At 35.9% G+C, this 72,089-nt stretch overlaps 2 protein-coding genes across 2 annotated transcripts; both read right to left on the bottom strand.

Moving 5' to 3' along the window:
* Window positions 1–13,921: 13,921 nt before the first annotated feature.
* On the bottom strand, window positions 13,922–14,784 carry LOC149576472 (uncharacterized). Its single transcript, XM_089816132.1, has 2 exons — window positions 14,475–14,784; window positions 13,922–14,338 (listed from the first exon to the last, which is right to left on the bottom strand). Exons 1-2 carry the CDS (start codon window positions 14,475–14,477, stop codon window positions 14,012–14,014), a joined length of 330 nt encoding a protein of 109 aa, XP_089672258.1. The 5' UTR covers window positions 14,478–14,784; the 3' UTR covers window positions 13,922–14,011.
* A 6,007-nt stretch (window positions 14,785–20,791) lies between these two features.
* On the bottom strand, window positions 20,792–62,794 carry LOC149576471 (proteasome subunit alpha type-2-A-like). Its single transcript, XM_089817388.1, has 11 exons — window positions 62,618–62,794; window positions 62,430–62,506; window positions 58,679–58,743; window positions 45,210–45,256; window positions 39,610–39,685; window positions 22,850–22,917; window positions 22,574–22,643; window positions 22,067–22,152; window positions 21,358–21,420; window positions 21,189–21,254; window positions 20,792–21,068 (listed from the first exon to the last, which is right to left on the bottom strand). Exons 1-11 carry the CDS (start codon window positions 62,656–62,658, stop codon window positions 21,020–21,022), a joined length of 708 nt encoding a protein of 235 aa, XP_089673514.1. The 5' UTR covers window positions 62,659–62,794; the 3' UTR covers window positions 20,792–21,019.
* Between the last annotated feature and the right edge of the window lie 9,295 nt (window positions 62,795–72,089).

Below are 72,089 nucleotides of genomic sequence, written 5' to 3'. Positions count from 1 at the left end.
ATAGTCTAATTGATAAAATCAAATGATCACCCAAAATCAATTTATCAATTAAATCCCTATTCCTTTATTAAATTGAATAAATCCTCAAATCTATTCAATTTAATTCCATAGCCCCATTTTATTAAATAAATCCTTTAATAAAATATCTAAAATCCTAAAAGCCTCCCTAAACCATATCCTAACCCCTAATCCAACCCCCATTCACACATACTAACCTCACTTAGCCACCTAACTAACCCATCACATCAAAACTAAGCCACGTGCCCCCTAATCCCCCTCTAATCCAAGCCTAATCCTCACTCTAACCATGTGCACAACCTTAATCCTAGATTAAGAATTCCTAACCCAAGCCAAAGTCAAGACTTCCACCCACCTCCCATTTTAATATTCAAACAAACACTTTATCCTCCATTTTAATATTCAAACAAAGACTTTACCCTCCATTTTAATATTCAAACAAAGACTTAACATCCTCTTTTAATATATTCAAATAAAGACTTAACCTACCTCATTAAATCTCAAACTACTTGCCTCTGAATCTCTTCCTAAGCTAAGCCTAATCCCTTTCTTAAGCATGTGCACAACTTTAACCAAGGGTTAAGAAAGTCTTAAACCAAACCAAAGTCAAAGTTTCATCCTTAAGTCTTGAATTCCTATCCAAGAGCCTTAAAGGCTCTTATATGACTTAAAGGCTCTTAAATACTTTTTACATCTATTTTCCACACTCATCCTCCCTTTTCTTCCCTCATAACTCCCTCTAACCACCTATCTTGACCATCTTCCCTATCGAATCCCTTTGTGACACTCGTCACAAGGCTAAAGTTTCGAAGAAGCACAATCCATGTGCTCTCTTCTCCTTGCATCCTAGCCCTCCTTAACCAATTCCCCTTCCTTGCATCCTAACCCTCCATCTCACTACCCTTTGGCCTATAAATGAAACCCTCTCACTTCACAAATATCATCCACTTCTATGCTAATGTTATGATGCTATTTTGAGAGCCTAAAGACTAACAAAATACCATCATAATGGAAAAATCCATCCACAAATCCATTTTGAATCATATCCTCCATTAAAGATTGAGCAACGTCATTGAGCACACATCCCATCTTACGGACACATCTACGCATCAAAGGGAAGATTTTTTGGTTTAAGAGCTTTGCATGTTTTTAGGCTACTTTGGTACTTTAATTCTCTTTTGTCTAATCATATATGTGAGTTAAATCTGTTGTTTTGAATGTTTTGGTTATCTATTGTATTCCTTTAAGCACTAGTTTTACAGCTCTACATTTTGGCACACCCAGTGGGACCCCACAATCACAAGGTGGAATTTATTTATTTATTATTTTAAAAAATAAAAAATAAAAAATCTCACCACCTCTTTTCCTCAAATTTTCTTTAATATATTTTTAATTAAAAATTTTTTAAAAATTTTAAAATCTCACCTTCTCTCTTTCTCAAATTTTCTTTAATATTTCTATATTAAAAAAAAAATTTGGGTAACACTTTCTTTTGTGAAAAATTGGTAAAAATATGCATATTCATATATATGTATTTTGAAAAAAAAAAAAATCAAAAAAGTGTAAATACGTGCTTGTCTTTTTGGGGTGGCACAAATTTTGGCCCCCAAAATTTTTTCCAATTTCTTGCAAGCACCACCCAGACCCAACCGGCCACCACAATGCCTCTCCTAGTTAGCACGACATCAGCAACCTTTTCGAAACCTTCAAAACCAATGTTCGATGTTTTGCTCATAACTTGAGCATCCGAACTTTGTTTTCAAAAAACAAAATATCATCGGAAAGCTGGTTCTGAGCCCATCATGATGGGTGTTGGTTTCATCAAATTTTGAGACATTTTAGATACATTTTTTCGCTATCAAAGACTGAATTTTGTTTTTAACATTTTCATTGCAGGGTTATTTCACTTTTTATTATACAATTTTAATACCCTAACTTGCGGTTTTGTAGGGATATTTTCTAACTTGTGCATTATAGGTTGAAGAGTTATAAGAAACCACTAACCATGAATCTTGCAGGTTTTCCTTACATGGTTTATTGCTCTTGGAAAATGAACTTGAATGTTTAAAAAACTTGTCTTTGAATGCATGTTGCTAAAATCAAATCCTGAATGCCATGGACTAAAATCTGATATTTTCAATGGAATGCATGATTAACACACTCTTGGATGCTAAAGGTTAAAAATAATGAATTTGATGAACATTTGATTTTGGGTATTAAAGAACATTGCAAATCAACACACTTCAACTTTGGTGCTTAAGATGAACTTCATTCAATCTTGAATGCTCTAAAGTAAAAATATTCTTATTCCCTCCTTTTCAAGCTTTCACGCACACGAATTTCTTATATTGACGAACTCTCGATTTCCATTATGTTGACGACACTGTCAAGTTGGAATGAATATTGTATGCCATAATCACAAGTATCTTCAATCATGGATTACAATATCTAAATCATCAATTGGAAACGAACAAGTGTTTTTTAAACCCAAGATCACTTATGTGGTCTTGTCTTACACGTTTTGGGAGGCCTGCTTGGGTTCATCACCCCTTGGGACGACCTCAACTCTAGCATTCTGGTGGAGTATAAATATCAGGAGGTGAATCAAAAGAGACCTCTCTTGGAAGCATAATCTTCTCACTTTTGGCTAAGCCCCAAAGAACCTTATACCTTTGGGAAGTGAAGGTGGAGATTTGGGTTACCGTCTTCTCCACGCTAAGTGGCATTATTTTCTTTCATCTACAGATTTGGGACTCACGTACCTTGCGTATATCAAGGACACCCCTAACTAAGCTTGTATATCCTAGCAAAAACCTTATAAGGCTATTGAAGTGTTGATGTGCTTGAGTGTTCAAAATCCTCCCCATGTTTCAAAAATAATCAAGTCCTTTTGCTAAAGAGATCACGTATACACCATTCGCAACGGTTGTTAGCAAGTCCATTCGCAACAACTATACATCTAGTTTGCTCCACTTTATACAGTGATAAATCATTCAACCCAAATGAAAGGCATACTTAGCGTAGTCACTGCCTCATCCAAGATTCATCCAAAACTTCCACAATAGTGTCATCCTAATCACATCCTTTCTTGCGTCATTCTATGTCTTCCATCAAGTCTTCCTTATCCTAAGATAGCTAAGTCTTCTTAGTCGTTCCCCACCCCATTTCCATATCCTTTGGAGTCAGTCTTTCCTTATATCAATAACTTAATCCAAATCCAAATCTAAGCTTACCAACTTATCCTAATCTACATTTTCAAATCCATCCATATACATCCTTCATCCCCATCCAACTCATCATCAAAACATGTTATCACAATCCTATTATGATGAGTTTGGTCATCCCACCTTTTCTTCCACTACATCTTGTTCTAATGATGATGAAGATCTTGTTGATTATGACAGGTATATTGGAAGCCTTAGAGATATTACTCCCAACATCCTCCCAAATCCAAACATTCCTCCAAACTACTCCATCATTCCTCCAAACATACCCACAAGTACTCCTTATCATGCCTTTGACAAGGGAAATCCATTATTACCCTCATCCTCACCTCGTTCCTATATTGTGCCCACATATTCCTCTTATACATCAGTCATATATCCATCTTCCTCCACCTTCATATCCCAATCTCCACCATTCCAAAACAATGCTAGTAGCTACATCCCTAGTCCACACCCACCATCTCAATATCTTCCAAACCACTTTCCAAATCTTACAAACATTCCTAGTTATAAAACACATCACCCCAATTCCCTTACTCCCCCTGGTCCAAAACACACATCTCCAAGGCATTTTACAAGGAAACCCAAATAAAATCCATCTCCTACACCCATCATTCCTCTTACATCATCGTATCACTATCATCCCTATTTCATCCACCCCACTTATCAAACCCCTTCCATCTCCTACCTCCCATCCATCGAATCCCTCCAAATCCCATCCACATCCCCTCCTCCTAGCATTATCCAAATCCCATGTAATAAACCTAATTAGTCCATGTCCCATCAACCCATCTCCATTGAAGAACCTCCCACCCATCCATCTACCTCACTTAAAGAAACCATCCATACTTCTCCTATCATACCATCCACTCTCATCCATTCCTGTCAAGATTTTGTCCAAAAGCATGTTGAAATATCCTACGACACAAAAGAAGATCCCACCATCCCACTTATTCCTCTACATGATCCACTTTTACCATTCACTCCATCCAGAGAGCAATCACCATCCCCTCCACATCCAAATCCTACCATCATACCTAATCCATCTCAAGATCCATTTCCATCCACCCATCCAAATCAAGATCCTCTCCTTCCATCCCCTTTGCTTCATGATTATACGTCTCCTATACTTCCTGGTGATAGATCTGCAGAAGAAACACTAACTATCATATCCAAAGCTTTGACTTCCTCAGCTAGTAATGGACTCACATCTTGTGTTTGAAATAATGAACATCATCTTGAAGAAATAAATAAAAGTGTATCTCTAGATGTTGGTATCCCTTCTATCCCTACATGGTCCCAAGTCCTTCCATCTTTACCCCAAAGTTCCCATCCATCTTGTTCTACATCTATTTTGGGCCCTTCTCCTACTACTTATTTCCAACCCTCCATTTTGGGTTTGTATATCCCTTATCTCAATCCCCCACCCTTTCTATCCATTTTGGGTCCTTATATACTTAATATGAATCCTTTATCTCCTCCATCTATTTTGGGACCTACTCCTTGCCTATTTCCATCTATTTTAGGTCCATATCCTTCATGCCCTCCATCCATTTTGGGCAATTATATCCATCCATATGCTGTAACTCAAATCATTCCATCCCCTCATATCCATAAGCTAGATCATCAAAGGCACTCATCCTTGAATCCCTTCCAACCTTCAAATTCTATCATTCCATCCATCATCCCTCCATATCCCCCATGCTCTTGTTCCCATACCATGGCTAATAGAAGAAAATTGGATGCCAAAATTAAAAAGCATAAATCCAAAAATCCACAAAAATCCAAGTTTCGACATTTCCCTTCTAAAATACATGTTCCAAAAGCAAAACATTTAATCCCAATCAAAGAAAAAGTCAAAAGGCCACAAAGGCCCAATCTACAAAAGTAAAAAATCATGTGGATACCTAAGATGCTCATAAAAGAATTGCATCTCAAAGAAAAATCTCAATTGGCATCCATTCATGCTACTCAAAAAGCCTCATCCATTCATCCTTTATCCAAATCTCCATATATACATCCTTCATCCCCCAAATCCACTATTAGACCATATGCTTATTATCCTAAATTTCTCATCCTCCATCTTCCAACTTTACTTGTAGTCCTTATATATGTCATTCTCCATTTTCTCCTTCACCTCGTTCAATACCATCTTTCCCACTACTTCATCACCTTTCAGGGTGTGTGTCGATGATGATCTTTCCATTTTCCTCATTCGTTTACCCACAAGCCTCATGTCTATCCATCCCTTACCTACCAACTCTCAACTATTGTTCTGCTTGTATAATCCAATCCTTTTCAACTCCCTCCCTTCCTATCAACATCTATGAGTCAAAATGCATCAAAAAAGTCAAAAAATAAAAAATCATCCACTGGTGAAAACTTGGCAATTCAAGCATGATGGATAAGTACCATGATGAAAACTTGGCAAGCAAGCATCATGTGTAATCCCTTTATCCAAATGCCCTATACACTTGGGGGCATGTTCCATCACCCACCATACCCATCTCATTCCACCATACCCACCACATCTTATCCATTTCACCCGCCATCCTCCTTCAAATCTTGATAAAAATAAAGTCCACCACTAGATACATGCTTTTGTTCATCCTTTTGACATCCATTCCCCATTGAGGTTTGTCTCCACCTATCCTTTCTCCACCCCCCCTTCATCCATATAAACCCTCCCTCATCCTCATCCATTGAATGTTATTATCCCCTATCTTCCCTGCTCCTTCACCTTTTCTATCCTATCCTCCCTCTACACCATCCACCCTTCTATCCTGTCACAACCCTCATAAAAAACTCCTAGCTTCCATATATCTCCCTTATCCTCTTGTTGACCAATCTTCCATCCTATCACTTCCCTCATAAACCCTCCCCTTGAATCACATAGACTAGGGGCACTATATTCCTTGGAGACCATGTCGTGTCCATCCTTCTATTCCCCCCATCCTAGCCCTATTTTTCTCTTGTCATTCCCAAAACCAGTTGTCCCCTTTTCTTCTATCCTTGCACTTCTCACCATTTCTCCATCTTTCCCTTGCTTGGTACATCCCTTGTCATTGGTATCTAGCTCTCGGCTATCCCCATATACTCCAATGTCATCCATTCATATCCCTTCATTGCCTCTTTAGATACCTCACGTGGTCTTGGTTATCCCCGTATTCCACCAAATCTCACTCACATTGTCTCAAAAATCATCCAAAATTACCAAAAATAAATTCAAAAATCATCCAAACAATATCAAAAAAAATTCAAAAATTGCCTAAAAATTATCAAAAAAATCATAAATCCTCAAAAAAAAAAAGGGAAAAAGCAAAGAAAAGAGAGAACCAACCCCATCACTCCTCTATAGACCATCAACACATCTAGAAAATGAAGCCAAACTTGCCCTTCAATGTTGAAAAGGACTACAATTGAATGGTTGATTTTCCATCTCGGAGACAAATTTTGGCTCTTTGTGGCTTTCCATTGCAATTAATAGAAGATAGGGGTAGCATTTACAGTTGAATTATTTGGAGGTATTTGGTAGAAAATTATTTGTTTATCTGAGGTTGAGAAGCTTATAGCCTGGACTAGAGTAGTCTATCAAGTTGGTATTCAATCTAGAATTAATTTCACAGATACCCAATTGACAAACATTTTGTATTTTTAAGTTCTACTCTGCCAATCAATGGTTGCTCAGCATTAGAAATGGATGGAAGTAGGGGTAGCTAGAGAGAAGGAAGGTTGTGGCTCAAAGGAAACATGGAGTCTGATTATGTATTGAGATACCATAGACATGAATTGCAGGAAAATCAATGCACATCTCTGCTATCCCCCATTGGCCAATCATCTCCAATGTTTATTTTAGCCCTCAGTCAATGCACTTGGCATTATAAACTCCCTTCATTGCCTCTTTAGGTACCTCATGTGGTCTTGGTTATCCACGTATTCCACCAAATCTCGCTCACATCCTCCCTTTCACCTCCACAGACCCAAAAATCACACAAACTTACCAAAAAAATTCAAAAATTGCTGAAAAATATCAAAAACATTCAAAAATCACCAAAAAATATCAAAAATTATCAAAAATTATCTTAAAATATCAAAAAAAATCCACAAATGGCCCAAAGCATTCAAAAGGGGGTCATAATTGCCAAACATGGTTGTAAAAGCTTGAAACATTAACAACACCCCAAAATTCCTCTCAATTTTTGCCTCACTTTAGCCCAATTATGCTCTACAATAGGACATCAGATATTTGAACCCCACATGCCTCACTGATATTAAGAAGCAGCGTAGTAATGTCCTGAAACATTTCACAGGACTTGTCCTGAAACATTTTGCAGGACTTTGGAAAATTTGACACAACATGGATAGCGCAAAAGGTGCCTCTATTTCCTTCCTCTTGTCAAAAGCAACAATTCCCCATGGCTCATTAGTCTTATTTAAGTTGCAGTGGCCACGATTAGTCTAACCCCCTTCAACAAATATATCAATGTTCTCTCGAATGCCTAGATATCCGTCAGACTCTTTCATCCTCATACAGTTGGGGGCACACAATAAGTAGGCATAAGCGTGAGAGCTTGGCTCCCCCTTCTAGCGCCTTTTTAGGCCTTAAATGCCTTTTCCAAAACCCAAGTGTCCTTTTTGGACCACTCTAGCGCCTTTTTAGGCCTTAAATGCTTTTTCAAGGCCCAAGTGTCCTTTTTGGACCCCTCCAGCACCTTTTTAGGGCCAAAGCGCCTTTTCAAGCCCCTCAAATACCTTTTTCAAGGTACAAGTCTCCTTTTTAGCCCCCAAAGTACCTTTTTAGGCCCCTCAAATACCTCTTTCAAGGTATAAATGTCCTTTTTGCCCCCCAAAGTGCCTTTTTAGGCCCAAAGCGCCTTTTTAGGCCCCTCAAATACCTTTTTTCAAGGTATAAATGTCCTTTTTGGCCCTCAAAGTGCCTTTTTTGGCGCCTCAAATGCCTTTTTCAAGGTACTAGTGTCCTTTTTGGACCCCTCAAACGCCTTTTTAGGCCCCTCATATGTCCTTTTCAAGCCCCATGTGTCCTTTTTGGACCCCTCTAGCACCTTTTTCGGCCAAAATGCCTTTTTATTGGCCTAAGGCACCTTTTTCAAGGCCCATCAAATGCCTCTTTAGGCCCAAACACCTTTTTCAGGCCCCCAAAGTGCCTTTTTAGGCATAAACCTTTTTTTTAAGGCCCTATTTTGACCTTTTCAGGCCCCCGCAATGCCTTTTTAGGCTCAAATGCCTTTTTCAGGCCCCCGTGACATCTTTTTAGGCCCAAACGCCTTTTTCAAGGCCCTTCTTGACCTCTTTTGGCCATCACAAGCCTTGCATAGGTCTCAATGTCTTTTTCCATGCCTTGTACATCTCGTCACACACATAGAGAAACATCCCCACATTGTTAATCTACACATAGACATTCTTGCCTACGCGTCACGATTACCCTTACTCTATGGATTATATTGTTCCCACTTTTACAAGAGTTAAACCATTCCATTATTTATCACAAAAACATTCTAATATATATCAAGCATCCCAAAAACATTTAAATATTCGACAAAAACACAAAAACATCCATATATATTCCATAAAATCCCAAAAACAAAACATGGCATTGCATTACGAACAACATTTGTTGTCCCTTTGATTGTCACAAGCAGTAGCACAAACTTTTTATTCTCTTACGACGACAACCATAACATTACATTTAACCAATGTCTGGCAGATTATTTATTATGGCCTCCCTGTGGGAGGTGGCAAGACAAGGTGTCCAATCAATGGCATTCCTTCAAACCCAGTCCCAAATGATGATGACCTTAGAGTCATCCTCACACCTGCCCAAAGTGTATCCATTGGAATCGGGATGTTACCACACCTCAAGAGGGTGTTTATCTGCTCCATAAAATGTTTTTCAGAGTATACAACTCCTCTCCTTTGCTCCAAAGGGACCGCCTAGTGATATAATCCCATGTAATATGCCGCCTCTTGTGCAACCTTCACAGACTGCTCCATGACATCTTTCATTTCTACCCATAGTCTTTCTGCTCCTAGAATAGTTGTTGTCCTCTGCACAATATCATGTTCTCTTTCATATCTATTCGCTAGCATTTTCATTGACTCCCTCTCATATTTCACTGTATTCAACTGATTCTGGTACCACGTAATGCGCGCATTACTTGCATTCAGTTGCTCTTGTGACCTCCGTGCTAAACTATTGGTCTACACTGCTGACTCCCTAAATGCTTCTATTTGCGACCGCAAGAGCACTAATTCATTTTCACATCTCTCCATAGCCGCTCTCTCAACTGCCAAAGTTGCCTCCACAGTCTCCACTCTCATTCGTTCCATCATCAACATCATCCTCAAGCACTCAGCTTCTATCTGTGCACCATCCTCTCGCACTCTTTCAATCAAGCCTTGAAAGAAATTCGCATCTTTCTCTGCTTGGTCAACCCGTTCTTTTTCCACCACCAACGCTTTCTCCATCACCACTGTTGCATCATGCGCCACTTGTATTGCAGCATCGGATTGCAATGCTCGAAATGGTCGAAATGCAAACAACACTGGCTCACCCTTTTGTTACCCAGAGCTCTGCATCATATCCCCTAGACTGCTTTTTCCCTTCTTCCATAAGACTGTTGTTGGTCGCTTCACGGATCTTTGTTCCCCTTCTGGAAGAGTCTCTTCTACAGATGGTTGATCTTCTACACCCACTCCCTCTAACAACACTCTCACACTAGGCGAGTTTGTCTCCTTCTCTTTTTCCCTCGACTCTATTTTTTGCATCACACCTTTTGCTAGTAGTTGCAACAAGGTCGGATTTTCTTCTTCCTCTTCTGGCTGATTTTGAGCTAGATTAATTTGGCTAGCCTCCACCACTCCCAATCACAACGCCGCATGCTTCAACGTGGCAAGGTTTCTCTTCCTTTTTGTTGGCTCCGTTTTACACCCTGCTTCTGCCCCAACAACCACTTCCTTTCTCCTTGGCTTTCATTTTCCTCTTCACTCCATCCCCCCATTCCTCCTTCTATCGCCTCTGGCATTTATTGCCTCTGCTCTTGCGAATCGGCCATTGGTATTTCACTCGTAGCTTAATTCTTCACTCACACTTTTCTTATGCTTCAGCTAACACTTCTTGTTGTTGGGCTTTCATCAAATTCGCTCACCTTTTATAGAACCAACAACATTCTCCATAGCTTCCATTACACACTATCAATATCTTCGGCAACAAGCTCCAATACTCAGCATCATAACCGTCAAGTCAGCAACTAGTAACAGTATGCTATATCCTATCTCTTTTCGCTAGCTTCTCATCCCACGCTTTTCATCCCACTATCTCCTCATCCCTAGATTTTCTTCCGCTAACCTTCTCATCTTCATCTTTCTCGCCACTATCATATCACACTAAGCTTTTGTATAGTAATCCCTTGTAAATACTTTGGTCTGTCCACTCTATATTCCTTACATGTCAATCCTTCGCTTGGTATCATTGTAAATCTCTCATCTCTTCGTATCAGTTCATATTTTATCACAAATCGTAGTTCTCTTGGTTATGTGCTTTAGTAAATCCTTGTACGAGATCCCTTGTCATCACAGTATTGTCCTAAAGTTGTGATTTCCCATTTGATCCTAGTCCTTGATATTACCGATAGATCCTTGTAGGATGCATCCTTCCTCTCATCTGATCTTGGTCCCTCAGTATCCAGTCCTACTAATCTCTTTGGCAAAAGGTTACTTTTTCATGGATTTACATTTTCTCACACTTTATTTTCTTTTCAGGATTTCAACTTTGATTCTTATAGTATCTCTACCAAGCGATTTGGGTTGTTCCCTCCTCTAGGTCGCCACGATCTTTTCTATCATGGTGTCATACGAATGGGGCAATTCAAGAGCAAGGTTTTGATCAAGTCTTTTTCGTTTTCTTTTCTGCTTATGAGTCAGTCAGATATGACCCTTGCATAGTCCAAACATGTGATCACTTGTGGTTACATGGTGCACTTGAAAAATATTGTTTGCTTGCAGGTTACCTAGTATCATTTCCACTCTGATTCTTTCGGGATTCATGTGTGATGTTGGGGCAATCCTTGTGTGTTTGTTTCACGTCAATCCTATGTAATATTGGTAAAAAGGCCTTGATGTTCTTAGTAACCTTGGCATATTCCCCATATTCCTATATCAAAATAAGTGCTCAACTACATGGTGGTGCTCCCCTTTGGAACACCCACACGATCAAGCTTCAATGGATTACTTCACACTCCCATCTTATCAAAACATCCCATCCTATCCAAGCATCCCATCCAATCAGTGTTACAATCATGATCAAACAGTTTTATCCATATCACAATCATATCTCCTATCAATCCCATGGTATCCAATCCTGTATCAATCTTAATCATAGCTCTTTCATCAATCATAATCATAGCTCCTACATCAATCATAATCATAGCTCCTTCATTAATCATTATCATAGCTCCTACATCAATCATAATCTTAGTCATAACCAATCATAAATCCTCGAATTAATATCCCCAAATCTCCTATCTTCCAAATCCCTTCCCTGGGTTCAATTTAGAAAACCAATCACCCTCCCCCCTCTCCCTGTAGCCAATGTTCTTACCCATTGGTTATCCTTGTGCACGAGGTTTTCCTTTGTATCATTCTCCCATAGTGAGAGTATGTGCTTCCTTGAACCACCTCTCTTAGCCACTCTCAGTCCTCCTGCTCGCCCTAGCTTCTTGTACCTTTCAAGAAGTTGTCGGGCCTCACCTTCTCTCCTCGTCATCTTCTTGAGGGGGCATCACACAGTCCACTCTCTCCTCTTCTATTCAAAACTAGGGCAATCATGTTTCTTTCAAAGTTTTCTTTGTGTCGTCTATCTTCAAACTTCTTTGAAATATTATTGTTCCAACACTATCTCAAAGAGGGGCAAAATGTAGACACCTAAATACGATTACATCACTTAAGTAATCCTATTTAGTCATCTCCTAAGGCATCATCAATTAAGAATTTAATATTTAATTAATCTATTGTCATCCCCTAGTTAATTAGTTAATTTAATTAACTATAGTCCGATTGATAAAATCAAATGATCACCCAAAATCAATTTATCAAATAAATCCCTATTTCTTTATTAAATTGAATAAATCCTCAAATCAATTCAATTTAATTCCATAACCCCATTTTATTAAATAAATCATTTAATAAAATATCTAAAATCCTAAAAGCCTCCCTAAACCATATCCTAACCCCTAATCCAACCCATTCACACATACTAACCTCACTTAGCCACCTAACTAACCCATCTCATCAAATCTAAGTCACTTGCCCCCTGACCCCCCTCTAATCCAAGCGTAATCCTCACTCTAACCATGTGCACAACCATAATCCTAGATTAAGAATTCCTAACCCAAGCCAAAGTCGAGACTTCCACCCACCTCCCATTTTAATATTCAAACAAACACTTAATCCTCCATTTTAATATTCAATAAGAGACTTTACCATCCATTTTTATATTCAAACAAAAACTTAACCTACCTCATTAAATCTCAAAAAACTTGTCTTTTAATCTCTTCCTAAGCTAAGCCTAATCCCTTCCTTAAGCATGTGCACAACTTTAACCAAGGGTTAAGAAAGTCTTAAACCAAACCAAAGTCAAAGTTCCATCCTTAAAGTCTTGAATTCCTATCCAAGAGCCTTAAAGGCTCTTATATGACTTAAAGGCTCTTTAAATACTTTTTACACCTATTTTCTACACTCATCCTCCCTTTTCTTCCCTCATAACTCCCTCCAACCACCTATCTTGACCATCTTCCCTATCCAATCCCTTTGTGACACTTGTCACAAGGCTAGAGTTTTAAAGAAGCACAATCCATGTGCTCTCTTCTCCTTGCATCCTAGCCCTCCTTAACCAATTCCCCTTCCTTGCATCCTAACCCTCCATCTCACTACCCCTTGGCCTATAAATGAAACCCTCTCACTTCACAAATATCATCCACTTCTATGCTAATGTTATGATGCTATTTTGAGAGCCTAACGACTAACAAAATACCATCATAATGGCAAAATCCATCTACAAATCCATTTTGAATCATATCCTCCATTGAAGATTGAGCAACGTCATTGAGCATACATCCCATCTTACGGAGACATCTACGCATCAAAGGGAAGATTGTTTGGTTTAAGAGGTTTGCACGTTCTTAGGCTACTTTGGTACTTTAATTCTCTTTTGTTTAATCATATATGTGAGTTAAATCTATTGTTTTGAATATTTTGATTATCCATTGTATTCCTTTAAGCACTACTCTCTTTTCCTTGCATCCTAGCCCTCCTTAACCAATTCCCCTTCCTTGCATCCTAACCCTCCATCTCACTACCCCTTTGCCTATAAATGAAACCCTCTCACTTCACAAATATCATCCACTTCTATGCTAATGTTATGATGCTATTTTGAGAGCCCAAGGACTAACAAAATACCATCATAATGGCAAAATCCATCTACAAATCCATTTTGAATCATATCCTCCATTGAAGATTGAGCAACGTCATTGAGCACACATCCATCTTACGGACACATCTATGCATCAAAGGGAAGATTGTTTGGTTTAAGAGGTTTGCATGTTCTTAGGCTACTTTGGTACTTTAATTCTCTTTTCTTTAATCATATATGTGAGTTAAATCTATTGTTTTGAATATTTTGGTTATCCATTGTATTCCTTTAAGCACTAGTTTTACAGCTCTACACCCAATGCTTGGAGATCCAAGCATGAAAATTAGCAAGAGAGGGCCAAAAACCCCGAAAGTGAAAAATAGCAACAAAGGCAAAGAGCTCTTTTGTCATAAATATCATCAATTGTTTCTGGGTCTAAAAATACCCTTATAGGATTTGATACACTTAGAGGGGAAACTTCACAAGGACGAGAAGCCCTGGAATGAGCATCTCGAACAGCACCATGAAGACCCGCTTTAAATGCAACCACGTCGGCATAAGAGGCAGCCCTACCCCCTGAAGGCATAGGAGAAGCCGACCCAGATCTAGCTGAAATGGATGCAGAAGGCATAATGGCAAGGGCACCACTCCCACTCCCCGTACCAGCAACCTACAACCCCAGCACACAACAATCAATGAGAGACCACTCGGCAACCAGCGGCTATAAACGCAAACAGTCGAATTCCCAATGCGTTCCAAAAATTGGGCTCAATAATGAGAAGAGGCAAAGTTAGCGGCTACGACACCATGATAGTGGATGGCAAGGGCACCCAGCAAACAAGACCAAGCACCTACGGCCCCTGCACACAGCAACCAGGAACAAGCAGGAGCACGAGCATGAGCAAGGGCTCAGTCACGAGCATGGAGCCTACGGTCGCGGCTAGGCATTTATACCCTTGGTTAGTTCATGCATTATTAGATGATATTGACTAAGAACAACCAAAGCTAAAGGCTTTAAAATCTTTTACTAGATGTAGATCAACTGCTTAACTTGTGTTAATGACATCTTGAGTTAGCAATATGTTAATTTGAAATTAGCATCCTCTATTTTTTACTTTTACTATTTGGCACAAATAAGACTAAAGGTTAAATTGGAAAGTAATGATACTAAAATGGAATTAACCTTTATGAAGTACTAAATGAAGAATATGAGGTGCCTAATTTAGACAGATAGATCTTGGAATAAGCATTAAATTAGTCAATTGATAAAGAGTAATATGAGTCAAAATACAAACTATTTAATAATATAAAATTGAAATATTGTGAGGTGTTATGCAAATGGTAGATCTTGACAGCGAGATAGATGACAATTGAAAAGAGGAGATAACAATCAAGATTAACAAGTTATGTCTTGGCTAGTTAGCAGATATGGACACATGGATGTTATCATTTATGGAAATACTAACAGAAGGTAAGGTTGCATGGACTTAAGTACAATTTTAAGTTTATGTTTGATATGAAAATTGCCTGAGTCGAAATTATTGTCAGCAGAGGTACAATTTTAGTCAACAAGATTCACTAGATTAAAATTATTGGCCACAATTTTGTATCATGAAAGAATAGGAGTTTGTATCTGATGTAATTATGTCAGTTGATGTTAGTATATTAGTTAGCAAGTTTTGGTGAAAAAAATTGGGTAAGTGTTTACATGTTTCATCTTCAAGGTTGACTAGACAGGATAATCAAAAGGGTATATAAAGACACCTTGATAATGTGAAATATGGTTATGTTATGCATGTGATATATAAACTTTATGTATGATGGTATATTGATATTTTAATGATTGGATGTGATCAGATGTTGCAAAGGTATAATCAAATATGAGATACGCAAAGTACTAACCAAATATTAAAGATATCAATATTGTCAGTTACAATACAGTATATGTAACTCATTGTTTAGATTGCATATCATTGTATGAATAGCGAGCTCCTTTGTAATACTCCTAAAAGGGTTGAGACATCTAGCAAGGACTCATGTACTAAATGTATGTAATAGACTCTTAACAGGGTAACTCTCCTTATAGAAAATTTTCAGACAAGTACACTACCATGTAGGTACCATCCCCACCAGGATTTTCCCTCGGTCAGAGTTTCCCTAGTTAACAAATCATGATGTTATGAGTTTCTTCTTGTTATCATTTTACTTTCTAATGTATTCATTTGTGCATGTTGAGTGCTGAAATATTTTGTTAGGCAAAAAATGTTAGTGCTAAAATGGTAAAATGGAGTCCATTGTCACCATTTGAGCTGTTCAAGACATCAAAGACCCAGAGCTAAAGAGTTGGAAGGAGATTGAAGATATTTCAAAGTAATTTCAAGAAGCCCTAAAGTAATTTTATACATTGTGAGATCTTTGATTCAATCATTTACAATTGTTGAAGTAGGATAATTATGGATAAGCATTGGTTTTACAATGTCAAGGATAGACCACGTTATCAATTTAAGAAACACCCCTTCAAGTCAATGAAAGACGGCCCTAAAGGTGTATTGCATGTAGATGATATAAGGGCATATATACAGTGCAAGTTTGAAATCATAGGCAATAATGCAGAGGTAATGCTTGCCTCACCAAGAGACAAAGAAGCAGAGAGATGGGGAACCTATAAGGAGAAATTTGGTCAACTCAGAGGAATTATACAAAGATTCAGGAAAAAGAGAAGTAGAAAAGATTATAGAAAAGATAGCAAAGAAAGAAGGGACAAGCAAAGAAGAGTGGACTACAATGAAAAAGGGAAGTGAAGTTCCCTCAAATGCTAAACTAGAAAGTACAAGCACACAACCTATAAAAAATACTATTACAGAGATAGTAAAGATGCTAGATACACCCAATGTTTTGATGATAGAAGTTGAGATTACACCTCAACCTCACAAGGTCACAACGAGATTTACAAGGACTCCTCCAGTTGCTAAGACAAGATAAGCATGTTGAACAAACACCTATTAGAGTTACAAGGCAAAAGGAAAAGGCACAAAGCCCAAGCCCCAAGAAATTCAAGGTCACAAATAAGAAAAAAGCAAATAAAGGCAAATAAATAGACAAGTCCAAGGATGAACTTGAGATAGTAGAAACACTAGAAGTTGTTGAGATCAACAATAAGGAAGAAGAAAGAAATGGAAACATGATATCAAGAAGATTATTTCAAGAAATAAAAATGAAGGAAAATTGGATCAACTTGAGAAATACTACATAAGATATGTTTTGATTAAATAAAAACAGGTTTTGAATCAGAGATACTACATAAGATATGTTGAGGATGATCGAGCAATAAATAATAATTCGATTGTTAAGTACCTACTAAACTTTAAGACAAATCTTTTAGGGACTAGAGGAAGCATTCCACAAAATCCATCTATGAGAAACTAGTAGTAAGAAGGTAACTTGCACTTGAAAAATATCAAGAGATCGGAGAAACAAAGTTGTGAGAGTTTTGCACATTAATCATTGTTGATGAAATGAAATGAATTCTTGAGAGAGCGAGACCTAAGATGACGACCAAGATGAGGATTGTTAAAATAATGCCAACTCTATGGTGAAATTGCAGAAGAAACATAAAAGACTTTAGTAGAGGTTCTTGATGAACCTGGTACGAGAACAAATCATGGTAGGAAACCTTCAATCTATTACCATGGGAGGAAACAAAAAAGGTAAATCAATTTTATAGCACAATTAAGCAACCAAACTTCTATGTTACAGGTATTTGAGTTACACTTGATGTAACTCCTGAAGACAAAGCGAAATCAACACTTTTATTGATAATGAAGTCAATGTTGCAAAAATTCAAGACATCATAACAAAAGCTAATAATGAGGTAGATCAAATTGTTCAAGATGAACAAGTTAAGGAGAAGGAACAGGAAGAAAAGAATGAAGCTATCATAGAGTAAGAAGTTCAATCTATGACAAGTGAAATTAAACCTTCATTCATCATAGTAGATGTTGGTACACAAGGAAATATTCAAACAGTTATAGCTCCTAGACAGATCATAGTGGCACAAGTTAACATTGCAAGTACTTTAGCAAAGGTATTAAACACTACACCAATTACACCCACTTCATCACTCAAATCATTGTTGGCAAGTCATTTTAGTTGAGATATTCCGAGTGTGGATAAGGAGGACTTAGATGAAGACGCTTTGATGAGTATATCTTTGATAGCTTTTGCCAAGGCAAAGCAAAGATCTCAAAAAATATATGAAAAACATGTCAAAGTATTGGAACAAGAATTGGACAGATTACAAAAGACATTTCATTAAAGAAAACATTTGAAGGTAACAATGTTGTTGATAATTTAGTAAGTGTTTTAGAAGATTTTGACGCCCACTATACTTCACTTATATTGTTTGCAAAAGCCAAGGCAGAACATAAATTTGAAGTAGAACAATTTCATAAGGTATGTGCAAACATTATCAATGATGTTCGAGTGATTGATGAATGTATTAAGGAAATCAAAGGATGTGTGCAAGAAGGAAAGCAAGTATTTGTTGCACGCACAAAATATGTGGAAGATGATGAGGATAAGCTAGAAAAGTTAGCTGATGAATTTTCTAAGACAAACCAGAGTGTTTTGGACACAGAGAAAGCAATAAGCAAGACTTTTGATGCTATCAATGTTTTGCAAAGAGAAAGAGGCAGAGTGTTAAACAAATTTCTATTATTGTGAAGTCTTATCACACCCAAATTGGAGCTAATGCAAAAGTAGCTAGAGTTATTAGAGTCTTCTAAAAAGACTTATGAGGTATTCAAGTCATATTACATCATATGCAATATGTGGTGTATTTCAAGTGGCAAAGAGTACAAAGAAAACTTGGAAAACAAAGTTGACACACTAAGGAGAAATGTTGCACATATTCTGAGGTTGTTATTTTCAATTTTTGAAGCACTACAATTTTGATTTGTACATAGTTTACTCAACTTTGTCATTGATGTCAAAGGGGGAGTCAAAATCATTGAAAAATATGTATGTAAACAATATAAGGGCAAGTACACTACGAAGAAAAGGTAAGTATAACATGATCAGGTACAGATATGGACCTTCTGGTTAGGATCAGGATAAGTTTTTTGGACAGTTTTAAAGATTTGACAATTCTGACATAGTGACTTTTGCACTAAGTGTTGCCATCAATGTCAAAGGGGGAGTGTTAGAATACACTCCACCAATATAACTAAGAGGGGGAGCAGGGTGAGTCAGTTATCCAACTATTGTCACAATTATCAACCTTTATAAAACTTAACCATGTGAACTATATAATCAAAAACCATAACAAGATACTCATACACAATAACACTAGAGATGTTAACTAAGGAAACCCTTGATCAAAGGAAAAACCCCGGTGGGGATGATACCCACAAAATGACGTACTAATATAAATAATCCTTGTTAGAGGATGGGCCCTATTAGGAATCTAAAACAACATTCAATACATATCAATCCCTATTAGGAGACTTTGAATCCTTGTTAAGAGATGTGCCAACCTTGTTAGGAGTTGTGTAACGCAGATGGACTCATTGTCCAAATAGCTTTAGGGCCAAGACCAATTAACCCACTATCCAAATGATCTACATATTATTCTTTGCATAATAATATAATTGTATTGCACTGCTCCTTTCTCTTTCTCTGTCTTGTCAACCAGACCTCTGCTCCTTTTGATCTTGTTACCAAATCACAAACCTCACATCCAATAATCCCTTGGATTGCTTACTCCCATTCACCAAACACTGCGCTCCTTTTCGCACTTCCTTAAACACTTTTCAATCATGATTTTACAACAACAAAAAAATACTTTCCTTTATACCCTATCTTCAAAATAATTCCTTGAGCCGGCCTTGAGGCTCTCCCAATTAATTATAATAAAATAATTAATTAATTTGTAATTACAATAGCACTATCGTCTCACAGTCTATACAACTTCTCACACATGCGACACTAGGACTTGTGCACTCGCTGACGGCACCATCAAACTATCTTCTGTCACTAACTAATTGTGCATCTCCAAAATATATCTCTATTAGAAGATATAATGCAATCACCAGAAAACGCTTCCCAGGTGCTTTGTCTATGTACTGCTCACTGTAAATCAGGCATATCTTATGTACGTCTTCAACTAACTTTATGCGCATTGAACCTTATCATCAGGTCCTAATGTGGAACATGTCCTTACTCGCGCATCACTAGATCATCAAACCTCTATCCGTACAACCTTGATCTCTATCTGCGACTCTGCTAGTCTTCACAGACTTACTGTTATGTTGACATCAATGACAAACAAAGTCATGAATGCAACATGTCAATACTGCCACATACTCACCAATGCTTAAGATACTCTCCCAAAGGAATACCATCAGCATTCATGCTAACAAGGAGATTGTTGGCAAATTGGCAGACATGGATACATGGATGTTGTTTATAGCAACACTAATAGAAGGTAAGGTCGCATGGACTTAAGTACATTTTTTGGTTTTTGTTTGATATGAAAATTGCCTAGTATAAGTCGGAATTACTGTCAGTTGAGATACAGTTTTAGTCAACAAGCTTCATTGGATAAGAATTAATGGCCACAACTCTGTATTATGAAAGAACAGGAGTTTGCATATGATGTACCTGTGTTTGCTCCTGAGAATTTACTAGTGCTTGGCATGAATCCTTCAGTTGCTTACAATGTAAACAGCTCAGAAACAAAAGGGCACCAGTGGTCCTAGGGATGTTCTTAGAAATAGCTAATACCAACACATTACAAATATTCTCTACTGACCTTATGTCACTAAAAGAATCCTATGCTACTGAGCAAAATTTCTAGTCCCACCCCAACGACAGCATTAGGAAATCTGAAAGCTAAAATGTAAAAGCTTCAATTTTCAAAAATAAGATTGCAATTTTTCCTGTAGTAATCGTCTTTTGAACTTTTCTAATCACATGGGACCTCCCACTTCATTAAGATAGATCCTCAAGCCCTCTCCATAGGGCAACTTCATTTATGATGCTAATTTTTTAACCCTTCTAAAATCCAAAATGATACAGATTACCTGCATGATATTATGCAGACTACCTGCATGATAGACCAGAATGTCAAAAAACATGAAAAAGATCATTAATTAAAAACTTAGCCTGCTGCCAACATCCAAAATTTCATGCGGGCCGAGAAATCATTAACTTACTAAAATAAGCCCTTGAAAATTCTTTGTACCTCTTCATACAAAATAATTCAATACAATAATCAACTGTAACTTGTACCCTGATTGGTACAAGGATATCCAAGATATTGCATATTGAGTTTGTATGCTAGAAATTTAAATTACTCAACCTCAGCCAAAAAGTCATCAATTTCAGCAGGAGTCAATACTCTGCACCGGACATCAGCAAAAGCATTCCCAATAAGTAGTAAATACTGTTGTTCTCTAAAGAACATAAAGAAAACCATTATAAGCTCAAACAAAACCAATCTGAGGTACCCAAATGCATACCTGAATTTTCTGTCAGTGTCAACCACTCCTATCTCGATGTTTTTTCCTGATATTTGTCCTTCAAAACTGCACAAACATGGAAAAATCTATCAGCTAACTCTAGGAGCTAACAAGACTGTCAAATGTTTTCCACATATCATTTGAAAAATTTGTATCTCCGTTAGCGTACCCCTCTTTCAGTGTCAATATAGCAGTATGCACTGCATCATCAAGTTCCATGTCCTCCGTATATCTGCATCAATTCATAAAACATGCAATTACAACCCCAGTTAAAACTATGAAAACTTGAGCTAAGATGTACATCCTCAAGAATTTATTTCAATTGTAGCTGCCACTTATTTTGGATAACTGAAAATCTAATTCTTTCAATGGCCTATTGTAATAGACCAATTAAACTCTTTAAGGTGGCCTCAAAGTTTTCCATTATAATATTAGGGCTAACATTTGCAGGCTAACATCCATCTGAGCTCTATAGAATCCTCCATTCAGCGTACTTAAATAATCAGTAATCACCACCACAACAAACCACTCTTAAGATTATTTCTTGGCCACTGCAAGTGTCTTCATAAAGCATCAGACTGGTAAGTATAGCACAAAATTACCAGTATAGCAAAGGCCAAGGCATCAAACAAGGTCATAAGGAATAACCTTATATCATAGCATCAAAATATAATCAACTGGAAGTAAGCGTGATTATCAAGGCCAATATAATATTATCCCCTTTTTTTCCTTTTTGTACTTAGTATTATCATCTTGACATTGAATTTATCAATTTTCATCTCAGCTCACAGATAAATTAAAAGGAACTCTTTAAAAAATGGATTAGCGAATAAAGAGTATAAATTTTTTAAGGCAGGAGATATCCGGAGAAAAATCACCTCTTCTCAAGAAAATTTTTTGCATTTGTCACATTTTTTCCCATTGCTGAAGCCTTCCATGAAAAATAAGAACCTGAAGGATCCACCTGTTTTATTCACCATTAGTACAAATAATGATCCTTTAAGAACTAGAACTAGAAGGCGTATTTAACACGTTATAATTATAATGCAAAAAATTTATAATAAAAAAAGTTGTAGTCATAAGATTTTTACATAAAATAGCACCGTATTGTATAGTACAGTAAAATTCTAAATGGAGAAGGACCTAAAGATTTCTATGCTATGAAAGTATTAATTAATGGTTCCACATATTCTTCAGTGCTATGGTTAAAACTTAATAGTTAATACCTTAAAAAGATCTCCTCCAAAAGAACTCAAAGTAGAATGAATAATTTCAAAGAACTAGTAACATGATCTAACAATGCAAAATCTACCAATTTAGTTTATACTGCCAAAATGAATGAAATCATTTTGAAGAAGAATATTAGAGAAGCTAAACACGAATACCTGATATAATTGGGGACCATTGTCATCATAACCAGCAACCAAAAGAGATACTCCAAAGGGTCTTACTCCACTGCAAAGAGACATTGCTGCTGCTGTTAGTCATAACTTAATATATTGTAAATCACTATAAGTACGTATCAAGAAGTTAATTTGTGGCTGCAATTGAAGAGTAACAATCCTATAACTGAATGATCATGAAGTTGCAAAGTGCGACCACACTTTGCATAGATCAATGCCCCACAAAATAAGTAAATAATCATTACATAGTAAGCATACCCTGACTGAGTGAACTCTTGCATTACAGTCGCTGTTTCCCTCACAAGCTGTGTCACTGGGATTGGCTCCTGGAGACACAGATAAGCAAGTTTCAATATTGTTTCAAAATAAAATTAATGATGTTCAGAAAAAGTGTATTGTCAAATACAATTGGAGACACAGATAGGCAAGTTCCAATATTTTTATTTCAAAGGATAACTCAAATAATTGAAAAGATGTCATAAGACATGTCGACTTACAGAAACAACAAAAAACTTAACAAGAAGCCCATGATTTAGGTAATTACTGTTATAAATTTGGAACATGCACAAACTCAGTTGGAAAGCTTAAAATAGTAAATTTGAATTTACGGATATTTCAAAAGGATTATATATAAATGCATCTGCATTAAAAGTGACTAGATTTAATAAAAACTTGCTGTCAAGATCACAATTCAATCTGACAAATTTTGGAAAATAAATGCACATCATAACATTAAATTCAAATTTTAAGAGAGGTTTTAATAGATTTACATGCCAAACATGTTAAACAACAGCTAACTCATAAGACATGGCTCTTTTTTCCAACTCCTCCAAAGAGACATTTTTCTCTCAAAACATTTGTTACATATTGCTAAGGAGCTGACTGCTTCATAATATCTACAATAACCTTCTGATTGGAAGACTCTAGATTCCCTCAGCCAGATAATTGTGAGAGCAATACCAGCTTCATATTGAGACAGGCAACCATATGTAACCCTTAAGAAACTACAGTGGACTTTGCATCATTCAACAAGAAAAAACCAAGGTTGCACAGGGACGGGGTACTTGGGGTACTTAGGGTACCGATATGGGTACAGCTATTTTTCATACTTGGGTATGCCAAACTTTATTTTTAATTATACTTTTATATTTATAGAAAATCTGAAATTATGAGTCATGACATTGGTTTTTCAAAAAAAAGAACAGTGATAAAGTGTGCAAATTTAATGTATTGTTTTCAGTTTCAGATTTGCTATATATTTATAATAATAATGTAGATGCATAACAAGAACGGTGATAAAATTTGCAAATGTAATGTATTGCTTTCAGTTTCACATTTGCTATATGTTTGTAATAATAATATATGATAAATGTTTACATGCATGATAGAGAAGGCGGACATTAAACATGAACAAGAAGATCATAAATCATATGACAATGACACATTGCAAATGATAAACTTCTGACTTGAACTGTGATAAAGTTTATTGTTAATCAATATTTTATCAAAGTTTCAAACTGATTAGGTATTGAATTAAGCTTGATAAACAACAAGCTGATATGCAAACAGAAAACTTTTTTTTTAAATCAAAAATCTTAATCAAAGTCCTCAGCTATGGTGCTCTTCACCGAGTACCCAGTACTTGGGATACATGTACCCAGTACGGGTACGTGGGTATGTGTACCGGGGGTGCGGGTACAAGTACCCATACAACCTTGGAAAAAACTGAGGAAGCCTTCATTAGATGTTCATTTTACATGAGAATTATAGTGTTAATGTGGTTTGTGGCCACACACAACACATACATAACTTCTGCAAACAGAATCCTATCTCTTGAAAACCTTCAAATTCCAAAAGGAATCAATAATCCTAAAGGTTCCAGTTGTCAGGTCTTCACGTACACAGGTTACTCAAGGTTAGATGTAGAATTTTATTATGAATGGACATAAAAGACAACACCTCACTTTATAGTCCACTAGATTCACTAGATTATCTAAATGCAATGAGTTACTGTTGCATTCATTAGAAAACTACTCTGTTAAATCCCCATGGTAATATCTAAATTTGACTAATTGTGGAAAACGTCTCCTACTAATCAACTGATGAGCTAAAGGGGCTCTATAATGAATGGTTCATTTAGCACAACAAATGTCAAAGGTTGTGAATGGTGTAGGAAGGTACATGGGATTAGTCTTGGAGGAAACTTTGTGGTTAAGAGCACTTAGTTCAAATTGTACCAGAATGGATGTCCTCCCAGGAAGGACCTAATGCTTCACCTTTGTGAGCATCACCTAGACGCAATGAGTGCTAAGTTTTCCAATCATTCTCATGAGAGATGGGCTCTTGTGAACCACTACTCGTGAAACATGGGTCAATGAGTTTGACTCATAAACTACATAGCTGAATCTTGCTAGCTATATCACAATTTGACTTGCGGTGGAAATTATCACCTACTTACAATTGATGAGCTAAAGGGGCTCTATAATGAATGGTTAATAGGCACAACACGTGTTGAAGGTTTTGCAAATGGGGTAGCAAGATAAACACTTGTTGAAGGTGTTGCAAATGGGGTAGCAAGCTAAGTGGATTTAACATTGGAGGAAACTTTGTGATTAAGCATGTTTTAGTTGGAGTCATACTAGGATGGGTGAACTCCCTAGAATTCCCAATGTTTCACCTCTATGAGCATCACCTAGATGCAATGAGTGCTAAGTGTTAAATTCATTCTCATGAGACATGGATTCTTTTGAACCACTACTAATGAGTTATGGGTCAATGAGTTTGACTCAAGAACTAAACAATTAAATCCTAATAGCAATATTGTATTATCTTTATCTACTAATGTAATTTCATATGTAGCAATTCTTGAAACTGTAACATCTCTTGCCACTGATAATTAAGGAACAAAGTCAAAGGAGATGGAGAGATGAAGCAAAGTATGAATGGCCGAAGGGAGGGGGAAATGGAGAAGTGGCTAATGGAGGGGATGAAGGATTGTTGAGAAATAGCGTAATCCACCATGTTGGCACCACCACCATGAGGTTTGCACATGAATAAGTGTGATCCAAGGAAGCAAGATAATTTGTTAAGAACCAGGTCCAAGGATTCACTGAGTTCTAAAATATGTGTTCCATACTTGGTCAGGGGACCATCTGCATCCTCCGAAAACCTGTAAAGCCCCAAGTGGGTTAGATCCAAGTCCTTGATACATAAAGAGTCAGTTGCCCTGATGTAAAGGAATTTCGTCTGAGTCCTAGCATTGAAGCCCCCAAAAGAACTTCCCTAACCTAGAATATTGATGATTGTAATGTCCCCAATTTGTATTATGATTTTCACCCATTTATTCCATATTAAAAGTTTTTTGAATACCTCTTTTTATGTCTAGTATTTAATAATTATAATTATTTTATTTTGTTAATTATCAATCCTAATTATCATATGGTTATATATAGTCAATATATTAATTATTATTGATGTAATTATCTCTTATTAACTATCATTGATTAGTATATTCATTTGAGATGTTTGTTTAATATTATTATTCGTTTAGTAAATTATTCAAGCAACACCACCCGAACCACTAACCACCAGAACTCCTAGTCTCATTCTTCAAGGTCAATAACTAGTGAAAACTAGCCAAAGCAAGAAGAGGGTGAACAAGGATCTCACAACTCTCAGTGAAGAGCACCACATCCGAGGAATCCATAATATCCAAAAGAGGACCAAGTCAAGCCAACACTATTCCAACAACTAATGTGACGAACTCACATCACCAAATCATCACCACATCCTAACACTACACAAGTCATTTAACCACTGCAATTGTGGGTCTGGCCTCCTAGCCAGGAGGAAAATTGTCACGAATTGCTGCCCTGAGATTCCTTATTACGGCCCTCTTGGTGTCCCAACATCCAATCATTACAAGAGCTCGAGTGTGTTTAAGTTATGTTACCTCTGATTTAGTAAGGTCCTCATCAAGGAAAATCTTTGATAGTGGAGGGAAGAGTTTCCTATGTACTTTGAGCATGCAAAGTCTATCCAAGGAATTGTAGAATCGTAGGAACAAGGTGGAATCATATCCAACCCCTGCCCTATCAAGAGATATGTTAGTGAACTCCAACTAGTCACAAAGAAAGAAATGCATAAGTGACATCCAGTGGCTCAATGGTGATGGGTGGGAGGTCACAAACCTTCAAATTGAGTTCTCTAGCTCTTTGACTCTTTCATCGGCAAGTTTGGAGTGGACCAGTGCCTCAACCCTAGCAAGAGGAGGGGTGGTATCCCCACTATTACAAATAACTGCTAATGACTTCAGCTAAGATTCTATTTCCATTTTCAATGATGGTTTTCTATTGTCCAATTCGTGTTGTTTTTGCTTAATGTGCTTTATCTCTGGGACTTGCTCTAGGTTTAAATCAAGTAATTGTTTACAACCAGCAATCTCAATTATGGTAGAGCACAATTTGACAAAAATGTCAATAATTTGAGTTTGGTTCAGTCCTAGCAATTGTTTTAAATTAGCGCAATAATTTTACCATAGAATACATTTGGCTAAGAGTGTTGTGAGATTCTCAAACAAGGCAATGACTGTGTTTATGAGAGTTTGATTCTTTGTTTCAAGACTGCTAACAAAATATAACTCAAAGAAAGGAGACCCTTTATACTATTTATGTTGATAGGCATGAAATGGAGTGGAGGCTAGCCCCATGTCGCCAGAAAGAGGCACCATGAGAGTGCAACACCAAATAGACACACTAACGAAGGTTGAGGCACGCAAAGGTTGGAAGCAGATGTGTGGAGCATAACACACAGAATTAAACTTGATCAAAGGAGGGAATGATCAATAAGTTTTTCCTCTAAAGGAAAGGTCTTCTCCAACGATGACTCTAGAAACCAACACACCATGGCACAAACAAACAACCGACGGCCAACAGACAATGACAATGAAGAGTCCAAAGCTAGGAACTTGCAATACACAAAGACACGCACATCAACCATGCTTGACTACAGAGACATGGACACCAAGACACCCAAACACAACACCCAAAGACAGAAGCAGCTAGAAGCCAAAGAAAGGTCAACACAAATAGAAGTAGAGATTGAAGATCAACAAGCGAGCAATGAAGAAAGCCCACGACACTGGCAGTGAGACATTAGAAAAAGTCAACCTAATAACAACACAGTGCACAAGAAAGACAAAAAACCCACGAAATAGGAACGAAGTACTATGTGGGTAACAAGCGGGGCTCCATAGCATAAAACAATGAGACCCAATAACATGATGCCAAAGCTAGGAGAAACAAACGAGCAAGGCAAAAGCCAAACACTACGACCCAAGCAAGCAAGGACAACACAAGAGAGATTCCTAAGGGAAGAAAACAACAGCTGCTAAGAATTAAGATTGGAGGGGCAGAGTTGATAACAAACGGATCCTTGAGCTTCTCTTCTCCTTCTGCTCTCTTGCATCCTAATGATAGATCATGTAATGTGATCTGAAATGTTGATGGTAAAAAAAAAGTTACACGATCAAATCTAGAAACAGGCATGAACATTAAATTCATTACCATTAGCAAGCAATATATATATATATATATATATATATATATATACACACTCATATAACTTTTCTATATATATACATACATATATCTTTCTATCTTGTTTTGGTTGTCTTTGAAATGGTCTCTTCATACTACTCCCTATTCGATATCTAATCCACATTATGATCATCTGATTCCTTTTTGATTTGTCATCATATATATAATGGTTCTATCCCTTTTACCTGTTCGATGATCTCCCTTAAATTCTGCTCAAATATTCCTCAATTTCTTAAAAAAATCTGCAAGTATACTCCTTAGGAATTGCCCTTATATTTTTTAATCTTCTACACTCCACCACCCTCCTTTGAATAAACAAGCTCTCCTTCATGTCTTCAAGAATAATGAAGGGGCTTCCTTCTAAAAGGCACGTGTCATTTTAAATAAATTGCAATTATTATCTATTAATCGATGCCTATAATATGAATATAAATCATGCTTCCTTAAGACAGATATACTCCGCTATTATTATCAGTGCTTGGTAATTTATGTAAAGAAGTTTTAATTATGTAGCTAAGAGAATAAATTTATATAAATAGATCTTAATTAAGGATAATAATAAGGGATATAAAGTAGTATTAAGATGCAAGGCAGTTAATATATAAATTGGTTAGCAATGTTAAAATAATTGTGTATAAAAGTAAAGATTATAAAGTATTCAAATTAATAATGAAGTTGTACAAAAATAGAATAGTTGTGTTACATTTAAATATGGTCGGTAAAAGGGTAATGAGTTTAGGATTAATATACATGATAAAAACCAATGTATTGACATAGTAAGTAGTGTTGAAATTTTATAGCTGCGAGAGTTATTTATTCGGGCTTCCTTAGTTCCTAATGTAGCATAACACATGGTGCCTTGTGTGTGCTGTCTTGGCACCGTCATCGATGTTATGGCCTTATGCTTCACTGCACGTTGAAGACTTCTACGTTGTAAAGTAGTCAATTGTACTTGTCATTGATTGTTCTGGCAGTACATATTTCAGTTCATGCTCACGATATGTAACATTTTTGTGCGGGTTGTGATTTGAGAAGGTAATGCATGGCTTCATTTATATTTGTTGTTATGTGTATAACGGGTGAGTCTTGGTGTCACCATAGGTGACTCTTCAGTTTCCAGGATGCCTTATCATTACTTGCACACGGCAAGAGAAAGGCAGTTGGTATGATGGCAGATGAGGAGCTGCTCACAGATTTATTGCATGTGGACTATCATCAGCTTGGTCACGAAGATTGTCAGGTTTTTGGAGTTTATGCTGAGTTAGCTTTCTACCTGGTAGGTTATTTGGAGCTGAGTGCTTGAGCACATGCTCTTTCCATGAGCTGTCTGATTGCTTGTTTGTTGTGAGCAGCTTGACATTTGATTCACATTCTTGTTGATTATATATATATAGTTTGTTGTAGAGTATATATGATCGGTGTTTGTGGATGCGATTCACAATTGTAAGCAGATTTGTTATGAGACACTGAGAGACTTTTGCAGTAAGGCTTCTTGATTGACTATGCGTAGACCTTGATGATAAGGAAGGAATTTTGTTGTACTTAATTTTAAATCTGAATAAAAGTATCATCTTTGGCATGGCTAGGTTTTTTTCCTTGAGTAGGAGGGTTTTCCCAAAATAATCTGTTGGGTCTTCTGTTATTGTATTTCCGCATATTACATTCTTGTATTCTGGTTCAAAGCATTAACATTGTATCAGAGCTGGTCTAAATAAAGATCCTTAACCAGAATTATTCTAACAGCATTTAGGTGGGCAGAGTATACACCAGATCTTATCTCAGTTAAAGCAGTCAGTTTTTGAGAGATGTATCAGAGACTGTGATGAATGCTCTATGATCATTATGATCATCTACAAACTCTTAGCATTTCACACCCAATGGGTCATGGAGATCACCATGGAGTGGACCTTTATAGTGCTAATATGGTGAAAGAGAGGGCCTTTCAAGAAGGAGAGCCAAAGGAGAAAGCACAACAAATATCTTGTGTCTCCAGATAGGAAGGCACATTGTAAGGCTCAAGTGACAATTCCTTCTGTAGATAAGCCCCAGTAATAGATGACCTCGCATGATTATTTAATTAAGATGATTTTACGGGTACCCACTCAAGAAGGGGAGCAAGATGAAATAACAAATACACTAGGTCAAGACGAGTTTAGCAATTATCCATTTGCCACCTTAGGTCAACATGGCACGACAGACGAGTAATGAATACCTGATCACATGCAGGTAGTGTCTTAGACAATTGTACTATGCACGAAGCAGACAACATATATATATATAGAGAGAGACACACACACAAACACACACACACACACATACCGCGGCTTTAATGCCCAAGTCAACTGTATTAACTACTGCACATGTCACCTCTAATCACGTGCAACATGCTTGATCCCCTTGGAGCCAGAATGAAATTCGATGGCCATGGCCCATGACTACTATAAAACATTAACACTCCCTCTTAGCTAGGGAGGATAAACACAAGAATAAATATTACTTCAACATAATATAAAAAATAACAATTTCACTCATATCACATTTGATATCTCAGAAGAATTTCCACCATTTAATATCGCATTCAATATCAAAAGTATTGGTCTTCCAGAATATCAATCACATGATATTCACCAAGTACCCAGATAAGATTTGATATCACATCTGATATCATGAATATTGGTCTCCTAGAATACATGATATTCACAAATTACTCAAAAATGTTTGATATCACAACTGATATCATGATTACTGGTCTCCAAGAATATCAACAATATTCACCGAATACTCTAAGTAATGGCCTCCCAGAATGTTGAGATGCAAGACATTCACCAAGTACTGTGAGTAATGGCCTTCCAAAATATCAAGTTGCATGATATCCACTAATTACTAGTGAGCAATGGCCTCTCAAATTATCAAGTCACCTAACATTCACCGAGTACTCTTTGTAATGGCCCTCCTGAACACCAATTTGCATAACATTCACCATGTACTCAAAACATTTATAAGGTATATGCACACATGTTCTCATAATGCTTACCATATAAGCATCCAACATGCAAAGTATAATATATCATGATCTGCATAGATATCGTAAGATATCCACCATAATAGAAAATTGAGTTATTGTAAGATCGTCACCTTTGAATAACTTTTGCAAATACAAGTGACATCATTTTGGAAGTTGTCACTTCCTCATGATGTACAGAAGGGGTAGGCCCATTAAAATCACATAGTCATGAGGTATATTCATGAATCATATTCCTCTTGACAACTACAATTAATTGTTCACTAAAAAATCCATCTCAACATGGTTTACTCCTTCTGAATCAATATGATCAAGATCGCGGAAGGTTGACTAAATCATATCCTCTATATGATCCCTCTATTTCAAGGTTGTCTCTAATGAAATGTCAGCCTCCCTCTGAATCTCAATCACCCTCTTTTTCCTACAAGGACATTCTTGAAAGAAAAGATTAAGGTACATAACTCTTAATAGTATGTATTGAAATATACACAAATAAATGTGATTTAAAGTTAGATTTATATAAAATATATTACAATAATTTGGTATTCTATGACTCCTCAAAAATTGTTAAAAAGCCAAATTCACTTTAAGAACATTTCACATTTATTTTGCAATTTGCTGAAGATGGTAAGGAAATAGAGAACGCCTTAATCCAATATTTCACATATGTTATGAAATTCTGAAGTTCTTTTAGAATGGACATTTCTTTGGATCTATATCAGAATTACCGACTCTGGCGAAGGCTGCTTGATGTTTTAGTCTATCAGAGCATTAAAATTCTGAGTGACTATAGTTGTCACATCTGAAGCATTGGATTTTAGAGTAATCTACATGTTTCATTTTCCTTTTGAATTTAGATTTCTTTTTTTTATCGACTTGGGTTGTGAGAGCCTGAACATCAACATCACCTCCAGTACAAGTATCATCTGGAGATATTAATATGCACTCCTCTTGTATGCAGTCAGCCTTTAGTCGAGCAAGTTTAGGAAGCTTGGATTGAGCACATACTTCTTGTCTAAAAGTTTGCCATGATGGTGGCAGTCCCTTTAGAGCTATCATGGCTAATTCTTTCTCATCATAGATGTGACCAATTGTAGAGAGTTTGTTCCTTAGTTCTATTATCCTCATGAAGTATGAAGGAATGGATTCTCCTTTGTTCATTTTAATGTTGGAGAGATTGTCTTTTAGAGTGAGAATTCTCATTGTATTGTTTATCTCAAACATTTCTTCAAGTGCTTTAAGCATTTCATGTGTTGTGTCTAATTCTGAGATAATGGGAAGTGGATGATCCCTAACACCGTCCACAATTAATTTCATGGCTCTAGTGTTATCTTTTTCCCATTCATTCAATTCGTCACTCCCCTTTGGTGCTCAGATTTTTCAATGAATTGTTTTAGATCATTCTCTTTTAAGGTTAACTTCATTTGTAATTTCCACCCTGCATAATAAGGAGATTGAGAATATTTGAGTGTACTGAATAAAATAAATCTAATCAGGATCGTCTCTTAGACCAGCTCCGGTACCATATTGAGTTTTAAGATTAGATTTATTTTATTTTATAAGTAAATGTTCAAATCATTTATGATATATTAACTTGAATTATAAATCTATCTATACATATCCTAGTACTCAGGTAAGTATATTTGTACCTAGGAATTTATTTATTTTCGGTCTTCACAATATATTAAGTTCGCTGACCCACGAAACTTCCGCTGTGGAGGGATCTGATATATCTAAAATAGAGTTAGTATGCAAACATTCGCAATACACTCTAACTGCCCTTTTGACTTTCGGGCTCAGCTTGTGACAAGGCAAGTGAGTACTCAGATCAATGCTTTAATGCCCAAGTCAACTTTATTAACTAATGCACGTCGCCTCTAATCACATGCAACATGCTCGATCCCCTTGGAGCCATAATGAAATTCGATGAACATGACTACCATGAAAAGAAATTTTGATTTATATTATGATTACCATACGATTATAGATATTATATATATCCACACAATTATATTTATACATATTATATAAAACATTAACACCTAGATTCTTGCTAGTGTGTCTTCAAATCTTCCCCAAGGTCATGCAGACATGGAGCCTCAGTCTAGTGACAGAAGAACTAAAGAAAATGCAAGAAAAGTGGATATGAACAAGTTGAGTTCCAACCATCAAACTGCAGCTTTGCCCCAGAATTTTGGATAATTATTTCGCACAAATAAGAGTTATCTTGAGTTGTAAACTCATCAAAAACTCATTTCCAGTCCATTTTGTAATACTTTAAAAGTAATTTTAGATAGACAATCTAACAAATTATTGTTTTGACTTTATTTCACTCAGAAACAACACCCAAAAATCCTAGTTACAGGTTATGCAATTTGAGAATGTAAAATCTATTTAAAACCAGAATTTAGATTTTTACAAAATGTTGAGACTTAATACGCATTTGGTGTTGCAATCTCAATGTGTTAAATTGCTAACTTTGTAATTTTTATTACAAATTTCAGATTCAAGAGCTTTTTGGGTGATCATGAGATGTTGCTCAGCCAATCACTTACTTGGTATTAGTTATTGGATGCTTGCTTACGGCCATGGATAAGCATGGTTTGATCAGTTTGATATGTGCTTCAAAGGATAAATTTGGGTTGCATATGCACACAGATAGTATGGATATGCAATCCAAAGAATTTTGAGAAATCATTACTTATTGTTTCCTCTAATGATAGCACTGTGATTTTATGATTTGTCAACCTCTGATTTATAATTTCGTGGTTGTGGTCAAATCTAATCTTCTTTACACATGTCTAAATGTTTGAATGGTTGATGTCCATAGTTGTTTTGTTATTTATTTCCTAAGCTTCTGGTATGCAGCTTCATGGTTTGAGTTCAAAATTCCTCCAGAAAAAATTGGATTGGGCTCGGATTCATTTTGGGTTCATGTGTGTGTGTGTGCGCACGATGCGGTAAATAAGTTCTTACACAACTGCACTAATATTAAAGCAATTTAGCAAAAAACACCACCACGTATATTAACATTTTAGTCCAACTATCATAACAATATGCCAAAATACACCACCATATCAATATTTTGGTTCAAATTTTATTATTTTTAAGAACAAGAATGTCAACATTAATAATCAGCCATCAATGATCAAGTATCATCAAAGACAACAAGACTTATATATCAGTGTATTAACAATCACCAAAGAAAGATCAGTATAAAGATATCAATTAAGATTATAAATATTGAGAAATTATTAAATTGTAATATATTAAATTATAGACGCACACCGTCCTTAAATTTTAATTTCTAACTTATAATGATATTTTAATATTTTACTAGTCTAATACTCAAAATAATAAAATAATGAACGTCCCCTACTTTGTAATAGTATCTATACTTATACCTAGCCTAAGAATTATATCTCCTTGTTATCGGCTATAGTGTAGATATGAATTTTGGCAAATACTTAGCATTATTTGGCATTACCAAACATTTGGAATGCATTGCCCAGTGAATACTTACTTGGCAAATTAATTTAGAATTGATGGGAATATCCAACCATTAAACTAAGAAAACAAATATAAGTCTTCAACGACAATTAGCTACAACTATAAGTAATAGAGTTATTAGTATAACTAATAATAATGAGAATACATATGACTTACACCAAGAGACACAATGCCTATCAATTAAGGATAAGAAATCAACCTGTCAAAAAGATGCTTATGTGGTTGTCCCATTATGTTGCAAAAATAATCTGTGTCCTTGAAAATTACCACAAAGAATGCCGTGAGAAGAATGCCATGTGAGAAGCTAAGAAGTGTCTTGGCCAAAGCATAGGTGGTGAGTATTAGTCACTTTTAGGTTTGCATTTGCAAAAAAAACCTTTATGGAAGAGTCAACATATCTGATGTTTACAGGCAAATTCAACCCAGATACCTTCCAGTCTCGTGTGGGCATTCCAAAATTCATTTGAAGCCTTTGCAAATCCGTACTGGGTCCCTCTGAGAAAATTTGGTGTGAATTGCTCACTCTGCAGACCAATTGTGACCAAATTCACACCTTACCCGACTTTGGACCAAATTGACTCTCAACTTTGGCCTTCAGCAGGTGAATGCGGTAACTTCGTTTATTTCCTTTAAATCTCTCATTAAACCATTATCTTTTGCTTTTTGTTTAAATCTGAAGTTAGAAAAATTGCTAGTTTAGATTTGAGATTTTGTATGTTAAATTGCAGATAATTTATTTCCTTTTAATCTCTCATTACACCATTATCTTTTGCATTTTGTTTAAATCTGAAGCTAGAATAATTGCTAGTTTAGATTTGAGATTTTGTTTGTTATACTGCAGATTTCTTTACACAGGAATGCCATGTTCAAAAGTTCAGAAAATCAGTAAGGGACAATGAATAAAAGCTTGGAAAAACATTGTTTCCAGCAATAAACTGTGACATCTCACACAAGCTTTCTTGACCTATGCAATGCGGTTGTGACCCATCCATTCCGAACCTTGGAAGTGATAAATGTCACTGTTTCAAGAGACGAACTTTGATCTACATGTCCCTACCATTGCATTGTGTCAACTTTGTAGTCAACAGTAACAAAAGCAATGAAAACAGGGTTGGAGATAAAGAAGATGGTTATAATTATGATAAGGACACCCTGAGCACTGTCAGAATTCAGTTGCCTGATATACAGATTAGAGCAAGGGTTATGGAGACAGATTGAAGGTAACAGTTGTTAACGTTTATGGTAGCCGTGAGAGAGATCCTTCATACCTGTAGCAATCAACATCAGTTTTTTTCCCTCAGTTTATCTGCCTCACTGGACTGTATCTTCTTCATTTGGTTTGAGCTCTTGATTTTGATGGTTGTATTTAATTGGAGCTGGTTTGTGTCTCTTGCAGAGACTCTGTCAGGATCGTGTTATTGTCAATGTTATTGTCTATGCACTTTTCATAGTAATGGAACTCAGACGACATGGATGACAGTGTGTAAATAAATTGAATACATAGCTTGGTCTATTGTGTTGCTGGAAAACACTCAAGGTTGAGTACATGCTCATCACTCAAAGACATTCTTTATGTCTACTGATGCCTTCATATGCTTGATTATTGAAGACAGCTTTTGGTGTATCGACAGCTTCTCTTTCAAATATTTCCATTCTGCAGTCAATTTATATTTCTTTATCTTTCTACAGAATGCATTCCAATTCTTGTCATCAGCTATTGAAAGGCCATATTATCTTACAACTGTCACCTGCATGTGTGACAGAGCAGTCTCAGTTTCTTGCATCATTTGTCAATCAATTGGCCTTCTATTGTGAAGCATATGGGGTTCAGAGAAATTCAAGGTGTGTAACAGTCTTCATTGCAGTGACACATGCCGTGTCTGTTGAGCTGGTCAAGTGTCGTGGGTGAAGCTAGGAGTATTTGGATTCTGTTGGCTACATGTGTAATCTATCCCTGAGTAGTCAATCTCTTGCATCATCATCTTCCTATATCATCAGAGAAACTATGAGCAGGAGATTCCTCAGCAAAGGAAATAATGAGTGGTGTCATCTCTAATTGCTGTGGTTCTTTATTATGTATCAGATGGCCATCTGTAATCCACCAGAAAATGTCTTTTTGGTTCTTATTTAGTATAGGATGTATCAAAAGCGCACGATATATATTTTTTGGTCATCAGATTGGGAGTGCTTTGTTTTTTAGCGGGTGAAGCTCTGATATTTCTGTGTTCAAAGAATAAGTTCATCTTCTGTGATAACTGATAAGTGTAATATATGCTACAGCATCATTGAATATATGATCTGTGAGCATTAGATTTGTGTGGACGAGTCTGTCTTTGACGAAAGCATCTGAGAGATACTTGAAGCATTTATATTTTGTATTGAGATAGCTAAAGTGTTCAATCTGTATATACATCATTGTGATTGACAGTTAAGCATAATCAATCACATGCTGGAGACCACTGTGTTAGAATTTATAGTCCACCAATATAACTGAGAGGGGGAGGTGAATCAGTTATCCAACTATTAGCACAATTATCAACCTTATTAAATCTTAACCGTATGAGCAATATAATCAGAAACCACAACAAGATACTCATGCACAATAACACCAAATATGTTAACTAGGAAAACCCTTCATCAGAGAGAAAACCCCGGTGAGGATGGTACCCACAAGATGATGTACTAATATGAATATTCCTTGTTAAAGGATGGACCCTGTTAAGACTCTATGAAAACATTCTGTACATATCAGTCCCTGTTAGGAGACTTTGAATCCCTGTTAGGAGATTCCAACCCTGTTAGGAGTTGTAGAAGGCAGATGGACCCATTGTCCAAATAGCTTCAAGGGCAAGACCAATGAACCCACTGTCCAACTGATCTTTGTATTATTCCTTGCAAAATAATAGAATTGAACTGTACTGCTCCTTCCTCTTTCTTTGTCCTATCAACCAAACTTCAGCTCCTTCTAATCTCGATACCATATCACAAACTTCACATCCAATAATCCCTTGGATCGCTTACTCGCATTTACCAAATACTCTGCTCTTGTTCCCATTTCCTTGAATATTTCACATACAACACTTGCTTCTCAAACAAGAAAAACACTTTCCCTTATACCAAGTCCTCAAAACAATTTCTTGAGTCGGCCTTGAGGCTTTCCCAATTAATTATAATATGACCACAATAAAATAATTAATTATTTCTCAATTACAATAGCACTGTCAGCTCAAAGTCTATACAACTTCTCACATGTGCGATTTAAGGACTTGCACACTCACTGACATCATCACCAGACTGTCCTCTATCACTGTATAACTTTGCATATCCAGATTATATCTCTGTTAGAAGATATAATGCAATCATCAGAAATTGCTTCTCAAGTACTATGTTTCTGCATTGCTCTCTATAAATCACTTATTACTACCTTATATCTTCAACTTAAGTTACACGAACTTATCCTCATCATCAAGACACAATGTGGAACATGTCCTTAACTTCACATCACTTGATCATCAAAACTTTGTCCGTACAGCCATGATCTTTGTCTATTACTCTGCTAGTCTTCACAGAATTACTGCTATGTTGACATCAATGACAAACATAGTCATGAATGCAACATGTCAATACTGCCACATGCTCTCCAATGCTTAGGATACTCCCCCAAAGAAATACCATCGGCATTCATGCTAACACATTGTACTTGTTTCGAGCATACAAGGCTGGGTTTTTACCTTCAAAAGGAGGGTTTTCCCAGAATATTTTTTTTTGTCATCTGTTATTGTATTTCTGTTTATTGCATTCCTATATTCTGATTCCAAACATTAACAATAGCTAGTATGAGAAATTGAAGTGGATGGAAACAGCCATTGAAAGACTTATCTCTGTTGCTGAAGGATTAGCAATGAAGGCTGTGATGAGTTTTGTCTCTGGCCTTTCATTATAAAACGGAAGAAGAAGCAGGGTAAAGACAAGGACACTGAGGGGGACATAACAAAAACAAGAAAAAGAAGAAGGGCATGCATATTCAGGTGAAAGATGCTTGGAAGACGTCCCATAACTCCCTGGTTGAAACTGGAACCTCATGAAGTGGTGTTCTTTATGATTCTTTGGAGTTGTTACTGTTTAATTTACTGTCTTTCGGTAGGCTAGTATCACTCGTTTGTTGATTTATGTACAGGCATGCCTGCTGTCTGTCTCTTTTTGTTTCCTCTGCTTAAGCTGTTTGTGTACTGAACTTATGGGATCAAGGCAGCTGCTAATCTAATCAAAAACAATAATCAGAAATGCATATTCCAACATCTCTTCAATGATGCAAATAGCCCTAATGGTTTTTCAGTGGCCTCAACCGAACAAAAGACAAAGCAATTGCACATAACATTTAAGTTAGATTGTATAAGGAATCTGAAACATTCCATCTTCCTCATCTTTTTGTTTGTAACTTTTGTAAGATATCTTAAAAGTTTAAACCCTGATGTGCCACAGCAGACACTAATCCAGTATTTTGGTTAAGGAGCAAGCCCCACAAGTTTGAAGATATTAGTTCCACAAAAACCCTCTGCAGATCAATTATGTCATTAAATTCCTATACTTGGCACATGTATTCCAAGCATTGACATAGGCTGCATTACAGACAATAATTACTTCACCATATAATAGAATTACATATAGATAAGAAATCTGCTAAGCACAAGTTTGCAGAAGTTCCAACCATTCAACTTTATTTTAAAGACTGAGACTTCGTAAAATTTTAAATTTAAGTCAGTACTACGGATGTGCAAGTGCAGCAAAATTATACGAGTGGATGATATTCAAAAAGGAATTCTAAACCATGACAATTTTGATAGATCAAATGTTTACCATGTTAAGGAAAGCATATATATTTATCTTACTTTGTATAGCTTATGATATTGCTGTGCTTGCTTCCTGCTTTTTCGCACAAGTACTCGAGAGTCGGGACCCATTCCACTAGAGACAAACAACAAAATATAGACAAGAAATAAGAAGCCCACATTACCAAAATAAACAAGTCATTGAAGAGAAAAAAATTTAAAGATATTATCTAATCAAAGGTAAAAATCCGTCTTTCTATTTGCCATGAGAAAATAATCAATCAACATACAAAACAGTTTAATTAACAGAAAGAATTGTTCCTTTGCAACCACTAAAAACATTATAATAAGGAATGTGACTTTGTTGGAACTTACAACATGTAGCACTTCATGATGATCTTATATTAAATTTATTAAAGTTACTAAAAGCTTAGCTTAATTTCATGTGTACTTCGTAAGAAAACCAATTTGATAACTCGTGCAATGCCATTTAACAAAAAGAGTATAACTCCTATGATGGTTTTGGGATGTTTTTATAAATATGCTTTCTCAATATAAGGATGTGTTCTTCCTGATTTTAATAGTGTACTATACTATTTAGCCTTCAGTTTCCTCTCAGATCTTCATGTGATTCATCATTGCATGGCAATGCTGAACACCCAAGCAGTGTATAACAGCTAGTTACCAATGTAACTGTGTCATTTTTAGAGAGGAATTCAGAAAGAGAACAATACAGTAAATGTGGGGCAAAGCAAAGAAATTGCCCAATTTTATGACTTAAATGCAAGGAAAAACCTTACAACATTGTGACAGGAGGCCATGTGTTATTGGCTTCACAGAGGCATCCCAAGCTTTCAGGGACCCACAGAAACATCGATGTCCCCAAAATGTGGACAGAATGGACATGTCATCATCAGAAGCTTCCATTTCACACATTCCCACCCCAATTTCCTATCAAATGTGTCTCCATGAGGACGAGAAGGATGGTGGGGATACTATGGGAAAATCCCAAACATTTGCCCCCTTTAAAGGGGACACATACTTGTGGATATGCCTACTATGTCCGTCAATGTATAATGATGCCAAAGTTTTAACATTTCACACCACTTAATATGAAGTTTGAACCACCAAACATTAGCACAATGAATGAAAATTTGACCAATCTCTAAAACCATTTGAGAGGGCAACTGCAGAATACAATAGTCAAATGGCAATACATATATATGATTAATCCTATTGGCAGACGGTATATATTAAGAATCCATCCAAAACCATTAATCAGAACCAAAAATAGGGACAAGAATACTAATTCGCAAATGAGTCAAGTTCCCTTCTAGCAAGCTTAGGTACAAAAAATCATAATAGCAATAACATACCTGCTACACCCATGTAACATAAAATAAATATCCTAATAAGAAAAAGTGAATGTTATTTATGGAGTTCTTTAAGGACATTGCATTGAACATAACTGTTAATAATTTGAATCAAAATTAAGGGTACAAGCCCCTATGTAATGCCCCGCCCAAAGATTCTTGGAACAAGGATGAAATACAAGCCAAGATTTTCTTTTTTGAACAAGTATGAGTGCACATGACAACATCATACACGGATCACATAGATTGCACTGGAAGACAACCACCATCCCGGCAACCAACGAATCTCCAAACGCCTCTACTCAAACTGACACACACAACAAGAAACTGAAATCCAAAAAGACAACTATACAAGGAATCTAAGATCTGTTAGAGCATGTTAATTTAAGTAATCCCAAAGGGTACTAGAATCACCAAAAAACAATCCCTAGAAACCAATGGAGATGCCCCATGTTTTCCATGCGAGGACCATAGACTGATAGGTTTCCGTGCGAAGATGCGCAGCATGCCTCGTGAGAAAGTGCATTCCATGCGAGGATGTGCACCATGCAGCGTGAGGAAGTGCTTGGCCAAACAGTCAAAGCACCCAACATTGGTGTTCGATTTCGCGCAAAAAAGTGCCCAAGGCCATGCGAAGAAACCCAATACACCACGCAAGATCTTGCATCCTCGCGCGAAATCCTAGAACAACAAGCTAGAAACAAAAAGATAGCTAAACTAAGGGATAACGTATCTCCACACCGGGGAGTACCGGATCCACAATTCGAGGCGTAAACACTCGAATACAATACTGAAAGATGGAAACAACATCTAACCATCTAACAAGCAGTAGAAGGGAAAGTACAGAAAGTAACATTGCAATGTACTTAAAGCAACATAGCAATAACTGAAAACAACATTGTAATGAACAGAAATAACATCACAATGAATAGTACAACCAAACTAAATATGTGGTTCCTTCCAACCATAATGGCATCATAAGACCATTGTGGGCCCTACCCATCCCCCGCGCGTAACATCCCAAGCTACCGAACAGATCGTTGGTACTATCATAAAAAGGACATCACTACTAAAACATACTACCATATAAGCATAAGGAAATCTAGAATGCTAAACACAAGCATAAGATAATCTTACAAAACAAATAACATCATCTATCATATGCTAATCATCATAATAAGGAAATGTGTTAATAACTAACATCATCTAAACATGATATACAAGCATCCCAATGAAAGCATAAATCACAAGAAAGCATACTCCAGAACCCAAAGTACCAAGTGAAAATCCAGCAACGGTCACACTAGAACAAAAGACCATCTCTGTACACTGGTCCCTAGCAGTGGTATAGGTAGCTACGCCTCTCAACCACGTGGAACCCGCAGGCCCACTCCTGCCATGCTAATGGAGATAATGATCCAACCACAAACACATGCAAAGAACACATCCAAGCCTAACACACACGTCAAGCAGTATGATGACTGAAACCAAGACAAGGACAATGCATAAACTATAGGTCCTGGTCAGACACTCAATGGGCTACTAAGTAGGGGCTGACATCATGGAGAGTCGCTTGGCATCGACAAGCCCAAGCTTGGATCTGTGTGGACTCAACTTCCCAACGGAAGGCTCACACACTGAAGCACTGTTTTATTATCTTAAATGTTATTACCACCTAGTATTTTATTTAGTTATCACTTAAAACTACCTCTGCCAACCTATGGCACCATGATTGCCAGGCTGCAAGATAAAAGCCCCCTCCAAATGCTACCCTACCCTACCCCATGCTCATCCAACAATGAGTGCCCATAGGCATGCAAATTCCCGACCCAACCCCAATGATCATAACTTCTGGAACTACCACGAAAGATGAAGCCTTGCAAGTCAATCGACAAATGTACGCGCACGTACTTGTGTGTGGCACACCACGATCACAAAGATCATAACACAAGGACTGGATGAGAACACAAAGCAAAAAGTTGCTCAACCGAAAACAGAATCGAGATAACGGATGCGACATGCATCCCAATGCAACAATAAAAGTGCAACAATGGTCTGACTGACATCCAAACAGATCATCCAGGTCCACGACCAAACTCATGCCAAGAAAATCTGAGAAAATAGGGTGGCATGCAAAACGAGGTAAAAACCCCAAAATTTGGAAAACTTCAAAATTAAAACGTTTTTGACCTTGGATACAAAAACCTCGAAAATCCAATAATATTTGGGTTTGGACACCATATGCAAAAATGGCTAGCATAACAGTGCGAAACCCCAAACCCCCATCCCAAAAATCGGGAAAATGTTCATACTCGACCAACCAAGGAGAGCCAACAAACAAAAACAATGGGGAACACTAGTTCTCAACCTCTAGAAAAACGGCTACAAAAATAGAACTTGAAACGGAACTGAAACAACAAAACGGGAAAGCCCTACTTGATAGCAAATAGGGCAGAAACTGAAACCCGCACAATAAAATAAAACACTCGTCAAATCTGTTGAAAATCATAGCAAAGCAAGGTCTACCCGAGCCAGATCGAACAAGACCGACCTCGCGAAGATCCCATGCTCACAGCTCCCAGAACGAACAAAAATCCAATCCTCCAAGAAGAAGATTTTAGAAAAGCTCTCAAATTTCTATTTTCAAAAAGTGAGAAGTGAATAATAAAATCCCTTTTTCAATACTTATTCGATTATGGCAAATAGTCAAATAGACTAGCTAGACTCCGAATCAACCCAAACGAAAACAGGTTATTCCTCATAACGGGAATTCACCTAAGGCAAAGCTGCCAGAAATTAAATTCGAGAAAATTTAAAAGCCTAAAAACCCAAAATCACAAAAATCACTAAACAACTTTCGCGACAATGCGAACCTCTAAATGCACAAACACACTCACTGGTCTAATCACATAATGCAAATGAGTTTGGATTTACTAATCACCGAAAGGTTTTAAATCTAAACAATTAAAATAAGGATACATCGACCATACAGGGACGACATTGGTAAAATATGAATAGTTGAATCACTAACTCCATGTGCCATTGCTAGGGATGCAATTCCTGCACACTAAAACACACGATCAAGTGCAATTGCATAATAATATCAAGCCGAAGCAATAATGCATTAAATACCTAATTAATCCATTTACATCACTTACGTTCGCATAAAGCATAAAGAGACAAGAATGACCTAAATCACCATAGCATAAAATTCATCACATAACATAATCAGAAAGTATGTCCAAATACTAGATAATCAGATATCCTCATAGATCAACTATCATCTCAAAATGGCATCAACATACAAATATGATAGACTGAAAAACATAGCAGTAAAGCATCTATGGTACTGAATCAAAGTATAACATTCGACGCTCAGGTCATCTCAAGGTACATATAGTAAGAGTATCAAGTATCTCTCAAATAAAAATAGACAAGGTACAGACTACAAACACGAGAGACACTACACCCTAGCCTATAATTTACTGATAAAAAAATGTATGTGTGTAGATATTGATGCTTCTGATCAAGAAGTCTTAGAATCTAGCCCATAAGTAGAAAATCTATATGTTTTGACTCTCGAGTTATCTCCCCCATTCCAAGAGACTATCTAATATCTATAGTCTTTTGAAGAATCCTGTGAGATTCTATGGCAGCTCAACATAGGAAATCTCCATTTGACTCAAATTTTCCACACATCAGATTAGTTTTTGTGCTTGCCATCATTTGGTTTAAGTTGAAGGTAAAGATTAGGTTAAGAATGAAAAAGCTTTGCAGGTGTTTTGTTTACTACCTTGATTTATGATGGACGAATAATAGTTGTCATATTATGATAAATACTTTGATCACTTATATAGCCAATATTCCTATATCAATTTGAGAAATTTGATATCATTTTCCTTCAGACATCGCATCTCTTGTTTCAGTATAATTTCCATCTGTGTATTTTCAAACAATTGACAAATATATATAAACAATTTGGCATAGTTTTCTTGATCTTCTTCTGCACCACTACCTGAACCATATTCCACATTCAAATTTCTTCCACCAAGATCACCATCTGAATAAGAGGATTATTTCAATTTAAATTCATTCTGGACATAGTAATTCAGAAGGAAATTGAAAACTGCATCAAAACACTTAAGAGGCATAACATTTTATGATAAAAACACATGTAGACATGAATATTGTTAAAAAGATGATAGCATTCTTTGAAACTGGATAGTAAAAGGAAATGAAATTTAAATTATCAAAACAAAATTAAAAAAAGACAGGATCAATGCAAACCTGTATGTTACTCCAATGTTTGATGTAAGAAGTTGTATCTTTTGTACCTGCATAAAAATTTATTCTCATTAATTACATGAACAGACAAATTTAAAACATTTATCAATTTTTTAAGATGAAAAAATATAATATGTACCAAATCTAGCACTATGCTAAATGAAAGTTTTATGAGGCATAATGTGAATTTTAGCCTATCTTATTCCAGGATGTAAGTGTATATTATGCACTCTGACAAGCATAAAAACAAATACCAGTTGCACAATAACTAATTTCAAGTTTGCACAAATTGCATGAAGGCTGTAATTCAGAACTAATGGCTTTGGATAAATATCGATTGCAGCAAAAAACATTAATCAAAAATCAAATTGAAGATAATTATAGGATATAGATTAAATATTGCAGAAATTAAATTTTTGCAGCTATTTGTAAGTGAAACTATCAATCCAGTAAAAGGTATTGAAATAATATAGTAGATTATCATGTCTTGGATTTGTGAGGTGTCTTGCAAATAGGAATGATGACCAGCCTTCCAAGTTCACAAGTGGTGAAGGAAGATCAGTCTCCATGCTCTTTATCAAGTATGCACTGGAATGGACAGCCAGCCCCCCATGCTTGTGGAGCAGGATGTGGAATGGAAGACCATCCTTCCATCCTGTTGAGCTTGATCAAGGAAGATGACCAGCCTCCAAGATGGACTGAGAGATGAAAGGGCGGCCCACTGTCCATGCTCTCACAACAAGGATGACCAGCCTTGAGATTGTAGCTTGTAAGCATCTCCAAGAAATTCATGCTGTTAATTTCTCTGAGGAATTTACTATGATATTTTGATTCCAATATTATTGACATTATGATTTATTGATCTAGATATTATGACGATTTTATGTATGGGTTTGAATATTATACTAATTTCATGTTATCTAGTAGACTAATATCAGCTTTTAGTAATTAATATTCTTTTGCGGGGCTGAAATTAGGAATATCCAAAGGGACATTGCATTGGCATCAGAGCAATGGCCATGCCAGCCTACAAAAAAATAAAAAGCTCAGTTCACAAATGATAGTGTTATGTTTCAAAGTGACAAAAAGGTCAAATGAAAACCAAGAGAGCCAAAATATTTTCCTTGTATAGTTATAAGGGAATTCAGCATAGGAACTTCAGGTGAGGTTCTCCATCATCTTTGGTCTTGGCAGCCCTCAAACTTCACATTTTTGAAGCAAGTACTAGGACACATATCTCTGCATCTTGTGTCTAAGACGCATATCTCTGCATCTTGTCTCATATCCAAAACCGCACGCAGAGAAAACAGCCATACTGCCAGGTCTTTTGACAAAGAAATGATGCTTTCAAGCCACATGATACATCAAACATATGGCCATCATAACTTTGTCCAAGCTTTAAATCACTGAAAATGTAGGACTCACATGTGTTACACTTTGAGTTGTTACAAGCCTTCAATTTTATATTGGCACCCATTCAACAGTATCATTTTAGGCGAGTTCTTTGATGTAACAAAAGACCTTCCAAGCACATTTACAAATATTAGAGCTCACACGTAGTCAGCAAAAATGCTTGAGAGAACTTGCAAAATCCTACCATTGTAAATAATAGCAACTATAACATTTCCCATTAATGATTTGAGCTCCTCTTCATTGCAGGGATGCATCTGAAATACATCTGAAGATGAATAGGTTCCATTTATTTCTAAACTGCTGCTTGCATGAAGTATATTTTCATCAGAAAAATATGGGACTTAACATCACTAATAAGAACATGCCTCATGCTTAGAGTTAGTATTGTGGGTTTAGGTGTCCAAAAAGAAATAACCTCTCCAATGAATTCACCTCATCGCGATCATGTGCCCAAAGAGAGCTAAGTAACACCAAAATCAAGATGCATATGCTGCATACAACTATACGCAAATTACCAAAAACTCTCAAACCATTGAAGGCAGGTATATTTTGACATTGGCAAATCTGTAACTCTAACAAAAACGAACTGTTGATCCTCAGAAATATATGATGACTCTGCTCCTAATATGGCCATCAATTAATCACTCAAGCAATTGCATCTGATGCAACAATAAATATAGGTGATGCATTAGGATTGTGTCACTTGATCTCTATAGAAATACTGTTGCATTAGGTCTAACCAGACCTATCATAGGTCGGATTCATTTCCAACCATCAGTTGAACAAGATTTGATCCCAAAATTCAAGGGCAGCCCTTAATAGTCAATTGCCATCTAACTAGGGTTGATTATTCAACCCATTTAACTACTTGGTGTAAGATGACATTCATTGCACCAATTAAAGTTAAAAGTTAAAACTCGACATCATCAAAAAGTTGATAAACACATGGATTACTCTTTATCACCTTGATACATTTATCAATCATACAATCCATTACTTTGATTTTTTCGTCCACTCACCTCTATTTGGGGACTACATTGTCATCAATATTCCTATTACAAAACATATCTTCTCACTGGCTAATTACTTTGCAATATTAAAGCTTCAAGCTCACTATACACTCTGGGTCCTAAGCATTCTTTATGTAAACAGTAGTGATAACAAGTGTAGCTACTATTATTAACTTTTCATATCATCTTCTAGACCCATCTATTCAGGATCAAACATCTTTCAATGGCATGGCCTTTTACAAATTTTTGAGAAGTTTATCTGTCCAATTGGCAAAAAGCTTCTTAACAGCTGGCAGACATAATCATCCCAATTTATAGGGCAAAAAACACAGAAATTTCTGTACACCAATCATGAACAGTGTGTAATGGTGGAGCAACATCGTTAATGGTATTATATGATCTTCAGAAGCACTGCCACAGTCATAATCTGTACTTGATACCCTTTATACTGGAAGCTCTTCCATTTTCTAACTCATAATCTGTACTTGATACCCTTTATACTGGAAGCTCTTCCATTTTCTAACTCTCAACAGTACTTATCTGCTTACCAGAATCCCACAATGTGAAACATCACTGAGATTGTGTTCAAGATTAAAACATGTATTTAAACCTGATAAAGCACAGAACATGATTGAATGCAGTGATCTGTCACTATGTCAAGCTTCGTTATGAATATTATATGTTCAAACTTATAAAATTTCACCACCTCTCAACCCATCGTGTTAAGGTACACCTATCAAAGAAACAATTAGGATTCAATAAACATATTCCTAACATAAGGTCTCCATTTCATGATAGTTAAGCATTACCATTTCACCCTAGAGTATACTCTTCCTATACATAATATAGATGTTTTATGTATGGTCTATCATCAATAAAGAAGCTCTAACACATCAATGAACAGAGCATTTCTTTGCTGTCAAACAATGTTCTTGATCCAAAACAGTATTATGCCCATCTACATTTGCCTTGAGACAATAATCTTCATCTTCTTATTATGGTATTCATTGGTAAAAACCTAGATTGTCCCAAAAGACTCACACTGGTGCACAAAGTTCATACAGAAGAAGGAAATCAAAATAAAGATTTTTTATTTGAATTAAGGAATAATTTCTACAAGGCAGATAGTATCATCTACAGGGCATCGCCATAGTATTCATATGTTTTGCATCAGTGGTGAGTGGGAAGGAAGATCACCATTAACAGAAGGCAACACCATTAAGCTCGTAGATGTGGGTATGCTTATAATCCTCATCTTAATACGTGGAAAGCTCACCTTTGCTTTTACTCAAAGAGATGACCATGACATTGTGCTAATATAGGACCAACCAAGTCCCTTTCTTGCACATACTATTGATGTCATTACCAAGATGACCTTGTTCCTTCCCCTAGAACACAAGAGAAAACTCGTGTTAGATCTACACATCTAGAAAATTTTGAATTCTTAGTTATGTTGTTGAGATAACTCACTTCCAATTGAAGGCAAAAACATTACCCCACTCTGAAATTACAACTTGAGATAATATTAAGTGGTGTAGCAGAAGTTGAATTCTTATATAGATCCTCATAAAAAGTTAGAAGTTGCATACACAAGCTTTTTCTTGTTTAAAATCATCTTGAACAATCTCTTCAAGATTATTCTAAGTTAAGATAGCTTGAGAACAAGCAATCCTGGGAGGGGTGGACTGTCATGCCCCTGCCAAACTAGGGTTAGCAGCCCTTGGAAAAAAACAGATTGCGGCCCTCATTAATAATAAAAATAGGCAATGAAATAAATTTATACATAACAACATTTATATTATAGTTGCCAACTGATATTATTTATTAGGCTGGTCAAGATTAAATATAATGGCAAACCATTGTAGAGGGCAACTTAGATTAATTATTACCTTTACTAATATAAATAATAACGATTTTCTTATAAAGGCCAACTAAGGGATATGATGGCCAGTGATGCCAAAAAAGGAACTCCCTCAAAATAAATTTAAAAACACTTCAAGGCAGCAAATAGCCTGAAAGGGTATGACTCTTGAACAGTGAAGAGATATGAGTCACTAGCATTTAACGATTTATAAAAGGTAAATCAATTCATTTTTCTAGAGGGCAGAAAGAAAAAACTGAAAAGAATCAAATGAGCAATTATATAGTTTATAAATCAACAAAGTCAAAACATAAGATATCTAAATGGAATAATATTGATTGCAGCAAAAAATAATATTCAGAAATCAAATTTAAGAACAAGTCCACCTCATGGGCCAGGAGATGAAATGGAGGACTGGCCTTCCTTGGGCTTGATCAAGGAGGCTGACAAGCCTCCAAGGTGGAGGACTAAGGGATGGTAGGGCTCCACACCTTCCATACTCTTGAAATAGAAGGAGAACCAGCCTTGAGATTGTGGTTTGCAAGCACCTCTGAGAAAGTCGTGATATGGTTTGCTCTTAGAAACATGCTATCATATATTGATTTCAATACTATAGATGTTAGGTTTTTTTGATCTAGCTATTATGATGTTTTTATGCATGGACTTGAATATTATCCTGATTTCATGTTATCTAATAGTACAAATATCAGTTTTGAAGAGCACAAAAAAAATACAGAAACAGTAGGTGAGTCAGTATTTCAAACTTTAAATGCATGTAACCACATAAAACAGAGATTAGAATAGAGAGAAAACATCAACAAGGAGCATCAAAATTGATGTGAAAAAACCTTTTAGGTAATAAACCACAGCACACCAATAGCTTTCATTGACGAAATGGGCACCAACCAAATTACATGAGTGAGCACCAACTCCCAAAGAGTACCAACCCTCCTTGAAGCACCAAATTCAGTTTGAGAACCAACTCAAAAAATACACTGAACCTTATAATAAAAAAAGCTGTTTCCACAATGATCTAAACTTTTATTCACCCAACTCCTTCAATTTCACCAACCCAAGAAATCACACGCACAGCTTCTTCAATCCCATCTGACTCAAAAATCACACACAAAAAGAACTCCTGGAGACCAATGTCATGTCCCCTATTCAAATAATTAAAAAAAAAAAAAACTTTGTTAAGGCAGGCAGGCTCCAAAAAGGTGAAATTTCGGAAAAAGGGGTTAATCTTTGGAAACCAATGGACTAATAAATAAAAATTATTATTAAATTATATTTTATTAACCCCTCTTGGACGTGAGTTAGGGTTATGCCCTCTTTAAAAGGGGTTTGGAGGCATTTTGGGCTCATTCTACATCTTGATTCTTGCTAATTTTCTTGTTGTTCTTCAGAGGCTGCCAAACCTGTGGAGAAGGAGACCCAAGAACGGGAGTTTGCAGGTTTCCAGGAAGGCTAAGGACGGGAGTTTGAAGCCATTCCATGTGCATGCTCATACAGAGTTTGCCTTTGTGCTAAATAGTGCCGATTTGGGTGTTTTCGAGGTTGTTTTTGGTTTGAGTTTGAGTTTTCAGTTGAGTGTTTCATATCAGTTTGGTTTGCTGCTGTATTTCAGACTTTATGATGTTAAAATAGAGCTGAATATATGTATTGGGTCGTGATTAAACTTCTGAGATAGTTTATGAGTGTTTTGTGGTGTTTCTGGGCATTTTTGTGTTAATTTCGAGAGCCCGATTGAGCATAGTTTTGCCCTACATTTGTGAGTTGTTGTGTAAAGGCTATACAAATCTGGAAATGTCATTTTGTAGGCTGTTATGCTGCTGAAATTTCTGTAAAAATGTCCATTTTCAGATTTATTAATAATTTGTGAAGTTGTGAAGTTTTTGGCACTAATTTGGACATACCCGATTTGGGTTTTATTGGGAAATTGGCAGATCTTTGTAATATTGGTTGTTTGATTTTAAAGTTCTGATTTGAGGCTGGAAATATCAATAAAAATCAGTAAAGGGACATTTCAATCAATCCTTGGTCACTCCAATATCTCACACATTCATTACCTTCGCATTAATTCATTTTGCACACTTGTAGTGAAGTATCATTTCTCAAAAAATACTTGCATTTTCCTCCCAAAAACTACCATCAACACTTTCATAAAAGACAGCTCCATAATGCTTGATCTGGATTTCACAACTCCATGGCCTCGTCATTTAACTTCATAAATCACTTCCTCAATCTGCCCAGCTTCATCAATACCCTTCACCACTCAAGAAATCACATCCTTGTATTAACTAACAAAAGCAACACTTTAGTCACTTCAATTTAATGCCTTCCTTGCCTTAGCATTTTTTAAAAATTATTTGGATCTCCATCCTGGTACTATACGAACTGGAATCAACATTTTCATACAAATATTTCTCACTGCTTAATCCTAGCAAGAAGAGTCATTGCACGGCACAGCAGCCATGCATCGACTGGTATTAAAACAGTTCCATCACCTACAACTCTATTAAATAAACAACTCTATAATTACTGGTCTATTTTTTTTTAAACAACTTCCTCTCAAATAGCTTGGTTGAGATATTTTCTTCACTTCAGAAGGAATCTTTTAATGCTCATACAGAAGTGTTACCTCAATCTGAAGCATTCACTTTCAATGAGTCATCCACACATAAATCATAAGTTTCTTGACCGACGCCATCTATATTTGACACGGCCTTTGAAAGAGATAATTTTACTATTCAGTTATAGAATCTTGAAGTTTAGGTGTGACATGGAGCCAGTGCAGATTCTTCATTTGTTATTGAACCAACTCAGCAGTTGACCAATACATTGGTTTCAACCTTTAAGTATAAAAAGAATATGTAAGCAAATTTAATCACCATACAAGAAATTCTATAGAGATCGAGCTTTTGAATATACCTGATGCCATGTCAAACTGACTTGGCACATAGAAGAGTGAAGTTTACAAGCAACTAGCACAAACAGACAACCAGGCAGCTCAAGCATGCAACCAAGAAGGCTCAAGTAAACCAAGTAGCTCAAACAAATAAGAAAGTAGCCAAGCAGCTCGAACAAATAACCAAGTAGCTCAAACAAGTAAGCAGCCAGCTCAGGCAAGTAGCCAAGTAGCTTATGAAGAACTGACAAATAATCAGCAGCTTGATAAGCATTTCATTCTTCTTCTGTACCATAGTTCACAACTATTTTCACTAATCTCCAGGATTTATACAATCTTGATCATCAATCTTTAACACCAATGACAAAATTCAAAACATTTGTAGTACTCATATTATATCCGGGCCAAAAATTAAGAGTATCTCAAGAAAGGGACAATGCAAAAAATGGGAGTTCAAGAAAGATACAGCCACCAATATGAAGTTAAATACGTAATTGAAGAAAGAACTAAGTCTAAAAATGCTAGGATCACACTTACAAAAAAAAAATTAAAATGGTTTTCTTGCAAGTTTAAAACTTTTCATTATTTCTATACCAAAGCTCCCCTCTACAAATCTTAGTTGCTTGTATTCTTGCCGCATCGTTGCATGAGTTCTCGATTTGTCAAAACTACAGCATTTGCCATGAAAACTAGGATGTCTTGTGTTGATGTGTGTTTTATGACCCACCAAACAGTAGAATAAAATAACGAAATATCTTATCCTCTCTTGAACAAAGTCTTGTGTATGCTAAGATTGCTAGAAGATCATATGATGACTCCAAGGTTCCTTCAATGTCAGGGCTTGATTGTGGATAAGCTCAGTGGTTGATGTGATTTGTTGATGATCACAAGGGGCCTTATGTGTGATTAATCAAATTCATTTCAAGACATACTGGATGTGGGAACTATCTAAAGGTTTTGCAATAAAGTATTTTTGGGTTTTCACGAAATATGCAGAAAAGAAATGGGATAGGGTTTTTGAGGTTCTAATCTGTTCCTAAGGGAAGTGATGACAACAAATAGTATTCTGGTGGACAAACTTCTTAATTTACCAAGCTCCGCTTCACCAAGTTATACTACAACTATGCGTGAACTAGTGCAATCTTCAAGGGTTATGCCGAAAGATTTCCAAACCACCACATACACCATCATAAAGAACAATGTATATGAATGATAGAAGTTAAACCTATGCATGAAATGGGTTCATGCAAACTTTGCACAACGATTTAGAATCACTAAAACATCAACAGTATGAACCAAAGGAATCCATCAACAACCCATCATATTCTCCATTGCAATCACAACACTTTAACTAAACTAACTTAATATAAATGAGGGAATTTAAGAGAACAAGCAAGCACCAAGACAAGTCAAGTATTCACCAAGCTTCAATGAAAACTCTATTATCTTAGTAGCTCATAGCAACAATCTCAAAAAATCCTCCCTTTACAAATGAGGAGTGAGGCCTTTATATAGGTCCTTGATTACAACAGATGGCCCAAATCATTCCACATCAGCCCTTAATAGGGTTAGGGCAAAGAAAAAAATCTATATTAATGCAATAAGAAATCCACTACTATAGTGGGTAATAAATGCCCACTATGCATGCTTGTTTAGGAAGAGAGTGGAGTGCAATAAATATCCACTATGCATGTCTATTACTTGATAAATGCTCATTCTTCCTTAAATAAATTATTCTTGATTCCATTCTTCGAATGCGTAGAAGTTTGACTTGGAGACCTTAATTCTTCATCAAAGATAATTGAATGCCATGAAATGATGATGAAGGCCATGTAAGCTCGAGTCCTTTCCAACTTCTTTATTTTATAACTAAGATCCAACTTTGACTGACTTTTCTAAAAATCTCTCCTCGAACATTCTCGTCTTCCATGTACTTGCTTGGAAATTTATCTCCCTGAAATGGATTGGAATCCCTTGCTGATAATTATGTCACTTTAGAATTTCTTCAAATTGAACTTCCACCGCCATGTTTTTGTATTTTTGGATTTGAACTTTGATCTTTGAACTTTGAACACTTGGAACTGGATCACTCAATACTTGGATGTCTTTAATGTTGGGACTAGAAACTAGTACTTGAACATCTTTCTTGAATTTCTAAAACTGGAGCTTTCTCCTCCTTTTTCTTCAAATGTTATGAATTCATTGGTATGCCTTTTCTTACATTTTTGAAGAATTCCCCCTTTTGTTTATCATCATGAATCATTTCTCTAGTCATGGGTGCACACTTGAAGAGGGTGAATTTTGCAATCTGGAGAATAAATTTTCCAACACAGCCATTTTTTCTTCCACCAAGGAAAAATTTCCAACACTTGGCCATTTTTTCTTCCATGAAGGAGGTAGTTTCAAACACTTAGTCATTTTTTCTTCCATGAAGGAGGAATTTCCAACACAGCCATTTTTTCTTCCACGGAGGAGAAAGTTCCAACACTTGGGCATTTTTTGCAAGATTTCCAATTTTCTTGTCAATGCAAATTTTGAGTGGTCATGGATTTTGTCCATGATGGAAGAATTTTGCAGCAGCCATTTTTGTCCAAGGTGGGATTTTTTGAGTGATCATGGATTTTTTCCATGATAGAAGAATTCCGCAACAACCATTTTTCTCCAAGGCGGGATTTTTTGAGTGGTCATGGATTTTGTCCATGATGGAAGAATTTTGCGACAACCATTTTTTTCCAAGGCAGGATTTTTTGAGTGGTCATGGATTTTTCCCAAGATGGAAGAATTCCGCGACAACCATTTTTCTCCAAGGTAGGATTTTTTTGAGTGATCATGGATTTTTTCCATGATGGAAGAATTCCACGACAATCATTTTTCTCCAAGGGAGGATTTTTTGAGTGATTGTGGATTTTTTCCATAATGGAAGAATTCCACAACCATTTTTCTCCAAAGTAGGATTTTTTTGAGTGATCGTGGATTTTTCCATGATGGAAGAATTCCGCAACAACCATTCTTCTCCAAGGTGGGATTTTTTGAGTGATAATGGATTTTTTCCATGACGGAAGAATTCTGCAACAACCATTTTTCTCCAAGGTCGAATTTTTGAGTGATCATGGATTTTTTCCATGATGGAAGAATTCCACAACAACCATTTTTCTCCAAGTTAGGATTTTTTGAATGGTCATGGATTTTGTCCATGATGGAAGAATTCCGCAACAACCATTTTTCCTGATGTTTTCATGCCTTGCCACTTTTGGATATTTCAAGGGTGATTCCAGACTTAACCATTTTTTGATTGGCTGTCTTGCTTGCTCATTCTTTTGGATATAGAAACAAATACTCTTTTGGCTCTTTATCAACCGGAGCTCACTTTTTGCCAAAACAGAGTTGCCAATAATAAACTTTCTAAAAATAGTAAGTTGTTCCAAAGTCAAAATAAGGTCAATGCAAGAGGCAATGAAATTTACTAAAAATAGATTTTCTAAAAACCAGTAAGTTGTTCCAATGTCAAAAAAAGGTTTGGGAGGTAGTGAAAATTACTAAAAATAAATTTACTAAAAATTGAATTTCTAAAAATAGTAAGTTGAGACATTCAATTCTCAAACAAGCAAACAGTTTCATTCTGGAAGCCACATGGACAACACTTTCCAAACTTGGTCAATTTTACCAATTCTCATTCAAAAGAGGGAACCTTAGAAGACCAAGCCGAAGACTACCAAGAACTATAGCCAAAAGGACAAAACCAAGAGAAAAAAAGGGGGTCCTCATTTGCAATGGGGTGATGGTGTGAAAACCCCACAACAGCTTGTCCATTCGACATTTCATCAACACTATGGTTACTTGGAAGAGAGAAAACTGCAAAACTGAACATATAAGCATCATAAAAGGCCCTAACGCATGAAGAACATGGATTTATGCTGAAAACCCCCACATATGGGAAAAAAAAACTCCAGCAAGAGTTGTTGAAGTAAATAATGGTCAATTAAGTTGTTGGTATGCTTTCTTAGTTATCAATCTTATAGACTTATGGAATAAATCATTTGTACCTCTTATTTAGAGAGACTTTTACTCCTATGTTAATATCATATATCTTAGAGATCATTCTCTATGTCATTACTTTCCGTCATATGGTATTAGAGCTTGGGTTTGAGAACCTCCAGGATTGCTGAATGTGATTGCATGATCGTGTGTTCATTTTTGAGGGAGAGAATTTACCAAAGGATGCCATACACCTTCGTACAGAAGTTTTCAGCAAAAAATTTCAACAAAATTTATGGGTATTTTTTTACCTGAAATACAAAGGGATTTTCAAAGTTTTTTGGACCTTTTTTCAATTTGTTGGTTTCTTCTGCAAACATGTGGGTAGTTTTTATTAGAATATTATCTAATTACTTTAATGGTCATCTATGTACTATTTGTAAATCTTTGTAGATAAGATCATTTCTTAAGTTTCTAATTAGAAACTTTCTATTCTTATAACCTTGTAAATTCTTTATAATGATCTATTCGATCATTTGTTAATACAACCACCATTTTACCAATTACACCCTGATTCACATGGCAGCCTATGCTCTTAACCCAAATGGTACACACTAAGACCTGGGAGAGTAGCTCCATCTATTGATGAGGAGGTGAGTCTAAAATCTGAAATCTCAAGTTTTCAATTTAAATTTCAAATAGCAAAGTAGATCTCTTATGATTATCTCTTCATTTTGATTTATCCAGACATTACTGAACGTTATTTTTTTGTGTTCAGTTCAGGTGGAAGGCTTCTTTAAGGCCCTTTCTAAAATGTACAATGCAGATGATGCTACTAAAGTTCATAGTCAATGGCTTGCATTTGCCAATCTTCGTGGTCCAACCTTTGGTAGACCAGAAGCAAGGATGGATAGAGCTACATTGCCTCAAATTAACCCTATTGGATGGTGGACGCGGCATGACCTAAGCTAAGAATACTTTTTGTTCATCTTCTTTCACGGGTTGCCAATTCCTCTATTGCAAAGAGCAATTGGTCCACGTATAGGTTCATCCAATTAGTCAATAGGAACAATTTTACCTCTAGATGATCAGCAAAGTATATAGTTGTTCACAGTGCATTGCGGCCACAAGATCAACAAAGTCTTTGAGTATTGTCAGACTTCGACCTTACATTGGAATGTCAATCTTGAGGATGCTATGCAAGTGGAGAAGAATGACACACCTCTAGGATTGGTTGGGATTCCATTAGGTGTAGAAGACCCTCGGCCTACCAATAACTTCGAAACTAATTTTGATGATGATTTAGATTCCTACACCTACCATGTGTTGTTTATGGACAGCCATATAGTTGGCATTTATTATTTGCAGATACATTATTGATTCTGATTATTATAGACAGCTAATTATTGAGTTGATCTTTTATGTTATTGTTTACTATTTACTATTTTAGTTGAATTTCTCCTTATTTCATTTCATATATGAAACTTAAGCCTTCGGGCATTTTTGCTAGATGTTGCCATATTTTACAATGAAAGTATTTAAGTTTTTTTTAATTGCTTTGAATTAAGCTTCTAAGATGTCTATGCTGAATGGTTTATCAATGTTATGATATGCATATTTGAATTCTCTCTCTATGAAACTTAAGCCTTTGGGCATTTTTGCTAGATGTTGCCATATTTTACAATGAACGTATTTAAGTTTTTTTAATTTGCTTTGAATTAAGCTTCTAAGATGTCTATGCTGAATGGTTTATCAATGTTATGATATGCATATTTGAATTCTCTCTCTATGAAACTTAAGCCTTTGGGCATTTTTGCTAGATGTTGCCATATTTTACAATGAAAGTATTTTAAGTTTTTTTAATTTGCTTTGAATTAAGCTTCTAAGATGTCTATGCTGAATGGTTTATCAATGTTCTGATATGCATATTTGAATTCTCTCTCTCTCTCTCTCTCTCTCTCTCTCTCTCTCTCTCTCTCTCAATATATATATATAATTATTATAAATATATAATCCCCTATTTTATATATATATATATATATATATATATATATATATATATATATATATATATATATATATATATAAAATCCCCTATTTATTTAATACTTGCCCCCTATAATCCCCTAAAAATTGGCTCTGAACTGTACACGTACCAGAAACACATCACCATCCCCTAAAGCCCCGGAAACTCCATGGAGCATAGTTTTGAACCTATACTCAAATAAATATGCATGATGCTGATGATGGTATCTCAATTTTCTTACAATCTTAAATAAATATAGCATTGGAAGTAGAATGTTACCGAGGATTCATCAACAAGTACTGAGGGCAACTTCTTTTCTGTTGCAATAACAACTCCATTTGCAGCTGCACAGAAGAAGAAAACACCAATTTTCATTAGCATGTTAGCATTTCCTTTTGTTTATAAAAGGTTGTAAAATGATTTTTCTTTGAACGTCAAAGATGTCCGTAATCTACCACCCATTGACTGACAGAATACACGTGCAGACCAATTACAAGCATAACAGTAAAAATTAAGGATACACTACTTAAACACATTTTTTAAACATTACACAAAAACGGATATTTAAAGTGATCAGATTGAAAAGAAAAGCACAAGAGGATTGAAAAACTTTGTAGTTTAGTGTGTGAATTCCAGTGATCCCAATTAATTTGGGAATTTGGAGGACACTACCCTATTAGGGAGTGACTGTATTATAAATTATGCAGCAATCAATTTGCAAAATTAAATAGCTTCAATTTAGAATGAAGAGCTCATACAGTGGCAAACTTGATAGAAGAGAAACAGCAATACATACATTTTGCAACTAGAAGAACCAAACACTGGGCATGGCTTCCAAACTATTGTTGCCTTTGGAAACTGAAGAGTCACTACCCATAAGTCCTCATTGAAAATTTTAATGGGCAGCCAAACTAGGACATATTAGCTACTGAGTTAAATTAGAAAAATATAAACTTCATGGGGTCTTAGCTTCTAGCTGGCAAGGTGAAAATCGAGTTCCTTTGGTGCATTGGAAAGATCCCAGAAGAAGTCCCATATGAAAAAAACAAATATTGAAGACAAAAGCTGTCCACAAATGCTCCAAAGGCCTCATAAATGTAATTTTCAAAAATGCAGAAAATATCCACACAATGAGATTTTCAGTATGTCCCAGATTCCAGCTTGCACATGCCACCTAAATGCTCTGAGATTTGTGTGGGATCATCCAAAGATTCAGAAACTAAATCAAATAATAAACAGGCCTCTAGCTCAATTATATTTTAACATGAACTAAAATATGCTATATTGATTCTAAATGCTATATAGAATATATAAGGCAACTGTTACTGCCTTGCTCTAATATTCTCATCCTATAGCCAGTCTTGAATTTAACTTAAACAAGTTTTTATCATGATTGATTTTATTTCAGCAATTCCAAAGCAAAAATGCACATTTCATAGGTATAGCAGAGTTTATGATCAATTTAAAAGCACATGTTTATTTCACTTGTATTAGTAAATATTAGAAAAATAAACAATTGTAAATGCCCTATTGTGTATGGTACATGGATGTAGTATGGCACTGAAAACAGCTACATCTTGATCACTGCTACAAGCACACTCCCCCTTGGACAATACCCATTCCTATGTAAGACTTCTGGATGAGTGTGTAACATGCAAATCTTACACTCAATTTCGTAGAAAGCGTAGTACCAAGGATACAAAATTTCCTAACAACAAGATCAATATACCAGACAAATACTAATTAAATCCACCTGCAATATTCTATTTTACTAATACATGACCTACCACCATCCAAATGAGATAATTTATTATAAATAAAATTAGATGGCATGGATAGTTCAACACAAACAAATGAAAAGAAAATTCAGAATAACCTACGGAGCAGGCTTAATTAATCTCTTTTCCCCATGTTCAAATATCATAGATCTACACTAGAACAAGTTTACAATAAATAAAGTGGTGATAAGAAAAGAGAAATTTATACCATCCAAATGTTGCATTGCAAAAATATCAAACTTGAAAATTTTATTTTAAGAAAAAAAAAATGTGCATTAAACAAATCTTCATCTATACATTGTGTAAACATGTGACAAATCCATTGATTTGTTAAGCAATGCTTGTCTACATCCTCTGGATGCTGTACCCTGTCATCTCCCAATATTATTCCACAGCACATTCATCAAAATCTGCATTTTCTCTGTTGCAGTCATGGAGGAAGATGATCTATATACCTTCTTTAGCTCATACCTTCAATGCAGTTTAGAACCTTATCCTTCATCGACTTCTTATAGTGGCTCTGTCCATAATGCTTTGGCAAGGCCCGCTTAGATCTTACCTTCAAGCTTTGTCACCAAGCCAAAACCCACGCAGGTATAAATTTTAAACAATATGTTTTACATAAAGGTAAATAATCCCTTTGTTCTTGTAAGTATCAAATGACAGTCAAGCATAAATGGCAAGTTCAATATGACCCAAAGGCTCAACACATGACCCAACTGGCATATATTTCACCAAGCAAGGATTCCTAGTCCTCGTCTTTCGTTCCCTTTAGTTGGTTTCTTGTCCTGCACTTTCCTGGACACCATTTGGTGTACCAGCTGTTTTGTTCTTTCTTGTACTGTTGTATCCTCCAGTCCCTTAGACCCTAGTTGATCTCTCGTTGGACATTAATATTATTATCTTATCTTATCTTATCTCCAGTAATTCAAACTTGAAGTAATAAGTTGACCTAGAGGACCTCATTAACTTTTATAGCATGCTTATTGATCATTTACTGAGCGCTGGTGCTTCTTCGCTTTTCAGAATCTTAATTTTTGATTATTAGTTAACGGATCACTTCTTATAAATCAGATTGCCACTTTGCTGAATGCAAAACCAACTTGATGAATCTATTTTTTGGCAAACCCGAGCATCTTATTCATTATTATTGCCTACGTGAATCTTTTGCATATGTCATTGTTGCCCTAGTTTTGGCTCAAATTCTCTAGGTCAATTCATTGTTAAGTGCATGCAATGTAGGAGATTTTCAGTCATCGTCCTTATTTATGGATTGACTGTTATTTATAGTTAAGAAAATATCTTAGCAGAGTCTTTTGATGATTTATTTCGCAGAACCAATTGCTCTGGTCTTCCACTATTGGCCAACAGCAGCAGTTATAGTCTTCATGTTCATTAATTATAACAAATTCCCAACAATGTCTATAATACAAAACAACTCCATATTTATCGATACCAAAGGAGAACAACATCTAAGCTCTTCAGTCTTCAGCGCCACCTCTCTTTCACTTTGTCCCCAATTGTACCTTGCCTCGTGTGGCATTCTTTAGCACTGGTGCAACCAGCCAATCTCTACTCCCCAACTTAAAGTATATTATATAATTGGAGCTATCACCCCTCCATAGATTTAACTGTCCTCTTTCCTATTCATTGGAATATGGCAATTTTCATTCACAATACAGTGAAGATATCAATTTCAATCCACAATCAAAAGATACTGATTGAACATGTCAATGCATCTAGGCAATAAAGGTATCGTGCACAAAATCAATTTCTAAAATTGTTTAGTGAAGATTCAAACTGTACCGCAATAACTACAAGTGTTCTCTCCCATCCGCTGCCTGATAAGATGTCTAAAGATTCAAACACACAAATAAAACCACTTACACAAATTTTCGTGGTTTTTCAGGATCTAACTGCCGATTGATAATACTCGTGAGGTCATAAAGCCTTTTAGGGTTTAAGCCTTAGACTGCGACTTCAAGTTCAAACCAAATGTGTAATGTAATTACGCATGAACGTTAATTGCAAGACGAAGGATAGCTAAAATGATATTTCTACTATTTATCCTGCCATGAATTCTAAATAATGCAATCCCTACTGTTTATATTGCCATGAATTTCACGTTTGGTGTAAGCCCTAAGTCTCAACGGTTGCGATTTTCAAGAGAAAAATATAACAACAAATATTACTGCCATGGATTAAGTCGATTAAAGCTTCGGTAACAAATTGTTATAAAACTCCAAAAATACCTTTAATACCCAGGGATGTTTGACCTGACCCAACGGCCATTAGAGCATGTTCGATCTGTACAAGCTTTCCCGTTGGACTGCCCGTGAGCATCAGACACCACACTATTAGATAACAATGAAGTAGAAAGATTTTTTGAAAAATAATGTGGTGCTAGAAAAATAACAATTTTAAAACAAGAAAATAATACCTGAAAGTTGTGAGAGAAAATGAATACTGACTGTCTCCCATTGTTGGTGCAGAGGAAGAAAATAAACAAGAAGAGTTAGAAAACAAAATTGAGTTTGTTCAGCGAAATGAGGATTTTAGAGGAGAAAAGTTTTCTTCCGTTCGAAGGAAACGAAGAAGGTCTACTTTGGGTAGTTTTTAATTGGCCGATGGCTCTTTATGTGAATTGAAGTCCAAAAAAACATATAAATTGGAAAAACAATAAGAGAAAATTTTCTTTTCGATTCATTCCATTTAAAATTGAGTTCAAAGTTTCACTAAATAAATATTTTTGAACATATATAGGAAAACTTAACTTTTTCAAAAAAAAAAAATATTTATTTGAATTGAATTTAAAATCTTTCATATGAAAGGCTCATTAATTACAGTTGTGTTCTAGGTTGTTACCTAAAAAATAATATAAAATTATTCTTATAACTAAATTTTGCAAAAAAAAAAAAAAAAAAAACTATATTAAATAATAAAAATATAATCAAGTTGTTTAACTAAATGTCTATTAATTGAGAAGAAGTAAATAAAATAGTGAATGTTGTTTAACTTCTTTCTCCAATCTAGATGTTTTAGTTCATGATAGGGTTTTGGTCATGTGGATTCTATATGTACTTTATAAGTTTTCTAATATTCATAAGTGCAATAGCTTGCTTTTTTGACATAATTTTATTAGATCTATTAGATTTCTATAATCCATGAAAATGAGATTTTAAATTTTTGGATTTGATTGTGTAGAGATTTTCACCATCAATGTTTCGGATCATACTACATGATCCATCATCAAGATGCAAGAGAACATGAAGAACAAAAAATCTCTTGCATCCTAATGATAGATCATGTAATATGATTTGAAATGTTGATGGTCAAAAAACTCTACAAGCCTATGTTGCTTACCCAAAATACAAGCCTCACACTTGTCATAGGAATCTACCATGATTGGCAAACCATCTACCATTATTTTTTTGGACAACAAATTTAAACCAGCAAAGCCAAGATGTCCATACGTGAGATGCCAAAGTTTGGAGGGATCTTCAATCACGCTCTTAAGAGTTGATTGTTGATGTACTGTTGTACATGCATGCTTGGGAGGTGTAGCACTGACTTGAAAAGAGAAACATGTCTCCATCTTCAACAGAAACATTCGGTTCTTTGTCATTTGGACTGCTGCAAGTAATCTATTACTCTCACCCTTCTCATGAATGACACACTTGTCATTTTTCATTAGCACCTTTTATCCATTTTGAATGAATTGTCCAACACTCATCAAGTTGTGCTTTTATACGAGGAGCAAAATACACATTCTATATTTCCTTCTTCTCACCTTGCTTGGTGCGAACCATGATAGATCCTTTGCCCATTGTGGGAATGGTTCCATTATTTCACATCTTAATTTCACACTTAAAAGTCTTATCAATGAAAGAGAATAAACTTCCATCACCATGCATATGGTTGCTACAACCGATGTCTAGGTACCATACCTCAGGGCTTCTTTCTTCACCAATGTTACACATGATGAAGGCTATGGGATTGTTTGCATTTCCCATGTTCACATCAGCCACATTGGCATTCTACTTTGACTGATCACCCTGTTTCTTCTAGCATTCACTTGCATAATGCCCATACTTATGACAATAGTAGTATTCAACATTGCTCTTGTTGAAGTTGTAATTATTTTTACCTCCTCTAGAGTTGTTCTGAGAGGTGCTTGCTCCCTCTTGGTTCTTTGCTCATCTTGAGCTTTCTGAACCAACATTTCTTTGATTATTCCTTCCACAACCTCTACTTCTTGAGCCTCGACCAGAGCCATTTCTTCCTCTCCCTTTGACTCTTGAATTCTCTTGAGCCTTGAGAGACTGCTCTTGGGAAGTAGTTGATGATCTATTTATCCGGTGCTCATGGGTTTGAAGAGTTCTCATCAACTCATCCATGGTTCATGTGGTGAGGTTCTTTGCTTTCTCTATGGTCATCACAAGGTTGTCATTTTTATGAGGTAAACTCCTCAATATCTTCTCTATTATTATCTACTCATCATAATCTTCTCCATTTTATTTGAGTCGGTTTATCAAAGTGGAGATTCATGAGCTAAACTTTGCAATAGGTTCATTGTCCCTCCTTTGAAGGTTCTCAAACTCTCTTCTGATTATTTGTAGATTCACTACTCTAACCTTATCAATCCCCTTGAAGTTCGTCTCAAGGATGTCCCATGCTTCCTTTGCATAATTTGTTGATGCAATCTTGGGAAAGAATGTCTCTATCATTACTGCCTCAATCAAACTTAATGCCTTTTCATCCTTTCTTCTTGACTCTTTTAATTGAGTCTTATGTGGGTCTGTGAGGGCAACATACAGTGTTGGTATTGTAACATCATTGAATCCATTGATCACAAACTCCCACAAATCATTAGCAACCATTATGGTTTTTATTTTCTTTGCCCAAATGTCATAATTTTGTCCATTAAAGGATGGTGGTTGCTGCCATATCTTTCCTGCATCTCCTGCCATGTCAAATATCTCAAAAAAAAAATGCCCTAACTCACTATGGATGTGGGGCCTCAAATCTCTGATACTATGTGAAAAATAAATCACAACCCTAAAAAATTTGCTTGGCACAAGAAGGTATCGAGTGTCAGTTTTGCTCGACACCAATGGATGTCAAGTGACAGGTAGTGGGTGTCGAGTGAGCTCAGCACAAGAAGAAGCCAAGTGAACTCAGCACACAAGGGAAACTCAGCCATAGTGTATGTCAAGTGAGCTCAATAGTGAAGATGTCGAGTGAGCTCGGTCACCGTTGCAAGATGATGCTCAACAAAAGAGGATGTCAAGTGAGCTTGGCAATAATAGCAAAGAGAAAGCTTGGTCCAAGACTAAACCGAGTAAGTTGTAGACCAAACTTACAACCTAGAATTTTCCACCATTAAAATACAGAGAGTTGAAGGATGAAGCTTTCAAATATGAACTTCTCAAATGCAATAATATCATGCAATGTTGAATAGAAGAACAAAAGATTGCCAAGTATGTTGGCTAGCTTGCTTGCTTATATTTTATTCAAAAAAACTATTACAAAATCTAGGAGCATTCGACTTCAACCAAAAAACTCTAAAATCTTCAAATTGGTAAAACTTTAAACTTTAAATTTTAAACTTACAGCTCTAATGGTTGCATACAACAATGCCTGGAGAAATCACTACTTCACAAGTTGAATCAATAAAACTTGCAGAATAACCAAAAGATTCAACACATGCAACTACAAACACAAAATTGGAACTTCCTTCTGTCTTTTGAACTCTGACTTGATATGTTGATCAACTTCTCTTCTTTGCTCTGCAACTAATTCAATCCTTTTGCTCTACTCTTATGTCTCTTCAACTGTTCGAATGACTCAGATTCATTCCTTTTGTCTATTGGCAAAAATGTTTTCCCTCTCTTTTCAAATTTGAACTCACCTAACCGCATTCAATATGTCTGACTGTTGTGCAGGTTGTCAAGGTGGTAGGTGGGTGTTTGGCTCCAGGGGCAAACGACTAACTTCATTAAATTTCTAACAAACCCAACGACCATTAGAGCATGCTCGATCTATACAAGCTTTCCCGTTGGATTGCCCATGAGTATCGGACACCACATAATTAGATAACAATGAAGTAGAAAGATTTTTTGAAACATAATGTGGTGCTAGAAAAATAATAATTTTAAAACAAGAAAATAATACCTAAAAGTTGTGAGAGAAAATGAATACTAATTGTCTCCCATTGTTGGTGCAGAGGAAGAAAATGAACAAGAAGAGTTAGAAAACAAAATTGAGTTTGTTCAAGGAAATGGGGATTTTAGAGAAGAAAAGTTTTCTTTCATTCGAAGGAAATGAAGGTGGTCTACTTTGGCTAGTTTTTAATTGGCCGATGGATTTTTATGTGAATTGAAGTCCAAAAAATCATATAAATTGGAAAAACAATAAGATAGAAAATTTTCTTTTTGATTCATTCCATTTACAATTGAGTTCAAAGTTTCACTAAATAAATATTTTTGAACATATATAGGAAAAAATAACTTTTTCTTTTCTTTTTAAAAGATAAATATTTATTTGAATTGAATTTAAAATCTTTCATATGAAAGGCTCATTAATTATAGTTGTGTTATAGGTTCTTACCTAAAAAATAATATAAAATTATTCTTATAACTAAATTTTGAAAAAAATAAAAGAAAAGAAAACTATATTAAATAAAAATATAATCAAGTTGTTTAACTAAATGTCTATTAATTGAGAAGAAGTGAATAAAATAGGGAATGTTGTTTAACTTCTTTCTCAAATCTGGATGTTTTAGTCCATGATAGGTTTTTGGTCAATGTGGATTCTATATGTACTTCATAGGTTTTCTAATATTCATAAGTGCAATAGCTTTCTCTTTTGACATAATTTTACTAGATCTATTAGATTTCCACAATCCATGAAAATGAGATTTTTAATTTCTGGATTTGATTGTGTAGAGATTTTTACCATCAACATTTCAGATCATACTACATGATCCATCATCAAGATGCAAGAGAACATGAAGAACAAAAAATCTCTTGCATCCTAATGATGGATCATGTAGTATGATCCAAAACATTGATGGTAAAAAAAACTCTACATAATCAAATCCAGAAATTAAAATCTCATAATTTTATTGTTCAAACGAACTTTTTAGGAGCTTACAACTTTGTGAGTGTCTTCATCCTCCTTGTTAAAATTCTCAATTTGCTTTCTATGCTTTGCTAATTGTTATGAAGGGCAAAAGAAGGTTTATTGTTTTTGTTAAATTGTGATCACTGCAAATGTAATAGCATTGCATGTGGTTTGTGTGTGTTCCAAAGGCAATGATCTCTCTTACATTTATATTGAGGATGAGCCAAGGAGAGACATGTCCCTTCATGAGACATGTCTATTCATTATTATGTGATTAATATAATGACTATTAGTTATGACTATGTATATATAGATATAGATATAGATCTATATATGTATCTATGTATATTGACACACACACACACACACACACACATAAACAATTGTTATGTGTGTGTGTGTGTGTGTGTGTGCGTTCAATAGTTTTGTCTCATAAGATTTATCTAACACAAGCTAAAAAATATCAACATTCCCTCTTAGCTGCGGAGGATAAACACATGATTTGATATTACCTCAATGTAATATCAAGAATGGCATGATTGTGAATATCTTTGATCAAAAGATATTCATTATAATGATATCACTCCATTATATCTAGAGTAATGGCCTCAAAATATCAAGTTGTGTGATATTCACCAAATACTCAAAATGTTCTTATGGTATATGCACAAGTATCACTCTATTACACTTTCCATAGGAACATTATAATCATGGTTTGTTTACGGGTTATATATATATATATATATATATCTTAGTTGACATTGATTTATAAGATATAATCTATCGTGGTCTGCTTTGACATCAACCATATGATATATATCATGATAGAAGGTTAGACTACCGTAAGATCATCACCCTACTACATTAACCAACAGACATCAATGAAAGATCATCACCTTCCACGATGTTTCCACAAAGGCATTTAGTAACTCAAATGACATCCACCATAAACATTTCTAGAGGTTGGAAAAAACGCTTTCACCTCAAACTTCTCTCTTGCAGAGAATGATACATTAAAGCACCTCTCAAGTAATCATTGATGCTAAGGGTCTCTCTCACTAAAGGCTCCAATCCATAACTCCAAGCTTGTCTTCAATAATGTACAAACTTCACTTTGGTAGAAGGCTTGGAGAAACTATTAGTTGTCATATCTTTGATGATAATGTACTTTGAATGAATAGTATTCCATGTATGCATCTATGGTTTAGGCATTCACATAGAGGTCTTTTAGTTTGCACATATGGAATTTCATTTCATGAATCATAGTCCTCTGAATACTACAATTTCTTGACCACTAGAGAATCTATATCAACGTGGTCTACTCCATTTACATCAATATGATCAAAGATCTTCAAAATTCAAATGAAACATATCCTAGATATTTTGTCCCTCTATCACGAAAGCATACCTTGAGTTATAGTAACATGAATGAATGGACTAAATTATGGGTTTATCCCAAATTTTGGCTACATCATACATTCATGCTAAAGTGGCTCCCTTCTGAAGCTCCAAGTTCATGCACAAACCTCTTGATTACAAGTTTACCTCCAATGAATGTATCGGACTCCCTCTTGTTATAGAAGGATACCCATAGTTCAATTCATAGAAGATATCTTGTTCTAATAGCCTCATTTTATCTAGCATGAACATCATATGACTTCTTTGGAGCTACTATCATAAGATTGAGTTTTGCACAATATTTGGTAGCATGCCTATGTAATGACCCCATCTTTTAGCTTTCACATTCTCCAAAGTCTAAGTGGAGAATAAGAGGAAATTAAATTAATTTCTTATAAAGTCATTAAATAAATTAAAAGGTGACTTTATATTTAATTAATTTAATTAATTATTGTATTAAAAGGGAGAAGCTTTTAGAGTGTGTATTAATTATTGGAAAGGCAGAAGCCTCTAGTGATTTAATTTACTAGAAGCACAATTAATTATTGTATTGCAAGGGAGGAGTTTCTAGAGAGTGCATTGATTATTGGAAGGGGGAAGCTTCTAGCACTTGCAATTAATTAATGTTTTAGTTCCTTCTAGAAGGGTGAAGGAAAAGGATAAATAGGGGTGAATGTCTCATTGTTGAGCATGGGATTTTTGTGAATGACATTTGATAAGAGCCTGGATGTGTGTATCACATATCTTTCTTGGCAATAGAGGACATTCATCCTCTCTTGTAACATTCTTAGACGTCATAATTTATTCCTGAAACATGAAAGTTTAATGGGATGGACGATTTTGAATCTACTGGTTTGCAGGTAGGTGAGAAACTGATCGGGGAGAATCTGGCAGGAGGTACAAACCCAGGAGGAACGGTAGGGGGTGTTGAGAAGAAGGGTGAGTCAAAACCTTTGGTCGATGTGGATGATGGGAAGCTTTTGTGTGTATCTACTGGAAAATCTTTGCGTGAATCTGATCCTTTCGGTGGGGTTTGTGTCCCACCATTGGATTCCTCCACTTTTCAAGTGTCAGGATAGGATCTCGAGAAGGAGAAAGATATTGTTCAACCCAACAAGGAAAAGTCCTCAGAAGGGCTAAAAGAAGGGTTCTCTGAAAGTAGGACTTGATCTTCTCTGTTTGGCAAGAAACTTACTGGTAAATCTCTTTTCCTGTCGGTGACTGCTAAGTCTTGCTGGGAGAAAGGTGAGTTTCAAGTTTTTATCCCAGATCCTTCAGTCAATTTTTCTGTGTCTTCCATGGATTCCACCTTAGTGGGTAAATTTCTAGGGGCAAGACCAGATCTAGATTATCTAAGAAATATGGTTAAGAGGAAAAGGGTTATTCGAGGAGAGGTAGATATTGCACCTATGTTGAATGGTTTCTTCTTGTTTTTCTTCAACTATATGGAAGACCTAAATATAGTTCTTTGTGGTAGACCGTGGTCCTTTGGTAAAAGTTCTCTAACTATTAAAAAATGGGAGCCCAACATGGATCTCTTTGATTCTTTTTTCTTAACCACTCCCATTTGGGCTAGACTTCCTGGTCTCCCTCTTGAATTCTGGCATGAGGATATTTTTAAAGGTATTGACAGTTCCTTTGGTGAACTTGTGGCTTTGGATAGTGCTACGACTTCTAGAACCAAACTTCATTGTGCCAGAATCTTTGTTAAAGTGGCTGACCTGAATCATCTTCCTGATAAGGTGGAACTTATATCCAAGCTAGGTAAAAAATCTCAAGAGATTCTTTTTGAAGATTTGCCCAACTCTTGTTGTGCTTGCAAGAAACAGGGGCATCTGGTTAGAAATTGTCCCTCCAAGAGTAAAAAGCTTCCAAGCAGTGTTTCGGTAGGGAAAAAGCCCAAGGTTCACCAAAAGAAAGTTTGGAAACCCAAAGCTATTCTTAGACAAGCTCAAAAGAATAATGAAGAGTCTATTGATCCTAATGTTGAGGTGGGAAAAGAACCTTCAGTCAAAAAATCTAATGCTCCACGAGTTGAGTTGGGGAATGTACCCTCTTTTGAGATTGCTATCTTAGAGATAGTAGGACATGGTGTGAATATTGATTCCTCAAAACCTGTACAAAGACCAAAGGATCTGACAGATCTATCAAAACATATCGTTATCTATCAAAGGATAGAAGATGGATGGAGAGATATGGAGGACAGAATCGAGCTAGAGGAAGGTGAATTCTTGGCTGACGATGAAAATATTCCTGAGGAGGGAGATCTTCCTTCTTCTCAGACTAGGGAGATCCACGTGTCCTCTCAGGCTGATGTTGACTTTCTTTTGGATGAGTCTCTTTCCCTAGAAGTTGTGAAAGACTCTGGAGAAAACTCAAAGCTTATATTAAATCAAAGAAAAAGGACTGATAACAAGATTATCACAAAGGGAGTAGAAACTAGAAGTAGCAAAATTGAATAGAAATCTAAGAAGAATCATCTTGCTTCTACTACGAACAAATCTAGAAAAAGAGTGGAACAACCTTCTAAGGTGAAATCAGATGTTGGTTCCCTGGACAAACGAGGAAGAAAACCCAATAAGAAAACCAGGGAATTGGAAAGTATGCAGAATATTGTTGATGGTAGGTAGGCAACTATTATGGATTTTACCCCTAAAAAATAGGATATGAGAATCATAACTTGGAATATTAAAGGGATGAATAGCATTCACAAATTGTATATTGTTAGGAATTTTGTTAGAGAACAAAAGCCTAATTTTCTCTTGTTACAAGAAACTGAGATGAGTAAAGAGAAGGCAGAACAGATTAAAGCTTTTTAAAATTATTCTATAAATGCTAGCAGTTCAGAAGGTGCATCAGGGGGAACTCTAATGTTCTGGAAGAAGAATTACTCTGGATCTATCCTTATTGAAAGCAAACATCTTATGATAGCCAAAATCACTAATGTTGACCAGAAGGATGGATGGTATATAGTGAATATCTACGCTCCCAACACTAAGCAACTAAGGAAAAAGGTTTGGGAGACTGTTTCCAATTTTAAAAGTAAGGACTATTTTGGAAGATGGATTATAATGGAAGACTTCAATGCGCCTCTCTATGATCATGAAAAAATGGGAGGTAATGCTACCCAGCTGGAAGGGAGATTGGATTTATTGGAATTTATAAATAAAGAGGGCTTAATGGATATGGACCTCCATGGAATTCAGTTTACCTGGAGTAATAAGAGAGTAGGTAATGAATGTATCTAGGCCAGGCTTGATCGTTCTCTTATTTCTCCAGATTGGACTAAAGATTTCAAGTGCAAGCTGGAAGCCAGTCAGAAAATTGGATCAGATCATTTTCCCCTCATATTTTTGGCTATGAAGATTAATGTCAAGAAGAATTTTCCT

The sequence above is a fragment of the Cupressus sempervirens genome, chromosome 1 (assembly GCF_028749045.1).
Source record: "Cupressus sempervirens isolate cs-2001-9-10 chromosome 1, ASM2874904v1, whole genome shotgun sequence".
Taxonomy (NCBI): Eukaryota; Viridiplantae; Streptophyta; class Pinopsida; order Cupressales; family Cupressaceae; genus Cupressus; species Cupressus sempervirens.
This window is presented reverse-complemented; position numbering and strand designations above follow the sequence as displayed.

Excerpts from the sequence above, each read along its gene's own strand:
- LOC149576471 (XM_089817388.1), bottom strand. The coding sequence starts at position 62,658 with ATGGGAGACAGTCAGTATTCATTTTCTCTCACAACTTTCAG. Across the intron at positions 45,257-58,678 it reads TACTTGTTGATGAATCCTCG|GTACAAAAGATACAACTTCT; the intron begins GTAACATTCTAC and ends ATTTTTATGCAG. Across the intron at positions 39,686-45,209 it reads AACATTGGAGTAACATACAG|TGGAATGGGTCCCGACTCTC; the intron begins GTTTGCATTGAT and ends GTTTGTCTCTAG.